Genomic DNA, 72,089 nt, shown 5'->3' with positions numbered 1-72,089 from the left:
AACGGCCCAATAGCTTGCGGAGGTGGCGAGGTGATTCAGGGAATCACTCCGTGAGCTGTTGGGACGTCGAGTTGGGTTCACATCCCTCCACCCCACCCCAGCGGCCTAATGGCCAGCGGGGGTGCCAGGGTGATTTCGAGAAACACACCACGACCCCCGTGGTCCGTTGAACCACCGAGGTGGGGCAGAGGGCTAGTTGATTCCCAGATTTACCCTGCCAACCCCACAAGCCATTGGGCTGTCGAGGTGGGGCGGAGGCTGTCTGCAGCCCTTCGCCCCACCCTAGTGGCCCAACAAGCCATGGGGGTGGTGAGTGATTCTTGTAATCACCCCCCCATTCCTGCGGGTGATTACACCACCAGGGTGGGGCGAAGGTTGTCTTCAACCCTCCGCCCCACCCCGATGGCCCAACGATACGCAAGGCTGGTGGGGTGATTCCCGGAATTTCCCAACTACCCCAGTGGGCCATTGGGGTGGGGCCGAGGCCGTCCAGCCCCGTGACCCAATGGCTCGCGGCGATGGTAGGGTAATTTCGAGAATCACCCTGCCAGCCCCGCGAGCATTGGGCCACCAGGTTAGGGCTAAGGCTGGGGGGTGGCGAGGTGATTCCGGGAATCACGACGCCCTTCACCCCAACTCGGAGGCCCAATGGCCCACGGGGGTGGCGGGGTGATTCTGGGAATCAGCCCGCCCTCCACCCCAACATGGTAGCCCAATGACCTGCGGGGATGGCGTGCTGATTCCGGGAATGACCTCGCCCTCCGCCCCACCTTGGTGGCCCAATGGCTCATGGGGGTGGCAGGATGATTTTGGGAATCGCTCTGCCCCACCCCTGAGGCCCAACAGCCCGTGGGGGTGACAGGATGATTCGGTGAATCACCCCGCCCTTCGGCCCACCCTGGCAGCCTAATGGCTCGCGGGGGTGGTAGGGCGATTAGGGCAATCACCCCGCTCTCCGCCCCACCCCTGTGGCCTAACGACCCGCGGGGGTGGCAGTGTGACTCTGGGAATCACCCCACCCTTCGCCCCACCCCGGCGGCTCAACGGACCATGGGGTTGACAATTTTATTCAGAGGATCACCCCGCCCTCTGCTCCACCCCTATGGCCCAACGACCCACGGGGGTGGCGGTGTGATTCCAGGAATCATCCCGCCCTCTGCCCCACCCTAGCAGCTCAACAGCCCACGGGGATGGAAATTTTATTCAGAGAATCACCCCTCCCTCCGCTCCACCCCTATGGCCTAACAGCCCATCGGGGTGACAGGGTGATTCTGGGAATCTCCCCACCCTTTACCAGACCCTGTCGGCCGAACAGCCCACGGGGTGGCGGGGTGTTTCCCAGAATCACCCTGCCCTTCGCCCCACCCCGGTGGCCCAACAGTCTGGTGGAGTGTAGGGGTGATTCCATGAACCACCCCGCCCTCTGCCCCACCCCGGCGACCCAACGGCTTGCGGACATAGTGGTGTGATTCCAGGAATCACGCTGCCCTCCTCCCCACCCCAACGGCTCAAAGACCCGTGTACGTGGCAGGGTGATTTTGGGAATCATAATGCCATCCACCCCATCCCTCCGGGCAACTATCTCGCAGGTGGGGTGATTAAGGGAGTCACCCCTCCGTCTGCTCCAACCTGGCAGCCCAACAGCCTGCGGGGGTGGCAAGGTGATTCTCGGAATCACCCCGCCTTCCGCCCCACCCCAGTGGTCCAACAGCTCGCGGGGGTGGCATGGTGATTCTGGGAATCACCCCACCCTCCGCCTGACTCCAGCGGTGCAACGGCCCCCGGAGGTGGCCAGGTGATTCCGAGAATCACCCTACACTCCATCCACCCAGGTGGCCCAACGGCTCGTGGCAGTGGCTGGGTTATTATGAGAATCAACCCGCCCTCCGCCCCACCCCAACGGCCAAATGGCCTGTCGGGGTGGCGGGGTGATTCCGGGAATCACCCTGCACCGCCCCAACCCGACGCCCCAATGGCTCGCTAGGGTGGCGAGGTGATTCTGGCAATCACCCTACCCTCTAACCCACCCTGGCAGCCCAACAGCCCACGGGGGTGGCGAGGTGATTACGAGAATCACCCTGCCCTCTAACCCACTCCGGTGGCCCTACGGCTCGCTGGAGAGGTGGGGTGATTCCTGGAATTACCTTGCCCTCTATCCCACCTCGGCAACACAACAGCCCATGGGGATGGCGAGGTGATTCCAGGAATCACCCTGCCTTCCGCCCCACCCCGGCCCTGAATCACCCCACCCTCCACCCCACTTGGGAAGGCCAACAACCCTTGGGGGTGGCGGCGTGATTCCGAGATTCACCCCGCCCTCCGGCCTACCCAAGTGGACTAACAGCCTACGGGGGTGTTAGGGTGATTCTGTGAATCACCTCGCCCTCCAGCCCACCCTAGCGGTTCAATAGCCCACGGGGGTGGCGAGGTGATTTCGGGAATCACCCCACCCTCCACCCCACCATGATGGACCAATGGCATGCGGGGGTAGCAGGGTGATTCCGACCTCGATTTGGAAGGGACCTCGTCTTTCTTCATCATTTTTGCGCTGACTGACTAAGGGTAAGGGATCTATTCTCTGCAACCGTGCAGATTTGACAACCTAACGATACATCCAATACCAATTACTTAGTGAATACGGCTCCAGCATAGATTGGATGCGTTGTTAGACCTCTAGATCTCCAAAACCAGAACCAAGACCGGACCAAGCAAGAAGGAAATGGAGGGAAGGAGTTCAGGTTATCACAAAGCTCTTTGAGGGGAATAAATATGAGTAAGTGGCACAAATTCTGTTCGAACCTTTTGGTATGTATGTATCCCTTCCCCCGGAACTATAGATAGATCCGAAGATCCACGAGAAACTCCATTCCGCACTGCTGAGTCGTCAGACTTATCCACCAAGGATGGGATGGAATTTGAGTTTGTGGATTGCGTCGGGGAAAATCTACCTACCAGACCTAGGCAGATATATAGACTCATTTTGCGCTGCTAAGAGAGAGCAAGGAACAAAATGATTGTTTGTTCGGACTAGCACCCACCCTCACTCCTTTTGGGTATGCGGGTAATAAGAGTCCTCCCACTACCAACCAGCAGACAATATATCATCTGGCTGGGTCTTGCCAGTATCAACAACAACAATCTAAATCACAACCTATGCAAATGGGAACAACAACTCACTATGGCTCTTGGCTAGCCCAGACAACGTCCTGTGGGTGAGTAAATGCAACAAGACAGGCTAGATGACGTCCTGGGCTACAGTAGATCGAGAGGTCATTCCGTCCCTTGTCCCCAATAGGAAATAATATGGGTAATATGTTTCCATACAATTTTGCTCCGATCCGACCCAACTGGCGAGAAATCCCAGTCCACGGCAGAGGAGACAGTGAGCGCACCTTTGCTCACTTCTTCTCCACCAAGCATGGGAGTTTGGGTGGGGATAACTATAGGTCGGTGGCTACCTGAGGAAACTCCGATTCAATCTACTGGCTGAGAGGCACCTACCTCATCCTGATCGCAAGGAGAGGTTCACCATGATGGGCTAGGTACTTCTCTTTGTGTCCTGGAAAGGTCCCTGAGGGGCTTGCGCTTCCTAGTGCAAGGATGGAGCGAACATCATACTTTTGCGGCATGCTCTTCATATTTACGGATTCGCATGCATATAGACAGACTCACTCCCTCCTTCCCAACGTCTTTCCTCATCCTTCTGACTGATGTAGATAAACATATATATATATATTATGACTGACTTCCACTTATTGATTGATCCCGGAAAAGTGAATGGTTCCATATTGGGATCGAATGAAATGAGAGTGATACTGAGGTTTCGTGAATGGGCCCCTAGCCAGCAGCCCGCCCACACCTGTGTAGAGTAAATCGTTCAGCACCTGTGGCACGAACCAATTTTTGACCCATCGGCCCTAGTATCATAGGTGACCGAACGGCCGCCCCCCTAATTATTGGACCAACCTGCTATTATAATTCCATAAACACCTAGCGAAGATATGGCAGACAGATGAAGTATACCTATGTCCAAATCTGGCGATACCATACCATGATCAAAAGGTACAATGGCCTGAGCAACCAAACTTAGCATAGATGTAACCACTGGAGCCATTCTAAAAAGAGATAAATTAGCACTACTTGGTGAAATAGGTTCTTTCATAGCTAATTTCAAACCATCTGCTAAAGGTTGTAACAATCCAAATGATCCAACTACATTAGAACCCTTTCGACGTTGCACGAGAGGCATTACTTTACGTTCGGCTAACACTAAGAAGGCTACTCCTAGTAGAAGTGGTATGATTATTCCAGGTATTTCAGATAGAATAGCAATGTACGTTTCTGATTTCCTATTAACTTATGATCGGGGTCGCCCCGATCATTTCATGATATTTCTCTCATGATTGGGCCAATCAAGATAAGGATGGGACCTATTCTCGAGGAGCAACTCCAAAGGGAGAGGAACTATTCACTATTCAAGGTCATCCCATATATTTCTTTCTTCCCCTCAAAACCTGCGCATAGCTCAGGTAAGGTCATCCCCTTCCCCTCAAAGAGCTAGAAGGTGGTAAGGTATAATCCTTACTTAGCGGAAAATAAGGTACAGGACGATGGCGGCCCAGTGGTTCTTCAGGTTCTTCTCCTTACTAGTCGATCCCATGACGGACCTCTCTTTTGGGGCCCCTACCCCAAAAGAGAGTTGTTCGTCTCCTCTCCTTATTAGTCGAGCCCCTAACGGACCTCACATGTTATCTCACGATGGTGGCCTTTTAGTCGAGCATTCGTTACCTCTCCCATAGGTTGAGAGTTCGACAGGCTCACCCTCATCCATATGATGGATGAGCGATAAATCCCTCACCATCGGAATAGTGAGTGACTCCATCCCTCTCCTTAACAGTCGAGCCCCTGCTGGTCCTCACCCTGCCAGACCTAGATTTCTTCCCCTCAAAGCTTGAGCAGAGCAAAAAAGAAGGTCATGAAAGAAAGGACCTGACTCTCTCTCCCAATTGGTAGGTAATAGTGGTCGATGCTAAAGTGGGAGTGACATTCACAACTCACTCTATGTTCCCGGCCTGGGTGATATTCCATCTTTCTTTCCAAGAGTACTACCCCATATGTAATCCATGTCTGCGGGGGTGCGGTAGATAGGTCTCCCACTTAGATCCCCGTTAGCATTTTCGAGAGAGATAAGGGATTGCTCCATTAGGTAGGTTTTTACAGTTTGGAGCCAACCGGTAATGGACCTCGCGGACACCCAAGCAAACCTTTGTTCCACCACCCGCTACCGAGATGATTTCTTTATCCCATTGAAGAACCTCGAGATGCTAATCCACGAGAAACGATACGAGGAATGTGAAATAACTTATATACGGAGCGAGAGCGACCAATGAAAATACATCGGTTTCTTACTCGTGCAAAGGAACTATTTCTCGGCGACTTAGGCAACTTATAACGATGTTTGTCCCACATGTCACTGGGAGGATTGGGATCCCTACAAAAGGCTTTATGAGGCTCTCATCTCAATTCATATTTAGCCGCAAGAAATCTACGTCTGTGATCTCTTATATTTAACTTCTCCAACATATTCCTAATAATCCCCCTCATCCCTCTGCGAAAAGCCGCTCCACGATGGTAGAGTCTCATCTTGCGTGTTGGCCGAAGTTACAATAGTCACATTGAAACCTCGGATATGCTCAGAAATATCGAAATGATCTTCTAGTTCCGGGAAGAATTCGAAAAACTCCGTCTCCATCGGGAATTGAATGGCGTTTTTCCATATCTCGACCGAAGAATTGTAGAGAGACATTACTGCCAAAATATTTTCCAAGGAATTATACATCATATGTGTTGTGGGGAAAAATGCCTATGCAGGATGATCCTATCCACCTAAGGTGTTACAGTGTCTTAGCAACAAACAGAGAGAGCTATTCTAGTATTCTTCCTTTATGAATTAAGAATGAAGAGAGATGGATGGACTAACCGGTGTCTTCCATTTTTCCTCCAATCCGGTTTCTCTTCTCTTTGAGAGTTCCCAGCTACTTGCCTTCTCGCTCGCCCAGCTTCAAGAGGTTTCTGCAAGATCACAAGAAGAGAACACTACACAAGACATAGATTCATATTCATAACTAGTTAAGGATTAGAAATAAACTAAACATACTAATGCAATCATACATCAAAGATACATCAGTATATACGAGAAACCAAGATAGCTTTATTGATGAATAACAAGGTTCAGGAAGAGATACAACCCAGAGGGCTCCAATCCAGCATCTCCTTCCCAAAAAATGGAATTCCTATCTTCACCCCCTTCAAAGCATTAAGCACCCAATGATTCAAATCTCAAACCAACAGCAATTCTTTGCAATAACAAAATTCCAGCCTCCAGATCTCATGGAGGAGAGATCCATATATAGATGTTTGGAGAGAGGATGAGTCAGCTTGAGATCTGACTAGTGTCCTCTACCTCTATCAGTTCTTGATTCCACTTGGAGGTTCTTGCTTCCACTTGAAGATTGGGAACCTCTTACTCATCACTAGTCGAATTCACTGAGGCAAGTGTCATTGAGGAAGATTCTGGAAGCTTCCTGGGTCTTGACACCTCTTGGAATGAACTTGCCATTTGTCAACTCTCTCTCAACACACCCTAGTAGTGCTTCTACCTGCGTTGCAGTGCAGGTAGCTAGTGTTGGCTTTGACATTCAGCGCAGACAGCTAGTGGAGCCACTGAATTGATCCTGAATTGACTTGTTTTTGAGCAGTTTCTGGTGGAGAACTTCTGTGAATTGCTGTGGTTTGTTAGCCTTGTTCCTCTAGGGGTAGGAACAACATGTTTAGGGACTTTGGATCCCTTAGATTATGGAAATTTCATGCTCAATGCTGTAAGGCACAAAAATGTCTATAACAGTTGCCCCCTAAAGTATGAGGCCGTTTATCGGGTGAAATGCTTTATCAGGAGGATCCGAAGTTCATCCAATGCTGGGAGGAGACCTGTAATAAGATACAATACAATACATTATTTTTCATACTGCTTTCATGATCTAGCTGAGGCGGGCATTCCCATGCTCAGCTTTATAAATTCATTTTTCTGTACATAGAACAGACAATCGTCTAATGGTAGACTGATAATTTTGATGCAATTATCATCCTTTGGATAGGATGATTATCTGCTGCAATGATGTACATGTCAATGTTTTTATCTTTCCTGAATATATATCGTAGCCCGGATGGATGAAACTAGATCCGGGGTCTTCAAACTCGTTCGATCTTCACTCTAAGTACAAGTCGATCCATGTGAGAAATGTTCTGAAGACGAACATGGAAAGACATCGCTTGATTACCGGTCAATGAGGTAAACCGTTAACAAGCGCGAGAGGAATCACCGATAATAATAATGACCCTCAAGGTACTGCAGTACAATTCACGTGGTGTGAATAAGGGACTTGGCGTCGAACACCATGCAAAATCTTTCGGTCGAAGGTCATTGATGTATACCTGTCGCCGGAAGTGAGAAACTTGCCATTGAGGCATGCAAGCTTCAAAGTATTGAAGGGGTTGTTCCTAGATCAACTTCTTGGATAATGAGCTGATGTCGACAAGAAGCGATCCGTCAAAGGAGGGCCTTAATGAATCCAACATCAATGACACGGAACGAAGCTAATGATTTTGATAGAGGTGAAAACGATCTGTGACATATGATTCAGGGTGGCGGTCATGAAAGGATGAAGGATAATGTATGACAGTGGATGGGACACGGTTTACTTTTCTGAACGAATTCTCTTGAACATATGGCGACACTGATGCGATGGATCGGTAGCATTACCCCAAATATGGATGGTATGGCGAGACCATGGTGATGTGACCGGTGAATGAAACAACCCAACCCGATTGTGGTACGGAGGAAAAGTGTCATGTTCAAGAGCGACTTGCTATCATCAAAGTTTTCTTGAGTTTCTCCCAATTTTTCCCCAGTCATTGCTGACCAGTACCTCTTTATTTTTGTCAAGCTTGAGGAGGATAACATATGCTTGTTCTATAGCCTTCCCTTCGGGCAAGCCCATCACTATCTTTTAACGAGCCTAGTGATAGTGAAACTCGTTCTCGTCTAAAGACAAGTTTGTCGCTATTTAATGATTTTAACGAGTCTAACGACAAAGATAACTCGGTTCTTTTCATTTTTAGAGAGTCTGAAAAGATACATAAAGTTAATTCCAAAAGTCCTTTTTCGTCATCTAATCCCTTAGGTCCGAAAAAGTATAAAACAATACAGAAGGGATGAGTTTTCGATAGTTTTAACGAGCCGAATAAAAAAAGCGCTCGATCTTTTTGTGCAATAATCCCTCAGGTCCAAAAAGATTAAAATCTAGAGGAGGGATAACACTTCCTATCCCTTTAATGAGCTGGAAGGCCAAGGACTCGGTAATCTTTTCATATTTTACGAGTCAGATGAAAAGAGCTTAAAGAAGACTCGTCTTTTGAGGAACGAGTGATAAAACGGGTTAGCAGCTGATTCCAGGTACAGGTTGGAATTTTCCAATCATGGCAGTGTCACAAGGATGGCTAGTGAAATCACTCTTCGCAACTGTTCCTCAAAATGGGTAAACAATCATATGGAGGTGAACGATCGGCCAATGGAAAAGTGGAGGTGACGGTGCAAACACGACCAAGGCTTTAATGGCTGATGATATTACATTCACGGTGGTTATTTAAAGGAAGATAGTTCATTTTTTAATGAGCTTAAATGCGGGTGGAAACATTTGCTCGATCTTATGTTTATTTTTTAACGAGCATGAACTATGCGCTAAAATTTCTCGGATCTTGTGTTTATTTTTTAACGAGCATGAACTGTGTGCTAAAACTGCTCGAATCTTGCGTTTATTTTTTAACGAGCATGAACTGTGTGCTAAAACTGCTCGATTTTATATGGTCAAATTTTTTATTTTTTTTTACCATGACTAGCTTTGCCCTTTTCAAAGATAGTACTGTATCCTCAATTGTTGCATCAAACTAGTTAGAAATGAATAACATTTGCTTGAAAACGAGATTAAAACCCTAATATTTCGCTTTGAACTACGTAAAAAGCAATTAAAATGTGTTTTTACCTCTCATTTTACCATTTCATTTGAACTTGGTTTGTTGGAGCTTTGGAGGTGCCTCTTCCCCCTTGATTTTCATCAGCTGATTCCGGGAGATTCTGCGGACGATTTTCGGCACCGTTTGGACCAGGTAGGAGCTAAACCCTAGCTCTTTCTTTTCATGGTTTCCTTTTTCCATTCTGTGCCTGTTTTCCTGCTTCCCTGAGCCCCTGGGGTTTTGTTAGGGCGCTCTGCCATCAGCGCAGCCAGTTCACTCAAAACCTGTGCTGAATGTCAAGTTGCATGAAGGCAGTTTGACCTTCAACGCAGGTGGAACACTGGCTAGTTTCACTAGGCACAGAAAAATAGTTTTGTTGCACAATTTTTGATGAAAATTTTGCCAATTTCTCATCAAATCCAGGATCTAACTCCTCTCATGTTTGTTTTTTCGGAGATTATTGGAGCAAAATGACCCTTACATGGCGAGAACGAGAACACAAAGAAGAGGACATGATTGCCCTCCATGATCCTGTCACGGTGAACGCGCTGCGGAACTGTGGTCTGCTGAAGTTCTTCCGTATCTCTAGTATGAGAGCACAGATCTCCCTACTGCAGTATATGCTTGATGCTTAGGATCATATCAACCAAGTATTTCAGATTAGGCGCAAATCTATCCCCTTGACCATGGTAGACATTTACTTCTTGACTGGCTTGTCGAGGCGGGGTGCCCCCATTTCTTTGTCAGGTTCGGCCCGAGGGAATGACTCTGTGAGAGATTATGTCCGCCAGTATTGTAGGGAAGGATCTTAGCCGAGTAGAGACGGCAAGGTCGTTATCCGTGAGATTACTGACAGGTCTCTCAGGTCCATTCTGTATACTATCGGTAGGATGGCCGGTAGTGCATCTCTTCATGTTGCCAACAGATCCTATGTGTAGCACGCCTTCGAGTGCCTCCAACCGAAAATATTGAACTGGTGTGATAAAGTACTTCTTTAGATGAAAATTCAGTTGACCAAGGTAAAGGACGGGAAGCTGAAGAACTTTAGATTTGGTTCTATTTTGACTGCCTTTGCCTTGGAGAAGATACCACTGATGCAGCCTCAGTATATCGCACTTGACTTGCCTTCTCCTACCGAGCCACGCATGCAGAGATGGGTTGATCACATGTCTAGGCATGCTGGTCAATCTCAGATTTCTTTCACTGATACCTTCTTCAGGTGGTTCGAGCGTCAGGAGATGGTCTATTGCGAGTATCCATATGTTGGCATGGATTTCCGAGGTGATCCAGACTTGGTACTGTCGGATGGCGAACAGTGGGGCGCTATTGGTAAAATCTTCGACCATATCACTGTTTACTGTTTTGATTTATAATGTCCTTGTGATTTATTCTATCAAGACTTTAATCAAACTCATGTGTGCATGCAGATGTTGGTCCTGTTCGTCCAGCAGTTCGCCCGAGAGCGCCAGTCGCTGCCCCAGCAGGAGAGACTGCTGGGAGGGTTATTCTTCATGACCTTGATGTGGCCGAGACCCTTACAGCTGTGTAGGAGCAGGTTGAGAGCCTTACTCTCGGCATTCCCGATGTGACGATCGACGAGTTACCTTTACAGTTGCAGCGGCATACTACTGGTGTGCCTAGATGATGGACTCGTCTCTTACGCATGATTGCACAGGCCATGACGTGCTATCATGAGCATCACTAGGCTAGGGTGCTCCCTAGCATTTTGAGTTTTTGGATCATGCGACCGATTTTTGTCTTGGTTACAGAACATTATGTAAAACGATAAACAGCTTATATATATATATATATTTTGATTTTCGGGGTTTATTCTAGTTGAGTTATATGATCCATATGTACAACATTGATGATGTGTCTCTTTTTACAAATGTCGCAAATGTCTATCTAACACATAGTTTGCTAATGAGTCAGTTAATGTGTTTAAGTTTCTGGAAATATGCTGGTATTGAATTAAATCAAACTGTCTTTCCAAAATCTTAACCCTTAGAAACATACGATAAATAGCTGGATTGCGGACGGAATATATACCATTGAGTTATAGTATTACGAGTTGTGAGTCTAGCCTGACGATTAGTCGGCGTATACCATGGGTGATGGCATCAGAGAGTAGTTATATCAATGTGCTATACTCAGTGATGTTATTCGTTGATTGCCCGATACATACACCTCTGAAACTTACTAACTCGCCGCTTAGATCAAAAATGGCCCAAGCTGTGGAGGACAGGTTCCGCGAACTACGACTCGCTCCGTCGGCATATCCAACACATGTCTCCAGAAGGTTTGACATATGCCATAAATGTAAAAAGGTGGATTACTCGACCAAAAAAAACACTTTAGCGAAAACAAAATACAACAAAAGCATACAGGTTACTATTTAAGCATAGTAACGCTTGAGGTACAACCCATTACGGGGTTGCGCCAGTGGAATTCCGTCATAATCCATTAACTCGTAGGCTCCTTTTGCTAACACTCGTTTAACAATATAGGGGCCCATCCATAAAGAATTAAATTTACCTGCTCCCAATTTATCAGATTCTTGGTCATAAAGCAAGACCAAGTCACCTTCTGAGAAGACACGGGGTTTGACATTTTTGTCGAACTGCGCCTTGACTCGTTTCTTATGGGCTTCGTTAGCCAAAGCGGCGTCAAGACGGGTTTCATCCAATTGGATTAATTCCAAGAAACGGGTCTCTTCTTCCGAAGTTCTGGGGAGGAGATCAATTGCGAGTTTAAGAGACGAGATTTCGCACTCGATTGGCAAGACTGCTTCCAGGCCATACACCAGTTGGAAAGGTGTGAACCCAGTCGCATTCCTTACCGATGTTCGGTAAGCCCACAAGGTTGAGTACAGGATTAGGTGCCACCTTATTTTGTGAACTCCGATCATCCTTTGCAACATACGCTTCAGGACCTTGTTGATCGCTTCAACTTGTCCGTTAGCTTGTGGATAATACGGGGTAGAGCTGTCGTGAGATAGCCCTAGCTTGGCAGCTAATTCAACCATCATGTGATTGCGAAAATGCGATCCATGATCTGTAACTATAGCCTATGGTACGCCGAACCTGGCGACTACATGATTGAAAAAGAAAAGGGCAGTTGTTTCACCAGTGTTATCTAATGTAGGCATCGCCTCGGCCCATTTGGTAAAATAGTCAACGGCGACTATAATATACCCATGCCCCCCGGTCAAGGTGGGGTTACATGTCATGAAATCGATGCCCCATTTGGCGAAAGGCCCAACAACAACTATTGGCTGTAAAGGTGCGGGTGGTCTTCTGGTTTTGCTATCAAAAATTTGACAAGCATGGCAACTTCTGACTGCGGTTATGCAATCTTTGAACATGGTTGGCCAGAAGTATCCTGCTCGTAAGATTTTTTGTGTTGTAGCATATCCAGATTGATCCCCCCACACGTGCCTGAATGACACTTATTCAGGGCTTTTTCGGCCTCCTCATGGGGGAGGCACCTTCTTAGAACTGTATCGATACCACGACGGTAAAGCGTATCACCGACGATCATGTAGTCTTCTGCTTGGTATCGTATACGTTTCTGTTCTGAGTGAGAGGTGTTAGGCCTGAATTTTTTGGTTTGGAGATACACGATTATGTCTCCATACCACTCATCGCTTGTGGATATCAGAAACAAACTTTCGTCCACGATTGATTCTTCGGATGTTTCATCGTTGGACGACGATGGGAGATCGCACAATAATTATGCGAAAACTAAAGCTTTCTTTGATTTGGATTTTACAAATTCCAGATCAAACTCTTGAAGGATCGCTATCCATTTTGAATACTTGCCCCGCAGCAACTGTCGCAACAATATATAAGTCATGGGGTTGCAATCTGATAAAATGGTAGTTTTCCGAAAGAGGACATAATGTTGAAATCTTTGAATCGCTTGAACAGCTGCAAGCGCTAGTTTTTCAACATAAGAATATTTGCTTTCTGTATCATTCAAGTTTTTACTTAAATAATATATAGGATGTCCAATTCCATCGACTTCTTGAACTAAAACCATCGCAATGGTCATATCCGCTGCAGCTAGATACAGGTTAAAATCTCTTTGATAGTCTGGGGCATACATTAATGATGCTTTTAGTAGAGAATTTTTCAAAGCGTCAAAAGAAGCTTGTGCCACCTGATCCCAGACAAAAGGCACATCCTTTTCCAAAAGACGAGTATAACCTTTATCAAGTTCTGCGTAATTTGGAATGAACCTCCTCAGAAAGTTTGCTTTCCCTTGGAGTTTCTGAATCTGAAGCAAATTTGAAGGTGGAGGCAAATTAATGATTGCCTGAAGCTTGCAAGGGTTGAGACGAATCCCATCCTTAGAGACTACAAAGCCAAGTAAACGACCAGAACCGACGCAAAATACACATTTGTGCGGATTGAGTCTTATCTTGTAGTGTCGGCAACGTAGAAATATCGTTCTTAAATGCTGCAGATGATCAGTCCGCTTTCGCGAATGAGCCGGAAGGTCGTCGAGGTATAGTTGAACGATGTTTTTGATGTCATGGAAGGCATAATTCATTGCCCTCTGAAACGTCGCCCCTGCGTTCTTTAAACCAAAGGGTAATTTTCGATAAGCGAATGTGCCCCACAGACAAATGAATGCAGTCTTTGACTGGTCCTGTGGGCGGATATTTATTTGATTATACCCAGAGAATCCATCCATGAATGAAAAGATTTCACATCTGGAGCATTCATCAATTATCTGGTCAATGAAGGGTGTAGGGTAGTTGTCTTTCGGACAAGCTTGGTTTACATCCCTATAATCGACACACACTCTAATTGTCCCTTGTTTCTTCATAACGGGGACAATATTCGATACCCAATCGGTTAGAGGAACCGGGTAGATGAAACCAGCATGGAGAATTTTTTCAACTTCTGCCTTAATGGCAGCGGCTTTCTTGGGGTGCACCTGCCGAAGCCGTTGTCTTACCGGTTTGACATCTGGATACATCTTAATTTCGTGTTCAACGATACTCGAGTCAATGCCTGGCATTTCATCATATGACCAGGCAAAGACATCTCTGAACTCGCGAAAAAGAGCGTTATATATTTCCAGTTCTGAAGGTGAACAACCTTTGCCGACATAAATATTCTCTACAACATTTGTTTTAGTCGAGATATTTATGGCTATAGTCTCTTCAATATTGGATAAGTTTCTCTCGGAATCCACCATATTTACAGTGTTTGATAGTTATTCAAAAACTGAAGGGTGGTAAAGGTCATGTTGAGTATCTTCTTCATAATCCGGAAGAAGGGAACAATGGTGGCAATCATTCCATGGTGCCCCCTCAATCAACATCGATTGTAGGATTCCTTCGTCGGTTCCATGCACTCTTGACCAAGGATCTAATGGGGTGCCATATTCTCTAGACCTATCTACCCAAACGCTTGATGAGCGTTGATGTGGGTTCACCTCCCATGCCCGAAACATTGATTGCTACAATATTTCTATAGGGCTTGGGGGCAAAACCATTTCATGATCCATGTTGATATCGTCTTCTGAGATCTTCTTGGAAGATATCATGTTGCAGGCTCCTACCAACGCTACTTCTCCTATATAGATTGGAGGTGGAAGTGCGAAAGTTCCCATTAATGTGGTGTCTTTCAGTAGGCCTACTCCGATATCTTGAAGCGAATGGTTGCTTCCATGGATCATGGGAATGCTTCCTGTAACTTGTGAACCATTAGGGAGGAAGTTTTGTTGGTCAACGATCGTAATCCCTCCTTGAAAAGGGAATGCGATCTTCCTAAAATAAGTTGACACTACAGCTGCCATGGCATATATCCATGGTCTTCCCAGTAGGATGTTGTAGTCAAGATTCCCATCGATGACTTCAACGTCTATTTCTACTGTTTTTCCCCCTAGTTCAACCTTCAAGTTATTTAGGATACCGTACGGGGTATATGTCCTTCCGTCGAATGCTTTTAATGTCGTCGAAGATCGCGACAAGGTTGGAGATCCTAAAGTTTTCCAGCAACTCATCGACATAATACATGTAGATGCCCCCTCATCAATAATTGTTCTGTGAACAGTTTTGTTGAGGGCTTTCACTTGGATAAGGAAAGCTAGTTGAGCTGGTAACTGAGGATCGTATCCTTTGTGGTCAAAGGATATAAGATTGGAATCCTTAGGATCAACCCCACCAATAGCCGATAACAAAGCCTGCCTTTGGGATGGACAATTTTGTAGTACTTCAAGAGTCGACATAGCGGATGGCGATTGGGCCAAATCTTCCACTATGTTATAATGTTGCGCCGCTCTGGTGCGAGGATTAAATGTCGACTTGTGTACTACTCCCTTTGGCGGTTTTATTGTTAATTCAGGAATGATGGGCGGTACAACTTCTGTCGAAGTTGTTGTCGAACTACTTGGTTGATCTTTTTCCTTGCCGTTCGACTATTGCAGATTCCCGTAATCTTTGTTCCTTGTCGAAATCAAAGCATCATTTTGTTGTTTGGAAATCGACAACATAAGCACTTGCGACGGGGAAGCATTTCCACTATCAACCAAATTTTGACCTGGATTTGGAAACGGATCAGTTAACACAGCTGAGGTTTGTGAACTCTTGAAGAATCTTTTAAGCTCAGCTTTGTATGGACATTCTCCTGTCCGATGATCCTCATCACATATTTGACATGGATATTTTAGTTTCCTATTTCCAGGAGGGTTTGAAGAAGTTTTTTCAGGAGATGACTCACCCTGTTTCTTCTTCTTCCCTTTGTTTTGCTTTTTCTTGCTTCCTGGTTGTTTGGTTTCATTCCCTTTATCTGCTGATACGACATTTACTTCCAAAGCAAGAATTTCGTCTTTTGCATTTTTATCTGAAGTCTTACAGGCCTTCTTGGAGTTGGCCTTTGTTGACTTCGCGTTTTTCATGCCAATCACGCCATCGCCGGCATGAGAGTCATTGTTCGATTTAGGAGGAGGAGGAATTGAGAATTCCGGCCTAGGGGCGTCAGGTATTTTGTCATAGAGCGTGCCAGACTGAGTATAGACTAAGTCTAGATACTGCGCATGAGTGATAACTTGCTCTTCCGTTACGACTCCCCCCTTTGCCACATCTTCCGTTATAGCAGGAAGTAATGACTTGATAAACCATTCAGCTAATAACTGATCGGGAACGTACGTTTTTACCATCCTACGACGACGACGCCACTCATGTATATGATCGGATATATGAGTGGCCATTGTCTGCTTGAAGTTGGTTAAGATTTCCGTTCCCGTTTCATACCTTATTGGTAATTGAAAATGGGTTAAGAAAGTCATGGCCAGGGAGCTAAAATTGTCGAACGAGGTTCTAGGTAATTCAATATACCATTTTGCCGCTGGACCTGTTAACGTCCTCTGAAAGAGGCGAAGCCTTATCGAATCATCGTTTAAGGTGTTTGATGAACACCATAGATGAAAGGTCATCACGTGATTCGATGGATCTTCACCCGGATTTCCATTAAATTTAGGAATGTCCGAAGGAAGTTTGTGAGGAATCGTTGGCCACCAAGGGGCTTAAGCAATTGGATCGTTTGTTAACCGGTGTAAATCGGGTAACTCTAAAGTTGCCAGGAATGGTAACTGTTGATTCAGGTTAGGTGAAGCATATCCAGGGTACGATGGAATTGCCTGAGCAGTTGGCCTTTGCATACCAGCATAATGTAATTGATGTTGGTATGACTGATACGGTTGGTGGACTTGACCACTGTAAAGCGGTTGGTTTTGACCGTTTTGAATATACGGTTGTCCACTGTTCGCAAAGATCTGCTGCTCAGAACCTTGGTACACTTGCTGGAATTGTGGTTGTTGGTATTGCACCAGCCACGGTTGTGAAGCCATGCTCTGTTGTGCTATACTAACCGTCGGACCAAGATGTGGGGTAATTGTACCCGTTTGGACCTGTGTCGCCCCACCAGTTGGCGATTGTGGTTGAGCCACAGGGTCAAGGGGCTGTTGCATTACAACCTAAGAAATATGAGGTTGACATACGACAGGCAACGTTTGAACTTGCGACACTGTCACAATTGCCGGTGTGGTCGGGATGTTCGACATAGGTACACATTGTTGCATAGAATACACAACCCTTGGTTGTTGAGGTAGCATAGGTACCCAACCACTTGTTGTAACTCCCGTATAACCTGAATACTGTTGTGAAATCCCGTATGGATATCGTCCCGGAGGGGGTAATGAAAGGGCATACTGCCCCCCATACGGTGGCAACTCAGAACTCAAGGGGATTGTTTGTCCTTGGGGACTGGATTGCCCGAATTGACCTCCAAATGGATCAATCAGGCAAGTTTCAACATAAGAGTTGCCGGATATTATTCTGGAGGAACAAACTGGAACGGACCACACTGTCGAAATAGTCCCTGGGTGGACTCCTTGTAGCGGTTGTGAGCTAGTCGGGATAGATGGTATGCCGGCAAACATTATCGGAGTGACGGCAGGGAGTTCTGTTGTCGCTGTGTCATTCGACACAGTCCTAGATGTCGACGGTTGCTCAAACATTTTGAGTCTATCCAAGAGATTACCTAGCGATTCTACAGGAACTTCCACTTGTGGTAGACTAACTTCTGATGAAGGAAATAGAGTGACCCCGACTCCAAAATGTGTCGGAGTACTTGCTTGCGGATCTTCTACAATTTCCTCTATCGCAATCAAACCAGGTGGAAGGGAAAGACCGTTAGGTCTGTAAAATATTTCTGGTGCCGAAGAAGGGGTTGAATCAACAGCGACAGATGTTTGAAGAACAATACTCTCTGGACCGGTTACAGATGGAACTAGTTCAGTAACACAAGTGTTTGTTCTCAGACTAGGATCAGTATCACTGTCCCTCTGTGATTGTTGAACTTCTTCTGTAGAGGCAGGGTTTCCAGAAATGTTTGGAGTAACCGGAATCTCAGATGTTGTTGGAACACTTGTTCTAACTTTGATAGGAGATTTCGAACCGGTTAAACGAGTTCGCTTTGTCCGTACTGTTTTCGATTCCGGAGACAAAGGCAGTTGACTCGTAAGCCTCCGCGAACGACGGGGTTTCAATTGACTTTCTTCCACGATTGCGGATTATTCAATCAACCAAAATACAAAAGGGGAAAGTGTGTTTCCGAATTAAATGAATTTTTTAGATTCTTTAGACACAACTTGCTTTTTCACTTTTAAAGAGTCGAGAAAAAGCTAAAGATGACTCTAGTCTCCTTCGATGTTTTAACGAGCCCGAAGTGACAAATGCTCGGATGGACTTTTTCCGTTATAGAGTCTGAAAAAGGCCAAAAGGAACTACTCTGGAGTTCTAGGTAGAGGGTGTGCCAAAATTTTCGCAAAACCGCAGAATACTTTTTAGGGTACGGGCGGTCGATCTTCCTGAATGTTGTGTTCAGTGCATTGCGATCAGTAGGGCGGCCGACACGACTTCCTAAGGATAAAGGTTTTATGCCTATAGTGGTCTCCCAATATATATACGCGACGGTACGTGGGAGCACAATCCGTACTGGCGCTATCGTCCCTCAGGAGGAATCACCCACCATCAACGAGATCGACAGTCACCAGGCTTTACGACGCCGGAACACGTCTCTAGCCTAGACCTCTATGTTGTACGTTATGTTGCAAAGCGTTGTTAAGTTCATTCAATTTATTTTAGGTTGATCGTTTTAGAAGTTTGCCTTTTGAGGTTCACCACGAGATGTATGATACAAATTCATAAATGCAGTCTAAAGATGATAAGCAAGCTTTTTATATCTTTTCAACTTATGAAAATCCTAGCTACAAAGGGAAAAGAAAGACACCATCTTTTCTCAAAGAGAAATCAACACACTCTAATGCACTTTCCCTAAATCAAGCATGCAAACTATCAAGATGCAAATGCACAATGCAGGTGTTTGTTTTCCGCTTTCTTAGTATTGATGCCTACAAAGAAAGATTTTTGTACAACTTTGAATTTGCTTTTAAATGAGAAATACAAACAAGTTTACTTTTTCGAAATCAGAAAGGGTAGAAGAGATTACAACACTTTACGACTTTCGAAGTGAACACTTGTTTCGACACTTAAAAGAGACAAACTCAAACCAAAAGCAAAAGTAAATGTATAGTCAACTGTAAACAGCCAATGAACTCTCTCCTAAGATCACAATCAACAGATCTGAATCAAGGGCTACAGGATGACTATTTCACTCTCGCAAAAGAAGACTGTAAATGACGCCACAAACACATAAAAACACTCACAGTCTTTTTGTACAAAAGGAGGCGGAATTTAAGCAGAGAAAAGGAGTTATCAGACTGGTACCTATGTTGGTTACATGCTGCAAAAATCAGAGATCAAAACAAGGCAAAACAGAGCAGAGAACCCCAGCTGCACAAGGCCTAACTGGATCAGCGCAACCTCAACACAGGGGTTTTGACATTCAGCGCAGGTAGCCTTCACGGGACCTGCGTTGAAATGCAAAACCTCTTCACAGGGTCTATGCTGAAGGAGAAACGAGAGTTTCTCACTGGGTTCTGGGTCACAGTTTGCTGATTAATCTACGGTTTCAGGCCAAATCAAAGCAACAAGCAAGGTACAATCAAAGGGATGCTTTGAGGGGGTACTAAGATCTATCACAAAGGATCATCAAATCACTTGTGAGTTCATTGTTCAGATCATAGACAAATCCAGTGATTGGATCAAAGCAGCAGCTGTCTACTTTGCATCTAAGAATAGCAGATGCAGTTCGATTGTTGCTGTTGAGTCTATGAAACAAACAATCATGGAAACACAAATAAAATGACTAAACAGATCTCCCCAGCGGAGTCGCCAATTTGTTGTGGGAAAAAAGCCTATGCAGGACGATCCTATCCACCTAAGGTGTGACAGTGCCTTAGCAACAAACAGAGACAGCTATTCTAGTATTCTTCCTTTATGAATTAAGAATGAAGAGAGATGGATGGACTAACCGGTGTCTTTCGTTTGTCCTCCAATCCGGTTTCTCTTCTCTTTGAGAGTTCCCAGCTACTCGCCTTCTCGCTCGCCCAGCTTCAAGAGGTTTCTGCAAGATCACAAGAAGAGAACACTACACAAGACATAGATTCATATTCATAACTAGTTCAGGATTAGAAATAAACTAAACATACTAATGCAATCATACATCAAAGATACATCAGTATATAGGAGAAACCAAGATAGCTTTATTGATGAATAACAAGGTTCAGGAAGAGATACAACCCAGAGGGCTCCAATCCAGCATCTCCTTCCCAGCAAATGGAATTCCTATCTTCACCCCCTTCAAAGCATTAAGCACCCAATGATTCCAATCTCAAACCAACAACAATTCTTTGCAATAACAAAATTCCAGCCTCCAGATCTCATGGAGGAGAGATCCATATATAGATGTTTGGAGAGAGGATGAGTCAGCTTGAGATCTGACTAGTGTCCTCTCCCTCTGTCAGTTCTTGATTCCACTTGGAGGTTCTTGCTTCCACTTGGAGATTGGGAACCTCTTACTCATCACTAGTCGAATTTAGTGAGGCAAGTGTCATTGAGGAAGATTCTGGAAGCTTCCTGGGTCTTGACACCTCTTGGAATGAACTTGCCATTTGTCAACTCTCGCTCAGCACACCCTGGTAGTGCTTCTACCTGCGTTGCAGTGCAGGTAGCCAGTGTTGGCTTTGACATTCAGCGCAGACAGCTAGTGGAGCCACTGAATTGATCCTGAATTGACTTGTTTTTGAGCAGTTTCTGGTGGAGAACTTATGTGAATTGCTGTGGTTTTTTAGGCTTGTTCCTCTAGGGGTAGGAACAACATGTTTAGGGACTTTGGATCCCTTAGATTATGGACATTTCATGCTCAATGCTGTAAGGCACAAAAATGTCTATAAAAATATGCCCTTGGGGAGTGCTTTGTCATGCTAGGTTACTGACATATCACGTGTCTTTCCCGGACCCTTAATCGGGAAAAAATTGATTGGATCTAAACGACTTTCCCATCGAACCTCTTCGTGCCTGTACGAATCTCTGACCGCGCGAAATCTCCATTGCCAATTCTCTATCTATCATTATGAAATTTGGGAGTGCCTTTGGAACTACTATTATTTCACACGATCTAGGAACTTCCGTCATGTTGCCGTGATTCGATTTTAGTAATGGATCTTGATGTAATACATTTTTGTGATGAAAATGGAGTCCATTTGGTGTGATAAACATAAGTTGGCTTCCCCGGTCGAGATATAATGAGCACTGCGAACTACCTCAAAGAAAGATAGTGGATCAAAACGATCCGATTTGGGGCTTGCTTTTCCTATGAAATGAAACTCACTCTTTCCAACCAAATAACCATTCCCGACCCCCACGAACAAAAATGAGAGTTCCTTAAGTTCATATGGATGAAAAAGTCTTGCTTGAATGAAGCAAGCATGATTGGGTTTCATTGTTGGTTCGACCGGAATACTTGCTTGGGGTCGGGGTTGTTTAGCTCCCTCCTTGTTTTTTCGGGTTTCCCCGCCTCACCGGCAAGTCTTTTCCTATGTATTATCATAAGGCCCACCGTTACCATACCGAGAGAACGTCGAAGTAAGGTTGAGACCCTCATTCAGTATATGGAATAGCATTGGCTACTAAACTCGCTCCCTCCTTACTTAGCTGAGTAGGGAGGGGCTAGCGCGTGATTCTAGACCAAAGACAGTAGCTTACTCTGATCAATTCACTTCATCCGATTCAAAGAGCCTTTATATCTATCTGGGGAAAAGCTTGAGTAACTCATCGAAGCGGTAAACCAAGCACTCTGAGATGCTTGCTTTCGTAGAGGGCTGGATCCCCATTATTCCCAAATTTTGTTCTGCCAAAATAAATTACATTACTTACTTCAATTTGGAACAACTAGCTTTTGGCGATTCTTGGTACCGTTCGAATACACCAGATTCATATGCAAGAAGGGGCGGTTCTCTCTTTCATAGCATTGAACGGAGACAACCGATACAAGTGAATAGATACAACTGCTACACCTCTACCTACCGGGTAGGTCTCTCTAAGGATCGGTGGGCTTATCAGTCGAGCCTGCTTACGCATCCTTTCCGGTGGTCAAGCCTGCTTACGCATCCCCAAATGGCCAAATTATGTTATTTCTTAGGTCTACGCAGGTTCCCTTCCCCAGCTTGAGCATTTCAAGTAGCTGTAAAACGCACACAAATGCCCTCTCCTTATCAATCGAGCCTACTTACACATCCTTTCAGACGATTTCTGAGGTCTACGCAGCCTTCCCCAGCTTGGGCATGTCAAGTAGCCATAAAACGCACACAAATGGCCTTTCAGATGATTTCTGAGGTTCCCATCTTGGGCATGTCAAGTAGCCGTAAAACGCACGCAAATGCCCTCTCCTCTCCCTCTCCCTTATGGTTAAGCACCTATAGGTCCTCTCCTTAACAGTCCAGCCTGCTTACACATCCTTTTGGTCGAGCACCTCTCCTTATTAGTCGAGCATGCTTACGCACCCTAAAGGTCCTCTCCTTAACAGTCGAGCTTGCTTGCGCATCCTTATCAGTCGAGCCTACTTACGCATCCTTTCAGACGAGATTCCACTCTCGATGCCTCTGGAAAACCACTGCAACATAGGCTAGCTAAAGAGAGATAGATCGAGTAGGTCTACATTGAATTATATATGCCATTACGGCAACATCTGAATCTCTATTTTATGAAGCCGCAACTACCACATGCTCATATATAACTAACTACGCCGTATCTAGCAACCAAGCTACTTACGGAGGAGGCTTATAAACCGCCCCATTATGGTAACCCTTTGACCCAGGAGGCTTATAAACCGTCCAATTATGGTAACCCTTTGACCCATGAGGCTTCTTCGGCTTCTTCCTATTATCCATCCTCTCCTTATCCTTCCACCAGGATGGCTCTTTCGGCTTATGGGTGGTTTTACCTAATTTACCCTCCAGTCTAGCGACCTCTTCATTCTTCTGTTTCATAATACTAGCATTCATCTCACGCAGATCATTAATCTGAGCATCCTTATTCTGAATAAGCTTATTCTGCCTCTGAATCTCTTCAAGAATACGAGTATTATAATCAACCGTAATCTTAGCCTGATCATCTATCATCTTAGATAGACCATCAATCCGCTCCTGTTTCATCTGATCTTGATCCCGCAGCTCCTGATTCTGATCCCGCAGCTTAATCAAGATATCATTCTGAGAATGCTGCTTCTCAGTCAGACTATCAATCTGCTCCTGTTTCACCCAATAACTCTTCATTAGATTATCAAGCATATCCTCCTTTTCATTATTACTCATCATTAGATGATCAATAACATCATCCTTTTCATGATTACTCTTAATGAGACTCTCAATCTGTTGCTTCAGACTCTCAATCTGCTCCTTCAGACTAGCATTATGTTCATACAAACCAACCATACCATTAATATGACTAGCCATCTCTTCACGCAGAAGAGCATTCTCTTCAAGCAGAAGAGCATTATCTTCAAGCATACTAGCATAATATTGATTAATCTTCTCATTCTGGTCATACAAACCAGCAATCTGGTGAGCCAGAACATCCTTCTGAGCTGATTCTTCCTCTTTCTTGTCTAACAGCTCCTGATTCAGCTTAGCCAGACTCTCAATCTGCTTTTGCTGAAACATCAACTCATATTTGATAATAGTGCTTTCCTGATCTCCATAGTCTACGATATCCTTAGGTTGTGTAGCAACCCATACCTCGTCCTTATTAAAGATTGGGTCCCTTTTGGTATCCACTTTAATTCCAGGCTTGACTAGGGTCTCCTTTTTTATTATGTTTAGGGTCTTCTAATCTATTTGGAAGGGAGATTCCACGATGACCTCCTGAGTTCGAGATACATCAGCCAATTGTGACTCAAACCATTCAGCAATTACTAAGTTTTTAGCAGGACCCTTGTGCTTAATTATATCACCAGCTTCTTCATCTCTTTTTAAGCGATAAGTCTTAGGAGCTAAGAAGATCCCACCATGCTCGACAAAGTCCTCCAGCTTTAGCTTACCCAATTCCATGGATGAAATTTCTTCTTCTAGAAGAGGGCTTCCTAGAATGGCTAAGTCAGTATCAGTATAGTAACAATCCTCTCTGGATATGTATTTGTACATATGAATACAAGCACAAGTCGAAATAGCTGCGGACAACTAAACAACCGATATCTTAGGTGGATTCCAGTCGGAGTTGGAGACATTTTCCGTATTGATAAGGTAACTGACAATATAGTAATGATTGCTAAGCTTGTCACCAAATATCAATTTTGTCTTATGAATCAATTCATCATATCTAACCCTACTACAGACCTCTGTGACAGTGCTTTCTGGGTTTATGCAAAATCGACCGTACAGCTAGTTCATTAGGATCTTGTAAACATATGCCATTTCATCATCACCATTTCACTTAGCCTCTTGTCTCTTGGAGAAGAGGGTAGATATGAAGCTATCGAAAGGACTAGCCCGCTCCTCGAACAGGTATCCCCTTAGGGGTATAATCGTGTAACCCAAGTCTCGTGCAAATTTCAACTCTTCGCTATAATAGACACCTACGAATTTACCTGTTGGAAACAGTAAAGTGTTATGATGATCCCTATAGGGTAATAAAGGTTGAGTAATGGTACGAGGACACACTACATAAGCCTCAATAAAGCCATACAAGTTGGACAATTCCTGGCCTTCCAAATCACCATGCCAGACGGGTACTCCACCCAGCATATTACATGTTTTCATAATATATGGATATAAGGAGTTCACATCATAGTAGTACAAATTCTTCCCATATGGAATATACACATCGGCAGGGCCACCATAGTACCCGCGCCGAATAAATGTGTCTTCATTCTGACTTGGTATATGGATAGGCCAACTCTTTGGATCGTAATACCTCATACGAAAAATGCTAAGAGCTAGCCTTGACAATGTCAAGCAAGTAGTGTATCTATTTTGAATTGAGTCCAATAAATATCCTGAGCTTTTTTCATAACCCCACCTAATAGACGAATATCCTGTTCAAGATAAGATACCAATTGTGGTCTAAGAGTCTTAAGATTCGACACTTGCACCTCATCATGTGAGATGGAGCCTTTAGGACCTAATTGAGGACATAAAGTTTTAGCCAATGTATCCAGACTACCTGGGAGCAGAGTTAATGAATCTTTGAAATGTAACAGAACCTTAGTACCCAGATAAACTACTAACTCATAAACCCTAAGGTTCCTCATAAGTGGTTTGATAGTGTACTCATCCCCACGAGAAGCATAATATTTCATTAACAAAATACCATTGAATCATGAGAAGTTATGGAGGTAAACAGTGTGAATCTTCCTTTTCTCAGCAGCCAATGTTAAATGATATATAAATTGTGTCAACATGTAATGACTTCTTTCTTCAAATTCTGGTAAGAAAAGGGCATAATCCTCACTGAAATATGTTGAAATTAAAGAATTTGGTTCACCTGGCTTAACAACCAAGAAACCTGCAGCGTAAGGGACATGAACATTCTGGACGAGAACAGTCTCTGTATTAGCTACAATGAAAGGCTTCCTTTCCTTACTCGTAGGTTTGAGGGCTGGTATATGCCTCGGATAATGATGCTCCTTAACACTCATATCTTTCACTGCTTGTGGTGAACCACCACCTATGCCGGAATGAATTAATTCCATCAGTTTGGTATCAATTTCCTCATTGCTCAGAGGGGACTCTTTTTCAAGCCTACCATCATAATACACTCGAAGGAATAACCCTGATAGAACCTCTTTGTCATAATCCTCTGCTTTTTCCCTTGCTAATTGCTCAATCTGATCATAGACGCTCGTATTAGGAATAGCTTGACCATTAGAATCATTTAATGAAATAGCAGAACCAATGCTATAGGAAACATCATCTCCGTTTGGGATTTTCATGACATAACCTATCGTAAATTTCCCATAGGATAACCGAGGGCAGTAAACGTACTTAATCAAAAGTCGCATGATAGCCAATGAAATAACTTCAAAATCCGCACATTTGATGTATGGTCTAAATTTGACTTCGACTATCCTCAACCTGGGATATAGATCTCAGCAGTGTTCACTCTCTATGCTACTGTTCATACGGATAAGATACTCCTAGAATAAGAAATCGGTAATTGTCATTGTATTTTCATTCATTGTATTTCTAGTCATCATCAATAGTGCAAACTATAGTTATAATTGAGAGATTCCCAGCTCTTGAGAGTTGAACGAAATTGATTCAGCTTATTAACATAACCCCTTAACATTTTTTTATCGCACACTGTATTGACATATACATCGTAACAGGCCTCAGTCTCAGCTAATTTTTTATCCCATTTCTCCATATCTATTCTTTTATCCTCAGGCACCATAGCTATTAATAACTCTCTAAGAACCTTCTCCGGAATAGGCTTATTCACCCACTCCTCAGAGTCTTTTCTTTCTGGTTTTAGATTCAGAAGAATAAATGAATTGATGATCCGAAGTGGATGATCCATTTCCATAAACACTTTGGTATAAATAGGGGAAACCTCTGTTGCGGAATCAGCTGTGGTGATGAAATTATCGTGTACTGTATATACACGAGCATCCATGATAGTCAAATGCTCCACCACTTTCATCGCAATAAAGTCATCCTTTTGATGAATAAAGTTAACTCAGGTAGCCAGTCCAGTCTTTTGCTTATCCCTATCATGTGTAGGCACTCTGAGGGTCACCCGATGTCTCTTCCTCTTGGTTTCCCTATCATAGACCAATATGTTCACTGCTTCGCTATGCATATAATCCTGGATGGTTGTAAATAATGGTATACTATATTTCACTGGTTTCTCCAAGAATGCACAGAACCACCCAATTAGGTTAATTAACCTCATTAAATTGGCTATATCAGGATATTTTTCTATCCAAAATTCACGGCAAAGGTGAGCAATGTGGTAGGATTCCTTCATAATGAGCAATGCCCCAGACCCAAAAAACTCACGAATATCCCTAGCCATGGTTATCACACTCTTACCATAGATCAATGGCATAAAGAGTTTTTTCACAAGCTGTCTTGTGAAACGAGATTCTACGATAGCAAACTTATAACTATAAAGATCCAAGTTTTTCCAAAAGAAAAACCGAAGCTCCTCTCTCAAATAGACATACAAATCCTGTATTTCCTGTGAAGGAGACGAAAGAAGATTCGTGAGCGTGCCCATATTTTGGTTAAGAAATAGGTAACTCATGATCTGATAAGCTGATGCAGAAGCATATTGAGTCACTGGAATCCCATTCAACTCACGAAGGCTATCGATAGCACCATATCTTTTGTTACACAGAGTCATCACCATGAACTGAAATGGGTCACTCGCGGACTATGCGAAGTCAATCAGGTGGCCCAATGGCTAGCGAGGGTGTTTGGGTGATTCTAGGAATCACACTGCCCTCCAGCCCACCCTTGCGGCCCAACGACCTGCGGGAGTAGCGGTGTTATTCTGTGAATCACCCTGCCCTCTGCCCCACCCCAGTGGCCCAATGACTCTCAGGGGTGGCCTGGCAAACAAATGGCCCACGAGGGTGGTGGGGTGATTTTGAGAATCACCATGCCCTTCGTCCCATCTCAGCAACGCAACGGCTTGTGGGGATTGCGGGGTGATTCCTGGAATCACCCCGCCCTCCACTCCACCCACGCGGCCCAATGTCTCATGAGTGGGGTGATTCTGGGAATCATGTCGGCCTCTGCTCCAACTCCGCGGTCCAATGGTCCATGAGGGTGGTGGGACGATTCTGAGAATTACCTTGCCCTCCACCCCACCCCGGTGGCCCAATGGCTCATGGGGGTGGCAGGGTGATTCCGAGAATCACCTCGTTGTCCACCCCACCCCGACGACCAAATGACCCATGGGGGTGGCAGGGTGATTATGATAATTAACCCGCCCTTCGCACCACCTGGGTGGCCCAATGGCTGGCATGGGTGAGAGGGTCATTCTGGGTATCACCTCGTCCTTCACCTCACCCTGGTGCCCCAACGGCTTGCGGGGGTGGCAGGGTGATTCCGGGAATCACCCCATGCTCTACCCCATCCCAACACCTGAATAGATTGCTAGGGTGGTAGGGTGATTACGAGAATCACCCCGTCCTCTGCCCCACCCTGGTGGTCCAACGACCCACGGGGGTGGCGGGGTCATTCTTGGAATCACCCCACCTTCGTTCCCACCCCAGCGGCCCAATGGCCCACAGGGGTGGTGGGGTGATTCTTGGAATCACCTTGCCCTCCACCCTACCGCAACGGCCCAATGGCCCGCGGGGGTGGTGTGGTGATTCCGAGAATCACACCACCCTTCGCCCCACTTCGGCAGTGCAATGGCCCATGGGGGTGGCGAGGTTATTCCAAGAATCACCCCGCCCTTTGCCCCACCCTAGCGGCCCAATGGCCCATGGGGGAGGCAGGGTGATTCCAGGAATCACCTCGCCCTCCACCCCACCCAAGCTGTAATTCCCTACAGTTGTTACGATGGTCAGGCGGCACAGGCGCGCTCATGGGGTGAGCTGAATGGAGGAATAGGCGAGCTGCGGTTGGCGAGACACAACCGACACGAGCTGTGGTTAGATGAGTGAGCGAGCGAGTGTTGCAAAGAGTCAGGTTGCGGACTTATAGTGGGTGAGTAGGCAGCTCGAGCCCACAAGCTAACTTGAGCCAAACAACAAGAGTCATGGCAGTTGCGCAGCCACACGACATACGGGTGGGCCGACATATGAAACGAAACGAAAGCCGAAGGAGTCATGTGTTGAAATGATGGGTCAGTTGAACGCCCATGCGATGAATGGGAAGGTATACATAACCAAATGGCAAGTTCGAGTAGGCAAGAAATTCGATGAGTAGCGAACAACAAAGTCGAAGTGCGAGTTGGACATGTGGTAGTTCTGCGGTCAAGTGCAGAGCTACGGTGCAGATGTGCCTGCACGACGGGTGAAACGAAGTGTGAATTGCAGCGTGAATGGGTGGATGAGTTGGGTAGGAAACACGGCATGTGCACTCGCCAAACGACCTAGTGAACGAGTCGCGTGAGACTTCATGCAGGGCGACCTGCAGGTGGGTGCACCCGACGGTGTGAAACAAGTCGGGTGAGACTTCGTGCAAGATGAACCCGCTGTTGGGTGCACTGGGCGAGGTGAAATGAAATGAAGTGCAACAGGTTGTGAACAAGGTGTGATCGGCGTCTGTAGAGGTGTGGTTGGGCAGGCATGCACGATGACATGGGTGGGCACCCAAGTTGGGAAAATGGCACAATTCGTTTGATGAGCTGAACGAACGCGTTCAGGGGTAAATGGAGAGTTGGGCAAAACGTTCAGTGACTGTTCAGGCATGCCGTCATGCTGGGTGATCGAGTTTGTTGAAGATTGTAAAATTGGCTAAGTGTAAATTTGGGGTTTCCCAAGATTGAACTTATATATATTGATATTGTGGGCAGACTTATTGTAGGGAGTTGCCCCTCCCTTTATACTATTGTGCATTTATATGTGTAATGTTGTTTATGGTGAATGTTTATGGTTTTCACTGTGTATAAAGGAAAACATAATACTTGGTAAAGAAGAAAATAAACTAAGTATCGAATGTTAGGCGTAGTCCACGATCGCAAGTATTGGTGAAAAGAAAGTGGTCGGTGGTGCCACACCTCGCTTTAGTGTGGTTGGAAGAATGCTGCCAGTATAGGGGCGTTACAGTTGGTATCAAAGTTCATAGTCAGGTTCACAAAGAAGAGCTAATCCTACTGCAATTCGTGATAGTTGGTATCAAAGCTAGTGATCTGAATCAAGGAGTTGATTCCATAGGAAGGCCAAAAGCTTGGTACAGAGTTCAAGTTTTGCAGGTGATAGGTGGTATATCAGGGTGATTCAGGATTGCAAGGAAAGTGGATGGCAGAGATGGTGGAAGGACATATGGCAGGTGAATCTAGCCATGATGTAGGTAAAGCTTTCCGGTACAAGGTATTGGAACAAATGAGTAGATGGAGTTCTGAATGGGTTTCGATGAAGGTTGAGAATATGAAGATTCGGGAAGGATGTGCGAAGGTAAAAGAAGAACTTGAAGAATTCAAGGACCAATATGGAAGTATGAGGGAAGTTGATGAGCTCAAGGAACTTGATGAGGAGATCTAGCAAAACGGTCTTAGTCTTCAAGAACTCTTGGATGAGAGAGTTCGACTAAGGGAGAAAAGTGCCATGGTGGAGATCAAAATCAAGCAGCTTGAGAATGCGATGAAAAAGGACTTTATTGGGAAGAAGGTCATTGTAATTGAGCAGGATGAGCTCAACTACATTGACAGACTAGGGGACTACTACTGAAATAATCAGACAAATGTTCAGAAGCTTAGTCCGATGGAAGCATTCAGTGGGCACTTGGTTGGTGCACTTGAGCAGAATACGATGGAGGACAAACTTGAAGGAAGTCAAGCTACACCAAGATTGAATTGCTTAGAAGAGCCAAGCAAGGAGGTAAAGTACCTTAAGAGAGATTTCCGGTTGGAACATAAGCCACTGGACACTTGTGAGGATGAATTCCTAAAGAAGGTTGCTGTTGTAAGACACAAGATAAAGCCGATAGAAGGAGGTAATGCCTTGAAGTTGAGTTTTGTGTAGGCGACCTTGAAGGGCAATAGATTTGTAGCTTTGGTGGATACAAGAGCTACTCATAGCTTCTTAAGCAGGAAAGCGGCAAGGTGTTTTGGAAAGAAATCTAGAATGAAGAAAGAGTGGAGTGCTTTCAAAGCAATCAACTCTGCCATGAAAGCTATTACTGGTGTGATGGAGAACACTCAGGTGAGAGTGGGCTCGTGGTTTGGAAAGTTGGACTTGAGTATCATGGACATGGATGATCATTCTATGGTGTTGGGGCAAGATTTTCCGAAGCTTGCATAAGCCATACTAATGGTGGACCGGGACATTCTCTTGATCACAGCTAAAGGGAGGACCATGTTGGTTTTGATGTATAGAAGGAGGTTCTTGGGGTATAGACCAAGGATCGATTCTATGACTTTGTATCCCAAAGATCCGAATGTGAAGCATGACAATGTGGAGCAGAGAGGACTTGGGCGTATGACTCAAACAATGAAGGAGGAGAAGTTAATTGACTTCGTTGCAAGAGTGAGGAAGAAGGAAGGAAGTGGGTGATCGATCTCACGAATTCTGAAGCACTTGGAAAAGACATATTCTACCAGATATCTACACAATGGAGTTGCAGATGAGGGAAGTTCAAATACTTCTTCAGTGGCAATGGTTGGAGAGGATTATGCAGGTAGAGATCCAGCTGGCATAGTGGAACTTTGTAGGTATGCTATGGGCATATATGACTTTCAGTTGATGAAAGACAAGCTTGAGAAGCTTGGATGTACATGTGAAGAGGTTGAGGTTGTGCACAGATACTTGAGGACACAGTACCAATCTGATACATGGGTGGATGAGAGTCAGGGAGGAAACTTGCTGGCCCTCCTCTCTCGATAGATAACCTTGGAGATGGGTGCAGGGACCTTGGTTGGAAGGGGCTACACCACCTTGACAAGGGGCCTTGGAGGAGGCTTCTTTAGAATGATGTATGGTTGGGTGACCGAGTTCACTTGACTGGATTTGTAGGCTTGCATGAGGATAACTGATTGTTGTGAGGGGTCTACCTAGTTGGACAACATGGGCAACTTGAGTCATGGACATTAGGTTGGAGACATGGAGCATGGCAGTCTATGTAGGGACATTATGGAGGAGCACTTGTAGAGGTGTCACTTCTGGGTATCCAATGAGAAGTGCCAAGGTAGAGATGTTGTGCAAGTGGATTGAAGGTGTGATATGGAGATGTTTTACTTATGAACCGATGGAGAGGTTGTGCACTCTTGTACAACAAGGCCATGGACTGGATGGATCACATGTTGCAGATGAGATGAGGACAACTTCGTGGACCTGGACATGGCTTAGATGGAGATGGATGCTTGATTGAGTCGATGTTGTGACAGGAGTTTAAGAAACGACTTATGATGGCATAAGGATCTGCATTCTTATGATTTGAGCGCGACAGTTAGATTAGCTACTCAACTAGTTCGAGTCATGGGGGTCGACGGTGTGCAGAGATGTGTTAGCATTGTGTTGGAGTACCATGACAGTAGTTAACACAATGCAGATACATGATGGAGACTATCGTATTATATATGTTGCAGGGATGTTTGTAGTATATATATGAATCAAAGTCATGGATGAAGAATATGACTATTCAGAGGACACATACTGATGGATTATGAAGCATTGGATGGTAGCTACGGTGGATGGCTAGATTACCAAGGATGATAATGACATTAGGTGGGGGAAGATGTAACGCCCTGCAGTTGTTGCGGTGGTTGGGTGGCATGGGCGCACTCATTGAGCGAGTTGAATGAAGGAATAGGCAAGCTGCAGTTGGCGAGACACGGGCGATGTGAGCTGCGGTTAGACCAGCGAGCGAGCAAGTGTTGCAAAGAGTCAGGTTGCGGACTTATAGTGGGCAAGCGGGCAACTCGAGCCCACGAGCCAACTTGAGTCAAATGACAAGAGTCATGGCGGTTGGGCGGCCACACGAAATACGGGTGGGCCGACGTATGAAATGAAACGAAAGCCAACGGAGTCATTTGTTGAAACGATGGGTCGGTCGAATGCCCACGCGATGAATGGGTGGGTATACATAACCAAATGGCGAATTGGAGTAGGTAAGAAATTCAGCGAGTAGTGAAGAACAAAGTCGAAGTGCAAGTTTGACATTCGGTAGTTCTATGGTCAAGTGCAGAGGTGCGATGTAGATGTGCCTGCACGATGGGAAAAACGAAGGGTGAACCGCATTGTGAATGGGTGGACGAGTTCGGGTGGGTAACACAGCGTGTGCGCTCGCCGAATGACTGGGTGAACGAGTCGGGTGAGACTTCGTGCAGGGCGACTTGCGGGTGGGTGCGCCTGACAATGTGAAACGAGTTCGGTGAGACTTCGTGTAGGGCGACCAGCGGTTGGGTGCGCGAGCGAGGTTAAATGAAATGAAAAGCAATGGGTTGTGAACGAGGTACGACCAACGTGTGTGGAGGTTTGACTGGGCAGGCGTGCATGGTGACACGGGTGGGCGCCCAAGTTGGGAAAATGGCATAGTTCGTTATACGAGCTGAATGAATGCGTTCAGGGGTAAACGGAGAGTTGGGTAGAACGTGCGGTGAACGTTCAGGTGTGCTGATGAGCTGGGCGACCGAGTTTGCCGAAGATTGTAAAATTGGCTGTGTAAATTTGGGGTTTCCCAAGATTGAACTTATATATATTGATATTGTGGGCAGACTTATTGCAAGGTATTCCCCTCCCTTTATACTATTGTGAATATGTATAATGCTATTTATGGTGAATGTTTATGGTTTTCGCTCTGTATAAAGGAAAACATAATACTTGGTAAATAAGAAAATAAACTAAGTATCGAATGTTAGGCGTAGTCCACGATTGCAAGTATTGGTGAAAAGAAAGTGGTCGGTGGTGCCGCACCTTGCTATAGTGTGGTTGGAAGAGTACTGCTAGTGTAGGGGCATGACACCGGTGGCCCAATGGCCTACGGGGGTGGCGGTGTGATTCCAGGAATCATCTTGCCCTCCATGCCACCCCAGTGGCCCAACAGCCTGTTGGGGTTGCGGTGTGATTCCGGGAATCACCCCACCCTCTACCCCACCCCAGCAGCCCACCACCTCGTGAGATTACCAGGGTGATTCCAGGAATCACCTCGCCCTCAACCCCACATCGGCAGCCCAATGACTCATGGGGGTGGCAGGGTGATTCTGGGAATCACCCCATCCTCCGCCTCACCCCGGCGGCCCAACGGCCCACGGGGGTGAAAACTCCCCACCACCCTCGTTGGTTGTTGCGCTGACGAGGTTATTTTTATTGTCAAGCTTCAAGGGGAAAACAAATTCAAAGATGCAACTTACATGGTAAGATGTTTAAACTGTATATTTGATTAATGTTAAAAAATTCATTTATGTACAAGTTAATTGAACTTTTACTATTTCATGTTACAGGCAAAAGCCAAATCTTCTTAATGGTGAAGATCAACTATTTATAAATGATTATGAGTTCACCATATTGATAGTTGGGCAAAAGATGATATTTATATGTCTATGATTTTTAATCGGGTAGATGGAAAGAGTCATAGCCCAATACTGACTTATGATGCTTTTGTGAAAATGCTAACATATGAAGACAAAGAAGCAAAAGGAGAGATAGTTGACGTTTATCAAAAACCACAGTTATTAATTAACTATCTTATAGACAAATGTTCAAATGAAGGAGATTGGGTTCTGGATTTATTTTCTGGCTCAGGTAAGTTTTATTATATGGAATTGAATTTAAATATGTTATTTCTTAATTTATAGGTCATTTTACTAATTTACTTCATTATTTATTTTGTACTTGATAATGAGGTACAACACTAGCATGTTTCCTTCAAAAAGGAAGAAATTGCATCGTCATTGAAAAAGATGCAATACAATGCAATTTTATTCAGCAAAGACTTAATGCTCTTCAATTTCTTCCAGATGATATGCAAGAAATTGAGTTGAAGAAAGGGGACTTTAGTGAATCACGTGTGGCAAAAAAGGCAAAGGAATCCCAACCACCATTACACGGAATGATTGGAAAGGCATACATTGGAGATTCACAGACATCAAAGATACATTAGAAGAGGAAAATGAGCAAAATGAAGCAGAAAATATTGTGGAAGAAGACAATGATGAAACTCTAGAGGATGAAGAGTTTGGATTACGTGACATTGTTGATTAAATTTAAGTTATGCTTGGAAAACAAGCTCATTTTTTGTAACTATTAATTAGCTATACTTGTAATGTTTTGAATTTGACATTTTATGAGAAGAATAAGCACTCAATTAAGGTTGTTATGCGTTCAATATTTGTATTGTATGATTTTCGCATTAATTTTTATGTTAATCATTATTTTTTGAAAAAACATTGATTATTATTATTATTATTACATGAAATTCATAAAAAAAAAAACTATTATTTAACCATTTTTAGTTAAATTTTCCTATAAAAAATGTGATTTTGACATGTCATTTCTAGCAAAAAATTACAAAAAATTATCAAAACAAGTAGTTTTTTAGTTATATTTATGTTAAAAATGGTTATTTTTATGTCAATTATTAAAAATTATTGTTTTTTAGAGACAATTATTTCATGTGGATTGAAAAATTAATTAACGATGTATAAATATGTAGAATATCGAAAATTCAAAATATCGACCTTCTTCTCTAAATATGCAAAACAATAAAAATCTAACTACAAAAGAAAAAGCAAGAAAACATGAAGAAGAAGACCACTTCAAAAATTATTAAATTTAGAAAATAATTATTTATATTTCATACATTAGAAATTTAAATTCAAAAAACAGGTCTTTTAAAAAAAGGGCCTGATGCAGAATTACCACTTTTTAAAATTAGCATGATAATCACTACCATTTTAAAGTGCAATGTACATAAAAAAAAGATAAAGTGCCAAAAACTATGCTCTAAAAACAATATGTGTGTTCTGCATCACCCCTTTTCAAAATCGGGGCACTTTTTTGCTATCTCTATGAAACGGGTAATAGTATCAGTTCCCGTTTCAAAGTTTACGTTGTTTTTACTAAACACATAAAGATGATTTTTATCTGAGTGTTGTATAAAATAAAGAATGCATCAGTACCACAACAACATACACAACACAAAAAATATTAAAGGAGTTCACCTCTCCTGGGCTACATCTCTTGGTCCAACTTCCAATGTTGGGCCTCTTTAATTATACTAAAAAATATGTGTTTACATCAAGTTACATTCCTTAGAATGATAAACCAATGTCTCCAATGGCTCTATAACAGTCAAAAACCCCCATTTTGGTTCTTTTTGCACCTCATTCGGCCAAAAATTGAGAAAGTTATGCTTGTTTCTTCATTTTCTCAAATTCTGGAGCTAACCATCCTCCAATTCGGCCTAAACCTGACTTGAGTGCCCCAAAAGCGAAACTGACGCACAAACCTAGCCTATATTCCCGCTCAGTGGGTGAAATTGTAGGATGGTTAGTTCGCCCATTAAGAACCCAGTTCTAAAACCATCATCACATGGTGGCCATAAGACCACATAGGGGGCTCATATTTTGGGGTTGTTGTTTATCACCCAACTGGGAATGTGCTCTGAGTTTTATAGGTCTCTTGTGACCATGGATTGGCCCCCTAAGGGCTGGCCACCACTAGTTTTCCATGCTTTTGGTTACATGGGCTCACTTGTGACCGTGGGCTGGCCCCTCTCTTTCTGTGCCCATAGTCATATGAGTTACCATGTGCCTTAGGGATGGCCCTTATCCTTCCACACTCGTAGTCATATGAGGCACCATGTGCCTTGGGGCTAGCCCCTTGTGGGTTGGACCCTCTTCTCGTTAGCCTCTGACCTTGCACTCTATCACCATAGGGTTATATGTCTGGGTCCATAACCGGTGGGATGGGCTATGCCCTAACCCTTGGCTCCCCACCCACAATCTTATGGTGCTAGGGTGGCCAGGGCCTAGGGCTTAGCCTAGATCCCCCTTCAAACTGTGCATTGTATGACATTCAAATACAATTTTTTAACCATTTTTCACAAGGAACAACTGTGTGGCGAAATGCTGTAAGGCTTTAGCTATTCGGTTGAGGTCATAATTTTGAACCTCATAGAGGCTTTATTTGGCCATACAATTTTTTTCACAGCCAAGAGGAGGCCACGTGGCAACCACCAATTGACTCAGGTGGCTCTCCCTCATTGAGCCACTTCACAAACCCTGGAACCAATAAAAAAACATGATACACGAACCAATAAAAATGTGACAAGTGTCAACCAATGACTGGCCCATAAAATTGAAAATTTTGGATCAATCAGGACAGGCCATGTCGCAACCTACCACTAGCCCAAAATATCCCATCAGCTGTCTTTTTTACCAAAATTTACTTATTTTCTAATTCGATCAAAACATAATATCGAGAGCATACGATATCAGTTTTGAGTGAAATGAATTGCATTGGATTCATATCACTGAGGTATATTTAGTCATTGATGTTTCAAAATCTATTGCACACTTTGAATTTTGAGCATTATTTTGATCCACCAGATCACTCCTCCCCATTGGAAGCTTATGCACCTCCTAAATCGCTTCATCAATCAACAAATATATGAGGGTACTACTCCCACACCCTTCCAATCTTAATCCACTAAACATTGCTTGAATTTTACATTTTGCGTTTTTCATGAAAATACATCATTTTCCCTTATTTTGGAGTCCTTGCCTTGCTATCATAAATGACATATTGCTGTAATTTCCCAGAATATGTAGAACATCAAACTTAATTTTAAGTAATAAACACATTCCCTCCTCGGTCTGAAATCAAAGGAAACTTAAATAGTCTCAAATTCTTCTCACCTTGAACATTGTCATCATGACGATGCTTATCATGTGTAGCCTTTTACTTGGCTCGACTCTTGACCAAATGTGATCGCCATCACCATGCACCATCCATTTTCAAAGCCAACACATTATGAAGCCCACAAGAAGAAGTTTTGGAACCAATGTCCTCTTTGTAAATTTTCTTTTGCATTTACTCTTTGACGACTGCACTCTCTAACACTGGCATCTTGTTCACACCAATGTTCAACAATGATACATGCCACTACAAATTTACTTCATTTTGTTTACCTCTTTTAGGAGGCAACGTATTAGAATCCTAAAACATATTATATCATGTATTAAAAACATCAAAGAAATCAAATTTCAATATTGATTCATATCTTTTAAAGGCTTTAGATTCCACAACATCTTCATGTTTGATCATTAACAATTCAAAGTTATGAATAGCATTAACAATCCTCTTCATTTGTCATGCATTTACAATAGATGCATTCAGCTTATTGCTATGTGCTCTAACAATGTACTCAAACCAATTCTTTAAAAAATGATATTTTTTCTCATGGTGATGAAAAATATCTCTCCTATCATATAGATATGGTTTTCCCAAAACAATACCACATATATCAATTGGAATTACATCAAGTTTTGCCTCATCTAAAAAGTTTGCAGTGATTGAAAATTTCAATTTACATATTTTTTCACATGCAATTTGGCATTGTCACCTATCCAACCTAAAGGATAAGGTTTAGGATGAGAAATGGTTTCTAAATTCAACTTCTTGACAGTGTCTTATGAGATAAGATTTTCTTGTGAACCACTATCAAATTGTGTATCTATCTTGGTATGTTTTGAAATAACTCTAATGTGGAAAAGCTTTATTCTTGTTTTTTCATCTTGAGTTTCCTTGACACAATTTGAAGAGCTAGTACTTGCAATGTCCTTACCTTTCAACCCATGGTTGTGATCTCTGCGTCATCTCCAGAATCTAAACCTAAATCATGTTTTGTAGTTGCGATTGTCTTCTCCCTCTCCTTGTTCTTAAACGTTTTGGGTCTCATTTTTGGATGAAGTTTCCAACAACGATCTTCATCATGGCCCTATTTGGAACAACATTTACATGTAAATTTTTATTTCTCCATCTTGATGATAGCATTCTTCTTCCTTTTCCTTTCAACTTACCTTTTCCTTTTTCTCTAGACTCAAAGTAACTCTCACTAGTTTGTTTTGAAACATTTTTCCCTCTTGCCTCTAAATGAGTCTCTTGAACACAAACTTCATCTAGTTTTGTAGGGTTAAACATGATAATGGTATGTTTGATATAAGTACACAATCCTCCAACTTATTTGAGTAAAGTATCCTGTGATCATAAATCTAACCAAAATCAAAGCTCTTTTCCTAAATTCTTGAGTATAATATTGTACATTTTTCCCTTTAGCTTGCCTAATATTTTTCCAATCCATAATAGCTTTTTCCATGTATGCTAATTGATAAAACTTCCTTCTTATTGAAACAAATAAATTTTTCCAAGAGGATAAAACATTACCATTTTTCTTCATGTCCTCTTGTGTTTTGGGTTCCCACCAAATTAGTGCTACACCTTCCAATCTAAGAGAAGATAGGTGAATTTTGGTTTCCTCATACTTGATTCTTTGTATCCTACAATATAGTTCAATCTGATGAATCCAATTATCTAATCTCTATGAATTTACCTCTCCATTGTACATAGGGAATTCAAACTTAATATCAAGCTTAAGAAAAGGAGTTTTACCATGACCTTTTGGGGAATTTGGATGTGTTTGTGAAAGGGTAGAAGAAGTTGAATATGAGGATGAAGATGAAGATGATGATGAGGATGATGATGGGTATGTAGGTGGTGGTTTGTCACCATTCCATCCATTCCATTTTGGAGGCTTGTCTCCCTTTCCTCCATGAGGTTTTGAGCTCTCTACATACAGTCTAGAATTCCTCTCCTCATATAGAACCTTAACCATCTATGACATCTCAAAGAATGCCTTTCTAATAGTCTTCTTATCTTCAAACATCTCTTCAAGACCTTCTTCATGTGCCATTACTATTGGAGCTTCAGGAGTGTTTGTTCTCCTTGATACAATTTGAGATCTTGGCTCCACAAGTTCTACCTCTCCTCTTTTGAGCTTGAACCTTCTAATCATTAGAAAACACTTGCAACAAATTAAATCTTCACAACAACCTGGGATCTGATACGAAAATGATCTAAATGTATAAACTTGAAGATTTTTTTTAACAATTTCACAAGTTTAAATTATATGTGTTTTGGGTAGATGATCAATTTTCTAAACACATAAAGATGATTTTTATCTCATTTTTGTAGAAAATAAAGAAGACATCAGTCCCCTAACAACATACACAAGACAACAAATGATAAAGGAGTTTACCCCTTGTTACACAATATTTTTTCATGCCTCCTACACTTCTTTGTGTCATACCCGAGAGTGTCAAATCCTTGACAACTATGCAGTGTACCCATCTTCATATGTAGTCCAGATCCTCCCTAAAGAAATACTGAAAAGTTGCCTTGATCCTTTCCTAATAAAAATGAGCTCAAAACACTAATTTCTGGGTCAGTACAACTATGAGACTGCCCACTCATGTTGATGGAAAGTTCCACCATATAAGCCTCAGGCTACTAGCTTAGATTTTGTCTAGATAATCACGCTGAACCATAAAAGGAAAGTTTTCCCGAAGTGGAGGATAAGCTTTATGATCTAGAGGCTTCCAAAACGGTGAGCTGGATGACATTCATTGTGGATGTGGTTGAATTCTCCCAATATTACCTTTTGATCTTATCCCTATGAGATTCCTCCTTGATATGAGGACCTTCCCCTATATTTGGTGAGATCCAAACTTCCTCTACTTACCTATAGATTCATCCCCCTCCATTCCGAAATCGTTTGTCTATGATTATTTTCACCCTTATGCTAAAATAGTGCCTACATGCTATTCACTTTGGCTTGGAGAAGGAGTGCTTGGAGAGTTTAATCTTCGACATTGACTCAAGTAGGGCTACTAACATCATGGCCTGGGTTGTATGCTTCCTCTTTTGTTTATTAATATCTACAAATTTTGGTTCACTTTCCATAAATGCTTGTGTTTATGGTTCATTTGTCTTAATTCTCCTTGATCTGTTAAGTGGATTACATTTGATTATGTTTGTTGCACTTTTATGCTTTGTCATATCATTGGCCTGTTGTGCAGGTATTCAAACTCTATGAGCAGTAAGCACTAAGCCTAAGGAGAAAGTGATCAAGATCTTCAACAAGGGAGTGATTTTAGCATCAGAGCAAGTTAAGTCTCCTTCCTCTCCTCTTATTTCAATTGTAACCTAGGAAAGTGTCTCATAGATTGTCTCGTTTATTACTAGACCCGATCATTGGGCTAGAGGAATCATCTCTATCCATAGAGAGGATTTACCTACATAACAAAATGGTGACTCCACTGGGGAAGTTATAACCTTTCCATCCATTTATTCGATCTAATCCTTCGATTAGTTTGACCAACCATCAAATTATCGACTTGTGTGCATCAGTGTAGGTTTATACAATCACTAATTACTACCTTAGGGTTCTAAGTCTGCATTTGTTTTTAATTATTTTTTGTTTTTCTCCATATTTTTACCTATAAAGTCTCACTAAAAACCCTATTTTCCACTATTTTCTCTTGCTAAAAATCAACACGGGTTTTGCTATATAAAGTAGTGCTAATGATCCCGACGAACGTGGGTTTTTGTATGAAACATAATGTTGATGACCCTATCAGCAGGGTTTAGCTATGTAAAGTAGCGTTGATCCTTGAATGTGAGACATTTTAGGGTTTCTGCCTTAGAATCCAATGTGTCTTGGCCGTTGAGGTCTTTCCCCATCCTGTATGCTTGGATTTGTCAGTTATTTGATTGATTATCTTGATTAATTTTCAAAATTTATCTCATTGGCTTCGAAGTGAAATCTGACTAAGTTCTAGGGACTCTAGTCAATTGTTCATCGCTTACTACTTGTTAATTACATTGAGATGCTAGTTTTATTGATTGATTGGGTGTTGTGTCTTTGGAAATCATTGAAAACATCATTGTGCATTTGTTTTAGCTTGTCTTTCAAAATTTAATTTTCGTGAAAATGCATTAGGTTAGCTGCATTGAAAAGTTATTTTTTGAGATTCATCATTGAAAATGGATCACATTTTTAGGTGATTGAAAGCTAAAGACTGTATTAGGTGCATCAAATCATTCAAAATAAAAGAAAATCATAATTCATATACATGCATCTTAGTAAAGTCAAAATCGTTTTTCTTTCGAAAACTTCCATTTACGATAGTGAAAAGTGAGAATATTTTTTATTTTTGGCATCACATTTGGAAGATGAAAGTGCAAGTTAGTTGAAGGCATGTTGTTTGATGCATTATTTATTGAGTTTATTCCCTTAGTTAGTTTATCTTTCATTGAAGTGGAATAATTCCTTTTCTCATATAGTTGCATCTTAGGGATTCAGGTGACATCATGTTGAGACCAAAACTGAAACATAATTGAAGATAAACTTTAAAATTTACTCAATTAACCTAAGGAGCATTTGGAACTTAATGAAAAAAATTTAGAGGTCTAGGCTAGAGATGTGTTCCGGTGTCTATAAACCTAGCATTTGTCGTTAACTTCCTGCATTGTATCCTGGGGGTGAAATCTCGTTCCAATACAAAAGTATATCGAAGTTTCTCCAGTACTTTTTGGTATTTCAGAGGCACTTCAGTATGGAAAGCATATGGGGACACTCTCACTGAACAGTTATGCATTAGACAATGCTAACATAGCCTTGTACTCCCCATACCATCGAGTATATATTGGGAGAGCCCACTAGGTTTCTATCCTTTAGCCACGGGTAACCGAGTCAGCTGCATTGTAAATGTGATACACCAAACACATCATTCAGGGATATTGGCCATTGTAGGTTAAGTCCTTAGTTTCAATGGAGATGTATATGGCAGTCCACGAATACTTGGTAAACCCTTTTTCCTAGATTACCCCTTTTTTATTTAGTTTTTTTTAAATTATAAAATCAATTAATTGACCACAGAAAAGCATCCTTCCTATGGAAATACTGCATAGTAGATCTTAGGTTGATACAAAATGGCACCATTTGCTCAGTCTACCAGTCAAGGAAACCCCTCTTATGGGAATCCTAGTCCTTTTCCTTCTTTTGGAAATACTGGTGCTCCCTATATGGCAACATTGTCCCTTCCTGGATTGACCATTGGTCTACTAGTTTGGCTATTTTCTGAGTGTCCAAACTGATTTTCAACCAATTTCTTGCCCACCTGAACAACATCAACTTCATGGTGATCCTAAAGTTGACTCTTCACCTTCTTCGCCTATTTATTCACCTCGTTCTTCCTCTTCGCCTGGTGAAAGTCTCAATTCTAGTAACCAAGAAGATAATAAGAACAATAAGAGGAAGAAAAATAATGAAGGGTGATGAGCCCCAAAAATGGACAATTATTTGGGCTCATTCAACCTCCTAATTTGACTTAATCCACCATTCTCATTAGTTTATTGCATGTTTTTGATTATATTTATGTTAATAGAGTGAATTTGGTTAGTCATTATGCCAACAAGTCTAATGGGTGCTTTGTGTAGCCTTTTTGGTCAATTTGGAGACAAAATTGAAGGTCTTAATGAGAACTTGGCAGCCAAATTCGTGGGAAGACAAGGGAGAGGATTTGCAGGAAGGTGTCCCCTTCATTTATGGGCCCTTACCTCGAATTCTCCACCATCAGCTCGGAGTTCAAGGGCCACCGAATCAATCAGCACAAGGGCAGCCAAGCAAGTCAAGTAGGACTGCTGTTAACTCCAAGTTTTGGGCAGCCGAGTCCCTAAAGTTTAGGAGGACTGTTGGGTCCTCAATTTGTATAAATAAGAAGGCTTAGGGCCTCATTTTGGTTAGCCAGTGGATGTTAGCTAGTTAGCCAGTAGATAGTAGCTAGTGGTTAGTCATTTTGTAGCCAATAGTTAGCTAGTTTATAGTTCGATTTGGATGCAATAGATTAGCTTTGCTTTCAGCTCATTTGCAAGCTCTCCTTGTGGACAGTTTTGATGTAACTCTTCATTCTTGATTAATAAAGATGAATCCAGCTTTGCACCAGCTCTAAATCTCTCTTGGGAGGCTGTAGCTCTTGGGGTTGGGCCCATCTCAAGCGCCCAGTACCTCCCTTGTTTATCTTTATGTGTGTTCGTTGCATTCTTAAAATAAAGTCTGCTCTTTAGATTTAATTTGTGCTTTGTTACTTAGGTTGCTATTGATGGTTGAAGTAGCTTTTTATGTTTAGGATGGATTGGTAGGAGTTAGTCATGCATTTATATCACTTTGATAATGTTTTGTTCACATGCTGTACGTGATTCTTGTCATGAATAAGGTTGTTGTTCACTGATCTCATTAAACTGTTAGATAGATCATCTAATATTTTGATTGTATGCAAGACGTAGTTGGTTTGATCAGGTAAACACTATGCAGGGCACCTTCATCACCTCCTCATTCATCTGAGCCTCGTCCAGATCAGCTCCTCCATCACCAAGTCTGTTTCCTCATCTCCCATCTGCTCTTTTGCCACGTAACCCTACCTTCTTGCCTTTCCATTGCCTAAACCTTCTTTGATGCAAGCTAGACTTCCACACCCTCTCATCACCTCATCCCTCAATCATTGGGGCATTCCAGGCCCCTACCCTACCTCCCTACCCATTCATGCATTCTCTCCCACTCACCTATCAGTCAAAAACCCAATCACGAAACATCCTGTAGAAGAATTACAGAACTTCCTGTAGAAACCCCTGCAGACTTCCTGTAGAAGTTCATAAACACGGTTGCATGGCATCCTGACTTTGTGAAACTCTCTGAAAGGATGATAGGGATCCCTTAGACCCTCTCCGAGTCTTCCCAACCTTTTCCAAGAATTTCTCCTCCTTGATCCACCCCTGCACAGTGAAAAGCCAGTTAAAAGCACATGCATGATAATTCTAATAACTTAAACAAAAATACAAAAAGATGTTTTCTTCAGATAGAGGTAGTCTAGACACATGTATTTTACCTTCATAGAAGTAATGGCATTTCTTTCAGTAGTTTGCATGCTCATCTTTGCATCAGTAGGACTAGATGGTAGAATTAGGGTTTGCTAGGGTTTGCGTTTCTTTTTGGCTTTCAGTTTCTTTTTTAGATTAGATTAGCTTCCTTCGAGTTAGCTTTCATCCATCAATTAAAAAGCTTCTTCTAAGAGCTCATAGAAGTTGGCTTAAGCTCCTAGTGGACTTGTGCCAGCTGACCAAGTGACAGCTGCGGCAAGAGCTAGTACTTGTGCATACATCACTGTCGCTTCCAAGTTTGTTACGAACTACCGGGTTGATAAAATTAAAGAAGGAAGCTCCAGGAGTTGTAGCATTATTGCTACAATACTGGAGCCCACCATCTTTTTGGCGCCGTTTCCGGGGAAGCGTTAGAGTATTGGTGATTGCTGCTTTTCTTCTATTTTCCACTACAATCTTCTGCTAAGTAGTTTATTTCATTTCCATTATGCAATTTCGTTTATGAAAAAGTAGATTAGCATTTCTCGCTTTCATAGATTAGCATTTCAATTCTGCAATTTCATTTCTACAAGCGTAGATTAGCATTTCAATTCTGCAAGCGTAGCCTAGCATTTCATTCCTGCAATTTCATTTGAGCAAAATAGAGTAGTCATTTCCTGATTCCATTTCAATTCCGCATTTTCATTTTAGCAAGATAGTTAGTTGCAGTTCAATCTATTTCAGTTTTGCAGGTAGAAGTAGAAAAAAGAAAAAACCAATCAAAAAGATTTCATTTCATGCCTTGTAGGAGTAGAGATAAGTTAGAAAAATGATTGCACAAGACCCCCACTGCTTCACACAGCCAACATTCTCTCTTCTTCGATGGCTGTGATTAAAGAACCCCTGGGTGGACATCAAGGCATATTTAAAGCACCTCTAGGGGAGAAGAAGGAGAAAACATTCCTCTGGAGAAAATGGCTACAAGTAGAAATTTTAGGAGCAATACCTTATCCAAGAATGAGTTTGCAACTCAAATGGAAGATTTCAAGAGTGATATGAGGCAGTTTCTTGCCATGCAACTGGATACCTTACAGATCCAAAGGAAGCAAGAGGGAGCCAAGAGCGCTTTGGTCATCTTTTGTCCTAGGTGCACTAGAAAGCATCCTAGGAATGAATGTCCAATGCACTCCCTAGAAGTGTGTTTCATCTGTGAAGAATACCATCCTACAAATCAGTGCCCTTCCTTGCCTGGACTTAAAGTTGCATATCAGAGAGCCAAAGGAGCCACTGAACCACTCTATCATATGAACCAAAGGAAGCCGCCTGGACCTAGATCTTACCAGTAGGAACTGCAAGGGACATCCGAGACCTATTATGACCCTTATCAAGCCACTTTCATGCCTTCTTGGGGTCCCCCTGCTCATCCTTCCTGGTTCACACCTCCTCCTTGTTCCTTCACAGATCCATATTATGCCCAACCAGTTGCTCATTCATTTCACTCTTATGCTCAACCACAGCCTCAGTGGAATGCACCTTATCAGGGGTGGAGGCCCCAATACAACACTCCTCCCGCTTATTTTCCTCCACCACCTGCTCATCCACAACCATCGCCTCCTCCTCCACCAAGGCAACCCAAAATGCCTACCCAACCACAATGCCATCCATCTCCATCTCAATTTCACACCTCCACTCAACTACCCATACCATTTCCAAAGCCATACAATGGAGTAGCTCAACCCAATTGCAAAGCTGAGGCACAACATGTGCAAATGACTCCTTTTGAGCTCAATGATGTTCACCAAAGCTCAGGAAGAGTGTTGCAGAACATAGATTATATTGACAACATTGAAGGACCAAAGGAAAAAGAAGATTCCAAAGAGGAGATCAAAGAACCATGGGATGCACTTGATGAAGAGAAGAGATCAGAATCAGAGATCGAGAGAGTTCCTTCATGGTTACCATCAAATCTTCCATGTATTCAAGAGAAAGATCAACAAAAAGAGGAAGATGAGAAAGTCATGTTAGAAGGTGACATGAAACGTGATATAGATCAGCAAAAGAACCAAGGATATCAGAGCTATATTGAGATATGGTTTCAGACGGTCACTAAGTTGCAGCGGTACTCTCTTCCTCAGCTATGTTTGATCCCTTCAAAGTCAGATCATTTGGTCTCTGAGATCTGGATACCTATCAAAGCATGCATTTCGAGCCTTCACATCATTTTGTCTCTAATCTCGATGTGCACATGGATCCATTGGAAGTATGCTTATACTTGAGAACGATTTTGTTTTTCAAGTAGGGTACGGTAGAAAAAAAGAAAAAAGAAAAAAGAGAAAAAAGAAAAAGAAAAAAAATGAAAAAAGAGGAAAATAGAAATCTAAGGTGAAAACCTCCTCGGAGGCGCCTTAGATTGGCTCATTGATTGAAAACCTCCATGAGGCGATCAATGGGTTGAAAAAAAAAAGAGAAAAGAGAATAAGATCTCTGGGTGAAAACCTCCCTTGGAGGCGCCGAGGGCAGGCAATTAGGGTGAAAACCTCCATGAGGCGCCCTAGTTGTTTTTCAAAAAAAAAAGAGAAAAAGAAAAAGAAAAATAAAACTAATTTCCATTGGCTAATTGCAAGTTGCAAGAAGGACGTTTCATGACAGGAGCAGCACTCAAATCAAGGTTAAAGGAATTTTTCTTGTGCCTTCTACAGGAAGATCTGTATTTCTATAGGAAACATCCTGTAGAACCTTTGGACGAACCAAATTCAAATTCACAATGGAATCTGATGGTGGGAATCCGTTGATTAGACCTGCAAGCACTTGTGTGGCCATCCCTTGCCTTTCTCCATCATTTTTTCCACCTCATTGTGCTTCTCATTGTGCTTCTACAGGAACTTCCTGTAGAAATTGTGGGAAACTAGACATGCATTTCAAAAAGTGGTTTGGCGAACATGGTAGCTTCCTCAAGGGTTTAGAAGCCCTCATGCAATCTTCCAACTCCTCCTCCATCATCTCCATACCTGCATCACAGCCCAAGCTCAGTTTTTCCTTCCATGCAAACATTTGCAAAAAGCCTTGAGGCAAAAATCCATAGAATAAAATTTTTTTTTGCCATAACTTGAAAACCATGCATCCATTTGACAAACCGTTTTATGGGGAATTGTACAAGGGTGATGGAAACATGCTTGAGCAGTTTCAGCCAATTCTGGTGCACGGTTTCCAAGAAATCAGCCTCCATCACCATCAACCATTTTTGCATTTTCTCAATAACCGTGCATCCGTTTCAAAACCTGTTTCATGGGGATATGCATATGAGTGATGGTAACCTACCCAAGCAGTTTCAGCCGATTCTGATGCATGGTTTCCGAGAAATCGATCTCTGAAATCTTCAGCCATTTTCCATTTTTCTCGAAATCCGTGCATCCATTGATCACGATTTTGCTATGGGAGATGCATCATGATGATAGAAACATGCTCAGCAAGTTTCAGATCAATCCGCTTTACCGTTTGGGAGAAATGGCGAAAACAAGTTCTGATTCTGTGACATTGCAGCAGCAGCAGCTTGAAGGTGCAGATTTGAACGTGGAAACAAATGCATGCAGCTTAGATCTGGTCAGAGGACACCTGCACAAGGAAAAGCAATAAAAAATCATCAACCAAACCCTCATGCAACCAAAGGATCCAAGCATGCAGCAGCAGAACATGAGCATGCAGTAGCCAAAAGCTTCACAAGCAGCTGTTTAACTTCAGGTACGTGACTAAACCTTGTTCATCTATTGCATGAATCTAGTCTAAGAATTGCATGAACGAATGGAATGGTGAAATTAAGCCATGAATGTAGCAAGACACCCAGTTCTCTAGCACTCACGAGAAAGTCACGCAGCATGCATGGGTCATTCATGCACGTGAAATTTAAAAAACACGGATAGTGTGGGTAGTCTAAACTCCAGTGCAACTGATGGATGAGATTACAGGCAGAGAACACACAGTTAACCACTACATTTCATGATAGCACAATAGTTACATGGGCCAGCACACGTCTTTGCCACCTCACTCCAAAACAATCATGCAGAAATTAATGAGCGCCTAGCTGAAATTCATAAATTGTTAGTCAACTTGCACTTGCATCATGTTAAACTGAAGTATACATCCTCTGCTTCCACAATTAGCTTAACCTATCATCCTTCGCTGATTTTTTTTTGGCCTGCTCAAAATTCTTCCGCATACCAAGATCGTGCAGAGGCGCAGAGACATCCTATGGCATCCGGCTAGCATTCTACAGGAAGACGTTTTACAGGAAAATACAGCAGAGTCTTCCAGAGCAGAGAAGCCTGAGTTTTTCTTCATCAAGTTTGGAGCTTGAATAAAGGTGAAAATAGCTGAGGTGGATCATGCTATTGATTTTATTATTCGTTCACTTGCACGTGATATTGTAGAGGGTATGAAAGCCGTGGAATTGCTTTTAGAGCTTTCAAAGGATATGGTTGTGTGTGAACAGATTGGCAAGGTACAAGGTTGTATCCTCCTCCTTGTAACAATGTCAAATAGTGACAATCCTAAAGCTGCTAAGGATGCAAACGAAGTTCTGGAGAATCTCCCATACAGTGAGCATAATGTAGTGCAAATGGCACAAGCGAACTATTTCAAGCCTTTGATACAGAACCTGAGAGAAGGGTCTGACACAATGAAAATTGTTATGGCAAGTAAGTTGTCAGAGATAGGTTTAACAGATCAAAACAACGCTGCATTGCTCAAAGAGGGAGTTGTATTTCCACTTCTTGAAATGATTTCAAATGCTAATTTGAAGTCAAAATTAGCAGCCATTGGGGCACTTCAGAATCTTTCAAGTTTACCTGAGAATGCTTTACAAATGATCAAAGATGGGGTGGTCCGACCCATCTTGGACCTTCTATGCACACCACTGTCAACTGTATTGGCTTTGAGAGAAAAAGCTGCTAATACCTATGCAAACCTTGCTATGTCTACAGCATTGCCCCAAAGAACAAATGACACAACAGCTGCATTATTGGAATCTGATGAGATCATATACCAGCTATTATCTTTAATAAATTTGACACCACCTTCAATACATGGAAGCATTGTTCGAGCATTCCATGCCATTTGTTGTGTACCAGTGGCTGTTGAGGCAAGGACAAATTTAAGAGAGGGAGGAGCAATTCAAGTATTGCTTCCCTTTTTGTGAAGCTACATACTCTGAAATGCGAGCTTATGTTGTGAAACTGTTGTTTATCTTGTCTCAAGATGGAGATAAAAGAAAATTAGCAGAACATCTTGGAGAAAAATATATGAAATGTTTAGCAAAACTTATTTCAACATCTTCAAATGAAGAAGAGAAAGCTGCCACAGTCGGAAAGTATTGTCATGTTAGGAACAGAAATTTGATTTAAAGTTAACTAATGGAAAAACAGTGATTTTGCATGAAGTGAATCTACCATGAAACAAACTGGAAAGTTCTAGTGTTGTTCTGGGTAGATTTGTTTATTTCAATACTTTCCAAGGGGTTCACAAGGTCTTTTTCAATAGCCAGATTATTCCATGTGAAAGAATTCTTAAAAGTGTGATTCGGTATGAAGTTTTGCTCTACTCCTGGTTATACAGCAGCTTGAAACAAAACTTGGGAATTCTCATTTTTGGCCTGTTTTGAAGCAATTTCAGATTGAAGGGAAATGTTGATTCATAGCAGTGATATGTGAGCAAGTCATATTTTCTCTGCCCTTGATCTATCTTATGTTCTGTTCTGCTTGTGTTATCAATTCGTAGCAGAGTTCAAATCCAAGATTGAGAATGCCATTTGATTCAGTTAAAGGCCTGGAAACACTTTTTCCCATCCAGCTTTAGCATGCAATATCTATTCTCGGGTAGTTCATTGTACTTGTGTGCTTTTATAATACATTAGACTTGCCATTTGTGTTGCATTCGTCAGCTTTCAGGCAGCAACACAGTTCAAGGAGAAGGCACCCCCAGCCAAGCAAGCAAAATCAGAGAAAATTGTGTCGTGGCGGAAAAAGTCGTCTGTGCGGACACAACTGACCTCCCTAGGAGTCTAAACTCTCTAGTGACAAACAAGACAAAATGGAGTGATCTTTCTCTAAATATACCTTTTAAAACATGAAAACTACAAGTGTTTAGGCTTACCTTATTCCAAAACGCTGTTGTTGTAGTCCGTCCTTGCCGATCCGGATGAGCTCCTCTTTCACGTCAATTCCTGCAACCACAAACAATCAAACAATTACCAAGCACTTGCATGTCATATAATAAAACATATATTCAACATGCAGACCAAGGAACACATGGAATAACTCATTAACACAAGCTATTGAGAAAAATAAACCAGTTTGTATTAATAACGAAACAAAGAAACTCTTACAACCTGGCCTTGGTGTTGTGCAAGTTCCTCCCAGGGTCCATCAAGGGTTTTCCTCTACTTTGACAAAGCTCACCCACTTCCAAGTAGAATCAAGCAAAGACAATCTCTCCTTACAAGGTTCTAAATGGGAGTCCTAATTCCTACAACATTTACCCAAAGAAAATGTATAGCTCCAACCTCTTCTCCCTCTGGCTCAATGCCTTTATTTATAGTGCTGTAAAGAGGTTATTCAGGTCCACCATCAATGGGATAATCCCCCTCTTTGGGTGGGATAGCTCCCTTATTGATGGGATAAGTTCCTCCTTAATAGGGATACATGAACCAACTGGAGGTGCATCCATTTCATCAAACCGACCTCTAGAAAGTTCTAGAAGTAACCACAAGTAACTTTTTTAAGATGAAACTTGCGCATTTTGCCTTTTACAGAAGGACGCACCTGCCCCTTAACATACAGAGCATCCAAGGACGCAGTCTTTGTGAACATTGTGAGCGTCCCCGCAGGTAAGGCTTGAGAGAATCTGCGTCCCCAGAGATAAACACATTTTTTACAAGACTTTCTCTCTCCTTTGAGTTTGAGATGGATAGCAGAGGCATAAGACTTGCCTAAGAGGGTAGCATGACTGTTGATTGAGCCATACTAACTGTAAATAGTCATGGTGACATTTTTTAGTGTAACAGATTGCCCCCTAAAGTGCGAAGCCTGGAATAGATTAGGGTTTTGTAATTCTAGGAAGGGTGAAGCGCTTTATCATTTCAAGGATTGTGTTGTGGATGACCTGGTTGGAACCTGCAATTTTCAACACAAAATACATGTATAAGATTATATCATCACTGAGGTAGGCATTCCCATACAGCAACATTTCTTCAACTTGAACAATGATTTCGTGTTGCGGGCTTGCCTGCAACGGGTCGCTTTCTATCGACATCGACACATTATCTAGAAAGATGACTTAGGAATCGACAGTACCTTGAAGTCTGCATGCATCAATGGCAAGTTTCTCGCCTTTGACGTCAGTTTACATCATTGACTTTCAATCAAAGGATTCCGTGAAGTGTTCGACATCAAAAAATCTATTCACATTTCACGGGTTGTGCTTGGTACTTTGAGAACCATTGACATTACTGGTGGTCTCTCTCACGCTTGTTAACAGTTTACATCATCGACTGGTAATCAAGTGGTTTCTAACATGTTTGACATCAAATCATTTAATCACATGGCTAGAATCGTACCAATTCGGGAAGTAGAGGTGAAGACCCTAGATCTAGTTTCTACCATCCAGGCTGCGAGGAGTTTTGTATTCATTATCTATGTAGACTAATCATAAACAGATGGCTGCGTCCATACTGTGTCTACAAAAGTCTATAAAAATGATGTACTGCAAGATCATTCCTGTATCAGAGTAGTTAGTCCATTAGTTAAAGTGTGGCGGAAAAAGTCGTTTGTGCGGACACAACTGACCTCCCTAGGAGTCTAAACTCTCTAGCGACAAACAAGACAAAATGGAGTGATCTTTCTCTAAATATACCTTTTAAAACATGAAAACTACAAGTGTTTAGGCTTACCTTATTCCAAAACGCTGTTGTTGTAGTCCGTCCTTGCCGATCCGGATGAGCTCCTCCTTCACATCAATTCCTGCAACCACAAACAATCAAACAATTACCAAGCACTTGCATTTCATATAACAAAACATATATTCAACATGCAGACCAAGGAACACATGAAATAACTCATTAACACAAGCTATTGAGAAAAATAAACCAGTTTGTATTAATAACGAAACAAAGAAACTCTTACAACCTGGCCTTGGTGTTGTGCAAGTTCCTCCCAGGGTCCATCAAGGGTTTTCCTCTACTTTGACAAAGCTCACCCACTTCCAAGTAGAATCAAGCAAAGACAATCTCTCCTCACAAGGTTCTAAATGGGAGTCCTAATTCCTGCAGCATTTACCCAAAGAAAATGTATAGCTCCAACCTCCCCTCCCTCTGGCTCAATGCCTTTATTTATAGTGCTGTAAAGAGGTTATTCAGGTCCACCATCAATGGGATAATCCCCCTCTTTGGGTGGGATAGCTCCCTTATTGATGGGATAAGTTCCTCCTTAATAGGGATACATGAACCAACTGGAGGCGCATCCATTTCATCAAACCGACCTCTAGAAAGTTCTAGAAGTAACCACAAGTAACTTTTTTAAGATGAAACTCGCGCATTTTGCCTTTTACAGAAGGACGCACCTGTCCCTTAACATACAGAGCGTCCATGGACGCAACTTTTGTGAACATTGTGAGCGTCCCCGCAGGTAAGGCTAGAGAGAACCTGCGACCCCAGAGATAAACACATTTTTTACAAGACTTTCTCTCTTCTTTGAGTTTGAGATGGATAGCAGAGGCATAAGACTTGCCTAAGAGGGTAGCATGACTGTTGATTTGAGCCATACTAACTGTAAGTAGTCATGGTGACATTTTTTAGTGTAACAAATTGGTTCTCCAGGAAGTTAGCAGACTGTTTCTACAGGAAGCCAGCGAACTGTTTCTACAGGAAGTTTGAAAAGAGGGAAGCCAAAGGAGGAATCAGCTGAGATGTTAGCCAAAGAAGCCACCAAGGCCATCAAAGATGAGGAGAGAGATTGGTTGCTCAGAGGATGAGCAACACTTTCAGTAGGGGGGTGATGATGAGCCCCAAAAATGGACAATTATTTGGGCTCATTCAACCTCCTAATTTGACTTAATCCACCATTCTCATTAGTTTATTGCATGTTTTTGATTATATTTATGTTAATAGAGTGAATTTGGTTAGTCATTATGCCAACAAGTCTAATGGGTGCTTTGTGTAGCCTTTTTGGTCAATTTGGAGACAAAATTGAAGGTCTTAATGAGCACTTGGCAGCCAAATTCGTGGGAAGACAAGGGAGAGGATTTGTAGGAAGGTGTCCCCTTCATTTATGGGACCTTACCTTGAATTCTCCACCATCAGCTCGGAGTTCAAGGGCCACCGAATCAATCAGAACAAGGGCAGCCAAGCAAGTCAAGTAGGACTGCTGTTAACTCCAAGCTTTGGGCAGCCGAGTCCCTAAAGTTTAGGAGGACTGTTGGGTCCTCAATTTGTATAAATAAGAAGGCTTAGGGCCTCATTTTGGTTAGCTAGTGGATGTTAGCTAGTTAGCCAGTAGATAGTAGCTAGTGGTTAGTCATTTTGTAGCCAATAGTTAGCTAGTTTATAGTTCGATTTGGATGCAATAGATTAGCTTTGCTTTCAGCTCATTTGCAAGCTCTCCTTGTGGACAGTTTTGATGTAACTCTTCATTCTTGATTAATAAAGATGAATCCAGCTTTGCACCAGCTCTAAATCTCTCTTGGGAGGCTGTAGCTCTTGGGGTTGGGCCCATATCAAGCGCCCAGTACCTCCCTTGTTTATCTTTATGTGTGTTCGCTGCATTCTTAAAATAAAGTCTTCTCTTTAGATTTAATTCGTGCTTTGTTACTTAGGTTGCTTTTGATGGTTGAAGTAGCTTTTTATGTTTAGGATGGATTGGTAGGATTTAGTCATGCATTTATATCTCTTTGATAATGTTTTGTTCACATGTTGTACGTGATTCTTGTCATGAATAAGGTTGCTGTTCACTGATCTCATTAAACTGTTAGATAGATCATCTAATATTTTGATTGTATGCAAGACGTAGTTGGTTTGATCAGGTAAACACTATGCAGGGCACCTTCATCACCTCCTCGTTCATCTGAGCCTCGTCCAGATCAGCTCCTCCATCACCAAGTCTGTTTCCTCATCTCCCATCTGCTCTTTTGCCACGTAACCCTACCTTCTTGCCTTTCCATTGCCTAAACCTTCTTTGATGCAAGCTAGACTTCCACACCCTCTCATCACCTCATCCCTCAGTCATTGGGGCATTCTAGGCCCCTACCCTACCTCCTGTTATAGACATTTTTGTGCCTTACAACATTGAGCATGAAATGTCCATAATCTAAGGGATCCAAAGTCCCTAAACATGTTGTTCCTACCCCTAGAGGAACAAGGCTAACAAACCACAACAGTTCACAGAAGTTCTCCACCAGAAACTGCTCAAAAACAAGTCAATTCAGGATCAATTCAGTGGCTCCACTAGTTGTCTGGGCTGAAATGCAAAGTCAACACTAGCTACCTGCACTGCAACGTAGGTAGAAGCACTACCAGGGTGCGCTGAGCGGGAATTGACAAATGGCAAGTTCATTCCAAGAGGTGTCAAGACCCAGGAAGCTTCCAGAATCTTCCTCAATGACACTTGCCTCAGTGAATTTGACTAGTGATGAGTAAGAGGTTCCCAATCTCCAAGTGGAAGCAAGAACCTCCAAGTGGAATCAAGAACTGACAGAGGGAGAGGAAACTAGTCAGATCTCAAGCTGACTCATCCTCTCTCCAAACATCTATATATGGATCTCTCCTCCATGAGATATAGAGGCTGGAATTTTGTTATTGCAAAGAATTGCTGTTGGTTTGAGATTGGAATCATTGGGTGCTTAATGCTTTGAAGGGGGTGAAGATAGGAATTCCATTTGCTGGGAAGGAGATGCTGGATTGGAGCCCTCTGGGTTGTATCTCTTCCTGAACCTTGTTATTCATCAATAAAGCTATCTTGGTTTCTCCTATATACTGATGTATCTTTGATGTATGATTGCATTAGTATGTTTAGTTTATTTCTAATCCTGAACTAGTTATGAATATGAATCTATGTCTTTGTGTAGTGTTCTCTTCTTGTGATCTTGTAGAAACCTCTTGAAGCTGGGCGAGCGAGAAGGCAAGTAGCTGGGAACTCCCAATGAGAAGAGGAACCAGATCGAGGGACAAACGGAAGACACCGGTTAGTCCATCCATCTCTCTTCATTCTTCATTCATAAAGGAAGAATACTAGAATAGTTGTCTCTGTTTGTTGCTAAGGCACTGTCACACCTTAGGTGGATAGGATCGTCCTGCATAGGCATTTTTCCCCACAACAAATTGGCGACTCCGCTGGGGAGATCTGTTTAATCATTTTATTTGTGTCTCTATCATTGTTTGTTTCATAGACTCAACAGCAACAATCGAACTGCATCTGCTATTCTCAGATGCAAAGTAGACAGCTGCTGCTTTGATCCAATCACTGGATTTGTCTATGATCTGAACAATGGATTCACAAATGATTTGATGATCCTTTGTGATAGATCTTAGTACTCCCTCAAAGCATCCCTTTGATTATACCTTGCTTGTTGCCTTGATTTGGCCTGAAACTGTAGATTAAATAGCAAACTGTGACCCAGAACCCAGTGAGAAACTCTCGTTTCTCCTTCAGCGCAGACCCTGTGAAGAGGTTCTGCATTTCAACGCAGGTCCCGTGAAGGCTACCTGCGCTGAATGTCAAAACCCCTTGTGTTGAGGTTGCGCTGATCCAGTTAGGCCTTGTGCAACTAGGGTTCTCTGCTCTGTTTTGCCTTGTTTTGATATCTGATTTTTGCAGCCTGTAACCAGCATAGGTACTGTCTAATAACTCCTTTTCTCTGCTTAAATTCCGCCTCCTTTTGTATAAAAAGACTGTGAGTGTTTTTATGTGTTTGTGGCGTCATTTACAGTTTTCCTTTGAAAGAGTGAAATAATCATCATGTAGCCCTTGATTCAGATCTGTTGATTGTGATCTTAGGAGAGAGTTCATTGGATGTTTGCAGTTGATTATACATTTACTTTTGCTTTTGGTTTGAGTTTGTCTCTTTTAAGTGTCGAAACAAGTATTCATTTCGGAAATCGTTAAGTGTTGTAATCTCTTCTACCCTCTCTGATTTCGAAAAAGTAAACTTGCTTGTATTTGTCATTTAAAAGCAAATTCAAAGTTGTACAAAAAGCTTTCTTTGTAGGCATCAATACTAAGAAAGCGGAAAACAAACACCTGCATTATGCATTTGCATCTTGATAGTTTGCATGCTTGATTTAGGGAAAGAGCATTAGAGTGTGCTGATTGCTCTTTGAGAAAAGATGGTGTCTTTCTTTTCCCTTTGTAGCTAGGATTTTCATAAGTTGAAAAGATATAAAGCTTGCTTATCATCTTTAGACTGCATTTATGAATTGTATCATACATCTCGTGGTGAACCTCAAAAGGCAAACTTCTAAAACGATCAACCTAAAATAAATTGAATGAACTTAACAACGCTTTGCAACATAACGCACAACATAGAGGTCTAGGCTAGAGACGTGTTCCGACGTCGTAAAGCCTGGTGACTGTCGATCTCGTTGATGGTGGGTGATTCCTCCTGAGGGACGATAGCACCAGTACAGATTGTGCTCCCACGTACCGTCGCGTATATATTGGGAGACCCCTATAGGCATAAAACCTTTATCCTTAGGAAGTCGTGTCGGTCGCCCTACTGATCACAATGCACTGAACACAGCATTCAGGAAGATCGACCGCCCGTACCCTAAAAAGTATTCTGCGGTTTTGCGAGAAGTTTGGCACACCCTCTGCCTAGAACTCCAGAGCAGTTCCTTTTGGCCTTTTTCAGACACTATAACGGAAAAAGTCCATCCGAGCATTTGTCACTTCGGGCTTGTTAAAACATCGAAGGAGACTAGAGTCATCTTTAGATTTTTCTCGACTCTTTAAAAGTGAAAAAGCAAGTTGTGTCTAAAGCGTCGTTAAAATTTATTTTAAATGGAACAATCACCCCTATTCCTGCGTTGATCTTTAGGTTGAGAAAATGGAGCACACCAACCAAGGAATTCCCCTTGGTGGAAATCCTAGTCCCTTCTCCTCTTGGGGAGATGTTGGTGCACCCCACATGGCCACATTGTCGCTTCCAGGACTGACGATAGGCTTGCCTGTCTGGCTCTTCTCAACCAATGTCGTTCAGAACACCACCATTCCTGAACAGTCGAATCAACTGTTAGACCAGACCAGAGTTGCCCACCAGCCTTCTACTTCATCTAATTCTTCCTCTCCTCCTTCCTCTTCGCTTGACGGAGCTGGTAAAACAAAAAACCAAGTTCCTAAGGAGAAGAAGGAAAAGAAGAAGAAAGAGAAGAAGAAGAAGGAGCCAAAAGCGACTGGGGGCAAACAAGTGGCGTCTGACAAAAATCCACACACAGCACTGACTAGGCCTAAATCGCCATGTGTCATATGCAAGGGAGACCACTTCCACAGAGATTGTCCCTGCATCCCTCGGATACTAAGGGACTGGTCTCCCCGTTTGCACAATTCGGCGACGTCAACCTCCGATAGCCATGCTGACAACACACCGTCAACTAGTGAAAGTGAAGCCACAGGACAGAGAGGGAAAGCTAGATTTCCCTGCAAACTGTGTGAAGGCGACCATGCCATCCACCGTTGTCCCTTCTTAGACGAGGCTAAAAGAGTTTTGGAAGATCGCCCGATTTTACGAGCGCAACTTCCTCCTGGATATGAAAAACTCCTACCAAGTCCTTCACCAGTTGAGAACCCGGCTGGCCCACCCAGGTGGTCAGCCGAAGCACCTATCATTGAATATGAACCGTCTGGATCCATACCTGACGAAAGTCAAAAGGTTGAGGCGACAGTTGACCCGGTTTTGCCTTCAGAGGCTCTATCTTCGAATGATACCATCAGAGAGGAGAATAAAGACGACACCGTCCAAATTCTCTTCATCAACACAGACTCTGACGAACAAGGGGGCAATTTTCCCATTCCTTTATCGCAGGAAGGAACTTCATCAAAGTCATACCCGGCCGTCTATTCGGTCCCACCACCAAGCAACCTAGTTGTCTCGTTCAACTGGAATCAACTAGGCAGACCCCGTTTGCTAGCAAGCATACCATTCAGAATTATCGTTCAAATATACAGAATGGTAATGGCTGGCACTATCATTGATGAGGGGGCATCTGTGAGTATCCTTTCCTCTATTGCTTGGAAAGAGCTTGGTTCGCCAGCGCTTTTGCCTGAAATGAGAAATCTATCAGGCTTTGATAAAGGAACCAGTCCACCTTTAGGGATCCTCCCCAATGTGCCCATAACATTGAAAGGGAAGACCGTTCAAATGAACGTGATGGTCGTTCAAGGACCCTTGGATTATAACCTACTCCTTGGACGAGACTATATATATTGCATGGGAGCCATCGTCTCCTCACTCTTTAGAGTAATGTGTTTTCCGCACGAAGGAAGAGTGGTCAAGCTCGTGGACCAACTTTCATTTCCCGGATCACGCATCGCAAATAGTAATATACCATCCCTAAATGGTCTCTTCACGTAAGAAATGTCTCAACCCACGGTCCGTCCTCCTGATGAGCGCGAGTAATCCGGGAGGATATGACTGGAACCCAGGGGGCATGCGTCCTGGTCTACTTCGGCAGGAAAACTTTGGGTATAAGGTAGGTTTCCGCAGGAGAATATGACTAGTCTATACCCCGTCCGTCTAGGAAGAGGGGTTATTCTAGAATAAGATTCTTTTGTCAAAGTTATGTGAGTTGGCGGGCATCATCGCTCACCTTTGTCTATTTCGGTAGACATCGCCGAGGAAGTGTTTTATTCGTGGCCGCGAATGGAGCAATCTTTGGTAACCTGAAAGAGGTAGGCCTCTCCCAATAAAACAAATGTTTTATTGGACTAAGAAGGGGTAACCTTGAAATCGTACTTTATGCCTGGGGGCATGCAAACATTTTTGAGTGCAAGCAAGGGGCGGCTATTTATTTTTTAAATTTTTAGGTCCTCCCTTTAAACCTGTAGGTCTAACCCTTTAAACTAGTAGGATTAGTCGTTTCCGAACTTGCATAACGAAAGGATCTGGAGCAAAGCTTTGTGAGATGAAGCTCCATAAAAAATAGAATCTTAATGGGACATTCTTATCATATGACTGGATTGATCGAGTAGTTTTAGCACACAGTTCATGCTCGTTAAAAAATAAACGCAAGATCCGAGCAGTTTTAGCACATAGTTCATGCTCGTTAAAAAATAAACATAAGATCGAGCAAGTGTTTCAATCCGCGTTCAAGCTCGTTAAAAAAATGAACTACCCGGTAAATAACCACTGTGAATGTAATATCATCAGCCGTTAAAGCCTTGGTTGTGTTTGCACCGTCACCTCCACTTTTCCATTGGCCGATCGTTCACCTCCATATGTTTGTTTACCCATTTTGAGGAACAGTTGCGAAGAGTGATTTCACTAGCCATCCTTGTGACACTGCCGTGATTGGAAAATTCCAACCTGTACCTGGAATCAACTGCTAACCTGTTTCATCACTCGTTCCTCAAAAGACGAGTCTTCTTTAAGCTCTTTTCATCTGACTCATAAAATATGAAAAGATTGTCGAGTCCTTGGCCTTCCAGCTCGTTAAAGGGACAGGAAGTGCTATCCCTCCTCTAGATTTTAATCTTTTTGGACCTGATGGATTATTGCACAAAAAGATCGAGCGCTTGTTTTATTCGGCTCGTTAAAACTATCGAAAACTCATCCCTTCTGTATTGTTTTATACTTTTTCGGACCTAAGGGATTAGATGACGAAAAAGAACTTTTGGAGTTAACTTTATGTACCTTTTCAGACTGTCTAAAAATGAAAAGGACCGAGTTATCTTTGTCGTTAGACTCGTTAAAATCATTAAATAGCGACAAACTTGTCTTTAGACGAGAACGAGTTTCACTATCGCTAGGCTCGTTAAAACATAGCGATGGGCTTGGCCGAAGGGCAGGTTATAGAACAAGCATATGTTATCCTCCTCAAGCTTGACAAAAATAAAGAGGTACTGGTCAGCAATGACTGGGGAAAAATTGGGAGAAACTAAAGAAAACTTTGATGGTAGCAAGTCGCTCTTGAACATGACACTTTTCCTCCGTACCACAATCGGGTTGGGTTGTTTCATTCACCGGTCACATCGCCATGGTCTCGCCATACCATCCATATTTGGGGTAATGCTACCAATCCATCGCATCAGTGTCACCATATGTTCAAGAGAAGTCATTCAGAAAAGTCAACCGTGTCCCATCCACTGCCGTACATTATCCTTCATCCTTTCATGACCGCCACCCTGAATCATATGTCACAGATCGTTTTCACCTCCATCAAAATCATTAGCTCCGTTCCGTGTCATTGATGTGGGATTCATTAAGGCCCTCCTTTGACGGATCACTTCTTGTCGACATCAGCTCATTATCCAAGAAGTTGATCTAGGAACAACCCCTTCAGTACTTTGAAGCTTGCATGCCTCAATGGCAAGTTTCTCACTTCCAGCGACAGGTATACATCAATGACCTTCGACCAAAAGATTTTGCATGGTGTTCGACGCCAATTCCTTTATTCACATCACGTGAATTGTATTGCAGTACCTTGAGGGTCATTATCATTATCGGTGATTCCTCTCGCGCTTGTTAACTGTTTACCTCATTGACCGGTAATCAAGCGATGCCTTTCCATGTTCGACTTCAGAACATTTCTCACATGGATTGACTTGTACTTAGAGTGAAGATCGAACAAGTTTGAAGACCCTGGATCTAGTTTCATCCATCCGGGCTACGATATATATTCAGAAAAGATAAAGACATTGACATGTACATCATTGCAGCAGATAATCATCCTATCCAAAGGATGATAATTTCATCAAAATTATCAGTCTACCATCAGACGATTGTCTGTTCTATATACAGAAAAATGAATTTATAAAGCTGAGCATGGGAATGCCCGCCTCAGCTAGATCATGAAAGCAGTATGAAAAATAATGTATTTTATTGTATCTTATTACAGGTCTCCTCCCAGCATTGGATGAACTTCGGATCCTCCTTATAAAGAATTTCACCCGATAAACAGCCTCATACTTTAGGGGGCAACTGTTATAGACATTTTTGTGCCTTACAGCATTGAGCATGAAATGTCCATAATCTAAGGGATCCAAAGTCCCTAAACATGTTGTTCCTACCCCTAGAGGAACAAGGCTAAAAAACCACAGCAGTTCACAGAAGTTCTCCACCAGAAACTGCTCAAAAACAAGTCAATTCAGGATCAATTCAGTGGCTCCACTAGCTGTCTGCGCTGAAATGCAAAGTCAACACTGGCTACCTGCACTGCAATGCAGGTAGAAGCACTACCAGGGTGCGCTGAGCGGGAATTGACAAATGGAAAGTTCATTCCAAGAGGTGTCAAGACCCAGGAAGCTTCCAGAACCTTCCTCAATGACACTTGCCTCAGTGAATTCGACTAGTGATCAGTAAGAGGTTCCCAATCTCCAAGTGGAAGCAAGAACCTCCAAGTGGAATCAAGAACTGACAGAGGGAGGGGACACTAGTCAGATCTCAAGCTGACTCATCCTCTCTCCAAACATCTATATATGGATCTCTCCTCCATGAGATCTAGAGGCTGGAATTTTGTTATTGCAAAGAATTGTTGTTGGTTTGAGATTGGAATCATTGGGTGCTTAATGCTTTGAAGGGGGTGAAGATAGGAATTCCATTTACTGGGAAGGAGATGCTGGATTGGAGCCCTATGGGTTGTATCTCTTCCTGAACCTTGTTATTCATCAATAAAGCTATCTTGGTTTCTCCTATATACTGATGTATCTTTGATGTATGATTGCATTAGTATGTTTAGTTTATTTCTAATCCTGAACTAGTTATGAATATGAATCTATGTCTTTGTGTAGTGTTCTCTTCTTGTGATCTTGCAGAAACCTCTTGAAGCTGGGCGAGCGAGAAGGCAAGTAGCTGGGAACTCCCAAAGAGAAGAGGAACCAGATCGAGGGACAAACGGAAGACACCAGTTAGTCCATCCATCTCTCTTCATTCTTAATTCATAAAGGAAGAATACTAGAATAGCTGTCTATGTTTGTTGCTAAGGCACTGTCACACCTTAGGCAGATAGGATCGTCCTACATAGGCATTTTTCCCCACAACACCTCCCTACCCATTCATGCATTCTCTCCCACTCACCTATCAGTCAAAAACCCAATCACGAAACATCCTGTAGAAGAATTACAGAACTTCCTGTAGAAACCCTTGCAGACTTCCTGTAGAAGTTCATAAACACGGTTGCATGGCATCCTGAATTTGTGAAACTCTCTAAAAGGATGATAGGGATCCCTTAGACCCTCTCCGAGTCTTCCCAACCTTTTCCAAGCATTTCTCCTCCTTGATCCACCCCTGCACAGTGAAAAGCCAGTTAAAAGCACATGCATGATAATTCTAATAACTTAAACAAAAATACAAAAAGATGTTTTCTTCAGATAGAGGTATTCTAGACACATGTATTTTACCTTCATAGAAGTAATGGCATTTCTTTCAGTAGTTTGCATGCTCATCTTTGCATCAATAGGACTAGCTGGTACAATTAGGGTTTGCTAGGGTTTGTGTTTCTTTTTGGCTTTCAGTTTCTTTTTTAGATTAGATTAGCTTCCTTCGAGTTAGCTTTCATCCATCAATTAAGAAGCTTCTTCTAAGAGCTCATAGAAGTTGGCTTAAGCTCCTAGTGGACTTGTGCCAGCTGACCAAGTGACAGTTGCGGCAAGAGCTAGTACTTGTGCATACAGCACCGTCGCTTCCAAGTTTGTTACGAACTACCGGGTTGATAAAATTAGAGAAGGAAGCTCCAGGAGTTGTAGCATTACTGCTACAATACTGGAGCCCACCAAAGGGAACAACCAGAAAACTATTACTACCGATGCAACCAATGAAGAAACATATTCCAACCAGCCCCGAAAAATAAAATTGTCTTGCATGCTATGTAAGGGTGACCACCTTCTTCAGAATTGTCCTGGTATTCCCAAGGTCTTCGAAGTGTGGTCCACAGGTTCACATAAACCTTTTCCATTAGCCTCTATAGATCATGTTGGTGATAAATCTTCAACTAGTGATAATAAGGTCCATGGGAAAAATGGAAAAGTCAAATTTCCCTATAAGTTGTGTCATGGTAGTCATCCCATTCACCTTTTTCCTCTTATGGAAGAAGCTTCCAAAGAGTTGGAAAACCTTAGGCTTGTCAACCTCGTCTTTCAGTCAGGTATTGAAAGCTTTCCCCTCCTCCTTCACTATTTGAGTCAGCAATTGATAAAAAATCATCTTTGGTCAATCACCCTCTCTCTAGAAATGAGTCTTGTGACTCTGTTCTCGACCAACCACTAGTTCAGAAAATGGTAGATCTGGCTCCACCTTTAGTTAACCATACCTTTATGGTAGAGAGTGAACCTCATACTTCTCAAGCTATTTTGGTTTCCTTAGTTTTGAATGAACTGGAGGGAAATCCTCTCGTTCCTAAGGTGCATGAGAGTAGTTCTCCTATTCCCATAGCACAAGAGGGTAACCCTCACATTCCTATGACACCCTCTTCTAGTAGTTTAGTCACTTCATTTGATTGGAGTCGACTGACAGGATATCATCTTCCATTTTATGTGACTTTCCAGATTACAGTACAAGGTTACCATATGGTTGTAGCTAGCACAGTCATAGACGAGGGCACATCTGTTAGCATTTTGTCCTCAACTATTTGGAAAGATTTAAGTTCTCCCCAGATTGTCCCCATCACCTAGAATATGTTAGATTTTAACAAAGGAACCAATCAACTCTTAGGGATCCTTACCAAGGTGCCTATTACTTTGGGAGGAAAGATTGTCTATATAGATGTGATGGTTGTCCAAGGCCGATTGTATTTTAACCCGCTCCTTGGCCGTGACTATGTTTATGTCATGGGAGCTCTTGTCTCTTCCCTCTTTCGATTGATGTGTTTCCCGAATGAAGGAAGCATTGTGATCATTGATTAGCTTATATTCATTGGTCCTGAATCAACTCCCAATCAACCATCATCCCTAAATGGTTTTCATATGCAAGTAGTATCACCCCTACCATAGGCTAATTATGTGGCCACCTGTTCCATTCCCACATGTACTGATGATGTAGTAGGGGATGCAGTACATCATGTACTTGGAGACATTGGAGCCTGATTTTTCATTTGGATCCCTGGAAATGTATCCTTTCCAGAGTATTTTTCTCCCATTTTGTGATAACCTCTTAGAAGCCATGCCCTCTTTTGGTCTGTGATCAAGGTTTTTGGAGCAGACTTCCTTGTCTTGTGTCAAGCTCGTTAAAATATGAAACAAGGGCCATGAGGATAATTATTTTACTATGTCAAACTCAATAAAAAATTAAATAGGTTTCCCTGAGGATAATTCTTTTACTATGTCAACCTCGTTAAAAAATTAAATAGGTCTCCATGAGAAAATTTATCTTACTTGTGTCAATCTCATTAAAAAATGAATCAAGGTGTCATGAACATGGTTCTTTTCCTTTGCCAAGCCCATTAAAAAATGAAACAAATCCCCTTCCAATTTGAGTCTTTGATTAGATCTCCTAAAATCCGAGTCAAGTCTTTCACTTGATCTCATAAGTAAACCTTCATTCCATCCAGTCAGGTGAATGAAATGAAGCTTTGGGGGGCATGTTCCTCGAATTGAATCATTATATTGGGGGCATGCAAACTCATATCAGACATAGTTTATCTATGTTTCAAGCTTGTGTAAAAATGAAACCAAATCCAAGCACAGTTTTTTCCCATGTTTCAAGCATGTGAAAAAATGAAACAATCTTCAAGTAGGCTCAATCATAGTTTCCCATGTTTCAAGATTGTGTAAAAACTAAACCATTCCCACTTTAGATCTCGCGATTTCCATTTTTATCAGCCAAATTTTGCCAGATGAGACTTGGTTGTTTCATTCCATCATCACCATCTCTTTGGCTGATCATACACTTTCACTTTGTTGGTTTGCCCTTGCTCGAGGAACATCTGCGAGGAGTGGTCTTATTAACTAGCCTCTTGGCCTTTACATGTTTTGAGTAGTTCCATAATCACTGGAACGAGTTGTTATCCTTTTATGCCACTCACTCCTCTGGGAGGAGTCATCTTTAATATATTTTATAACTCTCAAAAAATGAAAATATTGTCGATTACTTGTCATTTATAACTACTAAAAGTAAATGAAATGACATCTACTCAGTATAACTTTAACACTTTTCTGGATCGAGATAGAGTATTATATGAAAAAGGAACACCTTGGTCGACATGGTAAAGAGTTTCTCTGAAATATTATTTTATACCCTTTTGGGTTCGAGAGACAAATTATGAAAAGAGACCCTTTGGAGTTTCCTTTTTCAACTGTTTTTGAAAAATACACTGAGTTACTTTTCCATCGGACTCGTAAAAATTGGACGAAGAAAGACATGTCACCATGAAGAGACTAAGTTACTCCTTCCTAGGGCTCATAAAATTTACATGGATGGATTCATCTGAAGGATGAGCTTATATGGAAATCATATGTTATCCACTTCAAGCTTGGAATAAAAAATATATGGGGTACTCACTAGAAATAGGGGAGAAAAAGTGAAAGTGAAACATCTCTTGTATATGTAGCATGTCGCTCTTGAACATGACACTCATCTATTTATCATGTCGAATTTTGGATATCCTCACTTGGTCATTTATCCTTCTAGGTTTGGGTAATCCATTTTGCCTCTCATCTGACTATTCCAATTTGTCATTATGACCCTTGGCCCTATGTTGAGTCAAATGCTTCCACACTCCGAAGTCATGCCACCAATATGTTCAAGAGAATTCCACTCTGTAGTTTACTACCTATACATTGTCTGACCTTTTACAACAGTCCTTGATCATATTTTTTTATTCCACTTTATTCCTTATTTCATGTCGATGATGTGGGAATCATTATGGCACTCCTTCAATAGGTCATTTCCTATCGACTTCAGCTCATTATCTAAGAAGATGACTTAGAAACTGAATTTCAGTACCTTAGAGATTTCATGCCTTAACAGAAAGTTCTTCGCATTTGGTGACAGGTTTTCATCATTGGCCTTCAATTGGATGATTCCATGAGTGCTCGACTTTAGCTTCATTTACACATTCACAGATTGTAATGTCATACCCTAAAAGCCATTCTCATTATTGGTAGTTTCCCTCACACCTATTAATGGTTCACATCATTGGCCAGTAACCAGGTGGTTTTCTAGCATGTTCGACTTTGACATGTTCATTCACGTGTTAGAATTCGTACTTTTATCAGGTTAGGATGGAGCACAAGACCCTGAGTTTTGTCTGACATAACTCATGCTTAGTGGGTTATGTATTAGTCATGATTGTATACATGTTTCCTCTATACCGATGGATGTGATGATGCAGTGGGACCTTATATCTATGATGATGATGATCCTTCTATATTGGGTGGCTGCGTCCATACTGTGTGTCTTAGACTTCCAGACGATCCTTTTCATTCAGATGGCTACACCCATACCATTGATCTTTTCACATGGTCCTTTCTATCTAGATACCTGTTTCGATACTCTGGATTCATGTTTTTATATATATGAAAGAGGTATCAGATATGTATATGTATATGTGTTCTTGATTTTCAGGTCCTGTGACGGTGTTAGTTTTAGTCCTTGCACTCGCTCGTAAAGCATCTCAATCATCATTCTCTGTTCCAGCTTCATGCTTTAGGGGGCATCTGTTACACATTATTTTGTCACACCTCCTGCACTTCCTTGTGTCATATCCTAGAGTGCCAAAACGTTGAAATCTATGTAGTGTACCCATCCTGATCTGCAGTCCATATCGTCCTTGAAGAAATAATGAAAAGTTTCCTTAAGCCTTTCCTGATAAAAATGAGCTCAAAACCCTAATTTCCGGGTCAATGCAACTGTGACACTACGCTCTCTTTCTAATCGTAGGTTGCACCATATGATACTCGCGCTGCTAGCGTGGATGTTTTCTAGATACTCGCACTGAACCCTAAAAGGAAATTTTTACCAAAGTGGAGGAGAAGCTTTGTGATCTACAGGCCTCCATAATGGTGATTTGGATGATGTTCGTTGTGGATGTGGTCTAATTCTCCCAATATTACCTTTTCATCTTATTCATATGAACTTCCTTCTTGAGATGAGGGCCTTCCCCTATCTTTGGTGACATCCTAACTCCCTCTCCCTACCTATAAATTCATCCCCCCTCCATTCCAAAATGGTTGGCCTCTAATTATTTGCACCCTTATGTTGAGATAGCTCCTACATGCTATTCACTTTGGCTCAAAGAAAGAGTGCTTGGAGAGCTTTAGCTTGGACTTGGACATTCACTAAAGGAGGGCTACTAAAATCAAGGCATGGGTTATATGCTTCCTCTTTCTTCAATTAATATATACAACTATTTGTTTACTTTCCATAAATGCTTGTGTCAATGCTTCATTTATATTAATTCTCCTCGATCTGTTAAGTGGATTACATTTGATTATGCTTGTTTCACTTTTATGCTTTGTTGTGCCTTTGGCCTCTTGTGAAGGTACACAAATGTTGTAAGCAGTAAGTACTGAGCCTGAGGAGCAAGTGATCAAGATCTTCAACAAGGGAGTGCATTATAACATCAGAGTGAGGTAGGTCTCATTTGCTCCTAGACCCACTCATTGGGCTAGAGGGACTGTCTCTTTCCGTAGAGAGGATTTACCTACACAACACCCCTCTTGGGCTACATCTCCTAGTCCATCTTCTAATGTTGCACCCCTTTAATTATGCTAAAACAATATGTCTTTAATTCAAGTTACAATGCTCATAATGCTAAAAAAAATGTATCCAATGGCTCAAGAATAGTAGAAAACCCCGATTTTGGTTCTTTTTGCACCTCATTTGGCCAAAAAGTGAGAAAGTTATGCTTGTCTCTTCATTTTCCCAAATTCTATAGCTAACCATCCTCCAATTCGGCCTAAATCTAGCTTGAGCACCCCAAATACGGAACTAGCAAAAAAACTTTGCCTACATTCCCTCTCGGTGGGTGAAATTGTAGTATGGTTCGTCCACCCATTAAGCTCCCAGTTATGAAAATCATGGTCACATGGCGGCTATAAGACTGCATAGGGGGTTGATATTCTGTCATTTTTGTCTAGCACCCAGTGGGGTGGGCACTAATATTTTTATGGGTCTCTTGTGACCATGTGTTCCCCCCCTAGAGTGTAAAAGCCTTCGTGAAAATTCCATGTAATAAAAGTTAATAAATGAAAAATAAGACCACGGGCAAGGGACACTTATTTCAAGTTGAATGTTGGGAAAATATATCCTAATGGACATCACTGGATGTGTGTTTTGGCTAAGGAAATTTTTCAAAGGCTAAAGCAAAGGTATTAAAAGGAAAAAAGGCATTTTTGGCACATTTATATGTGAAAATAAAGGAAAATAGGAGAAACATAAGGTGAAAGGTCACATGTTGCATGTGAGGAGGAAATTTAAGGGAAATAATGGACAATGAAGAAAATAGAGGCCTCATTAATAAAAAGGCTTTTGAGGATCAGTTAGTATCCTTTTGCCTATTCATGTTTGGAAATCTCTCATTATTCTCTATCTATGTCACTCTTGGTCACTTTGCGTTTTCTTGGGGTACTCTAACTTTGGATCAAGGAAGCAAAAACAAGGAAGAGAAAGGAAAGGAAAGGAAAGAAAAGATTAGGGAAGGAAAGGAAGATAAAATAGCTTCAGTAGGAATACTTGCAGGTAAAATTTTTCATGTGTGATTTCCTAGCTAGTTTGGACATGCATGGATTTACATGTTGGTGTATGGTTCTCTTGCTATTTGTGGCATGGATTTGTTAGGTTATGACTATGGATTTTAGCCTAGCCTTGGATTTTTCCAGATGCCATGATGTCGGGATGTTTATCTCGGTTTTGAGCTTTGGTTTGCCTGATGGATTTTAGAATTTGGGGCGGAGGCGGTCTCAAGTTTCATTCCCAAAGGCCTGGGAATCCCTTGACCAGTTTTGGGAGGATACAAGGTAAATTCTAGGGGATAAGTCTTGATTTACGACCTAGTGATCCAGATTTTGATTGTAATAAATCCTAAGATATTGGTCTCGATTTAGAGCCTAGTGATTTGAGATTGGTTTACGGTAAAGCCCGAGAGACAAGGAGACGAAAAAACCCTCAAGGATAGTGATGGATTGTAGATGGCATTCCAAGTTCGCTTCGGTCCTGATCGAAGCACCGGCTTTGGTGTGATCACAGTTTGGTGAGGGTGGAGTTGGTTCCATCGGTCCCATTTCCCTAATATCACTATAGAGTCTCATGATGGTTTTGTTTTTAACAGTCGTTTCATCCATTTTTCCTCTTTTTATCATCACTATCAACTGAAATAAGCAGAAAACTATAGATTTTGACATCGTAAAGTACTCATATGTCTTATTTTCCATATTTATTAATGTGCCTTTGTTACACAATAGTTTGTCACACCTCCATCACTTCCCTATGACATACTCCAAGGTGCCCAAAAAATGATCGTCATGTAGTGTACTTGTCCAGATATGCAACTCAGATCCTCCCTAGAACACTGATTGAAATTTTCCTTAAGCTTACCCTGAAGGAAATGGCTCTAAACCCCTCATTTTAGCTTCATCGCTCCCTTGACACTGAAAATTGCAATGGTCACTATGCACTCTACTAGCCCCACGATGTCAGCATGCTTTTTTATTTGATGGAAGTGATGATTGCTAAAAGGAATTTTTCCCAAAGAGGACGGGAAGCTTCGTGATCTAGAGGCTTCCAGAACTATGAGATGGAGGTTGTTCGGCATGGATGAATTCGTGTTCTCTCTACTTGGCCTATTGGTTTTATCCCAATGAGCTACCTCCTTGAGATGAGGGCCTTCTCCTATCTTTGGAGAGATCCTAACCCCCTTTATCTACCTATATATTCATCCTCTCCCATTCCCAAATGGTTGGTATTTGGCTATTTACACCATTATACTGAGAATGTGCTTACATGTTATTTATTTGGGTTGGAGAATGAGTGCTTGGAGAGCTTGAGCTTGGACTTAGATGTTCACTCAAGGAGAGGTTATTGACATCAAGGATTTGTTGTATGCTTCCTCCTTTATTCTATTAATATATACAACTACTGGTTCATTTTCCATAAATGTGTATGTTAATGCATCATTTATCTTAATTCTCCTTGATTTGTTAAGTAGGTTACTTTTGATTATGCTATTTGTACTTGTAAGCTTTGTTGTGTCTTGATATCTTGTGCAAGAATTTAAATGTTGTGAGAAGTAAGACTGAGCCTGTGGCACAAGCGATTCAAGGTCTTCAACAAAGGAGGATATGATAGCATCAGAACGACATAGGCCATCTTCCTCTTCTTCTATTTCGATTGTAACTTAGGAAAGTGTTTAGTATATTTTCATGTAGGTTTCTATTCCCACTCATTGGGCTAGAGATATCATCTTTGTTCACAGAGAGGATTTCCTAGCTAAAAAAATGAAGACTCCACTGGGGAAGCTATAACCCTTTCCATCCAATCCCTCACCGTAATTCTATGGTCAGTTTGACCAACCATCACTTTTTTGACTTGTTTGCTTCTCTGTACCTATTTTCACTTACCATTTGTTGCTTGAGGACACTCGATATGTTCTATTCTTGAAGATTTTTTATTTTCCCTCATTTTTCTCACCCATCACGGGTTTAGTCTTAACAGTCATGATGTCATTGTTGATTTTTTAATTATAGTCACATTGATTACCCTTGCATCACCCCTTTGCCTATAACAAGCGCGATGATCCTAGAGGATAAGGAAAATTAGGGTTTTTCTTCTTTTTTTCAGTCTTTTTGGCTTCTGTCATAGATTTTCCAGCGTGTCTATAGTGTATTTTTCTTAGTTGTCATTCTTTTATGACTGAAATTCTCTATTGACGTTGTTAATGTGTGTTTTAAGCTTGATTGTTTTCTAGGGTTTCTAGGGCTTCTAGGTCACCCTCCACTCATTATTTTGTTTGTTTCTCTGAGATTGATTTCTCCCATTCAAGAGTCTCCCTACAATTAGGACATCTTTTACAATTTTCTTTTGGTTATTGATGTAAAGTTTTTTTCATTAGTGACAAATCATGTTGATGCTTTGAAGATTGCTTTAGTTCCATTGTCAAGCATAGATTACGAATTTTTTGCTTTTGTTGGACCAAAATAAAGTGCTTGTTTTCATTCTTATGTTTCGGAAAGAAAAAGTGAAAGATTTCGTCATTTAAGTACTTTTGAGACATTTCTTGCATTCGAAACCATAAAGCAAAAGAAATTTTCATTGAGTTGAGTTGATTTCATTTTCCTTTTCTCATTGCATTAGTTTGCATCGATTGGATCAAATTGAAAAGAAAAAATCATTATT

The 72,089-nt window shown here is 42.2% G+C and overlaps 2 protein-coding genes across 2 annotated transcripts; one reads left to right on the top strand and one right to left on the bottom strand.

Moving 5' to 3' along the window:
• Positions 1-24,471: 24,471 nt before the first annotated feature.
• LOC149157203 (uncharacterized) lies at positions 24,472-26,042 on the bottom strand. The gene is made up of 2 exons (XM_089437620.1): positions 25,526-26,042; positions 24,472-25,076 (listed from the first exon to the last, which is right to left on the bottom strand). Exons 1-2 carry the CDS (start codon positions 26,040-26,042, stop codon positions 24,472-24,474), a joined length of 1,122 nt encoding a protein of 373 aa, XP_089293746.1.
• A 4,380-nt stretch (positions 26,043-30,422) lies between these two features.
• On the top strand, positions 30,423-49,743 carry LOC149157202 (uncharacterized; the record flags this gene model as incomplete). Its single annotated transcript, XM_089437619.1, has 3 exons — positions 30,423-30,539; positions 30,684-30,863; positions 48,931-49,743. Coding segments are annotated over exons 1-3 (1,110 nt in total), but the record flags the coding sequence as incomplete, so codon positions are not given.
• Positions 49,744-72,089: the final 22,346 nt, after the last annotated feature.

This window comes from Pinus tabuliformis, chromosome 5_2 (assembly GCF_031772625.1).
Source record: "Pinus tabuliformis cultivar Carrire ecotype Pingquan chromosome 5_2, CPIR1, whole genome shotgun sequence".
In the NCBI taxonomy this organism is placed as follows: domain Eukaryota; kingdom Viridiplantae; phylum Streptophyta; class Pinopsida; order Pinales; family Pinaceae; genus Pinus; species Pinus tabuliformis.
The sequence above is the reverse complement of the archived record's forward strand: the minus strand, read 5'-3'. Positions and strand labels throughout refer to the sequence as shown.

Excerpts from the sequence above, each read along its gene's own strand:
- LOC149157203 (XM_089437620.1), bottom strand. The coding sequence starts at position 26,042 with ATGCGACTTTTGATTAAGTACGTTTACTGCCCTCGGTTATCCTATGGG. Across the intron at positions 25,077-25,525 it reads TTTCTTGGTTGTTAAGCCAG|GATATTCGTCTATTAGGTGG; the intron begins GTGAACCAAATT and ends TATCTTGAACAG.